Below are 60,271 nucleotides of genomic sequence, written 5' to 3' on the forward strand. Positions count from 1 at the left end.
TTTGTTTTGGAGCAATCATGCATTTAAAATTTAGAAAGGTTGCTAATTTACATAAATTTGCATGCAATTTACATTATATCCATTTTAGCGTACGCAATTATATATAATAAATTATGTAATGTCGTATCTTTTGAAAGTAGCTGCCGAAAAGATGTCACATTCAGAGTAAAAAAAACAAACTTTTAAATGAAAAAATGGATGGTGCGCTCTCAAATAAGTAACAATAAAATAAACCTCTTCTATACTGAAGTATAGTCTGTGCAGGTACAACGGGAAGTAGAACTAACATTTTGAACAGATTTTTTTCTGCCATTCCCAAAACCTTTATGACCCTGCTTTATGTCGGAATCCAATGTGATATCAGTGGATTCTCCTTGTCATTATCATTATAATGGAAATTGAAGTTTGGATTTTGATGTCGAAGGTACAGCTCTGTTTACAAATTTAGGACCATTCTTTCCATAGAAAATTGTCGCTTCAAAATGAATTGTGGAATAACGCTAGTGTCATTCCATGAGATACAATTATATCAGACAACATTTCAACCAAAGACAACATCGAACACAATTGAAAATGGATCTTCAAAGAGTGGATCTTAAACTGCGTACCAAGTTTAACAGTTTTCTCCACTTTGTTTTTCTGTAATACACTTCCTCTGGAGTTGAGATGTATTTCTTATTTCTGTGGACCAAGAGCATCCCAAGGGCACTGAGGCGATTTTCTGCCATACTTCCCCTAGGTTATAGTTTCAGACGGCGCAATGCGGAAAAGGATTTTTAATTGGACACGTTTTTATTCAAAAGTTAAGCCTGTGTACTTACTAGAGAGGCATAGTATAGCAAAAAAGTAAGTGTAAGTACAGTCACTTTTGACTTTAGTCAACCATCAATTCAAAGCGCGTGATAGGAATCGTCACGTAAATAACGATTTTATATTTAATAACATTACTATGTATTTGAAAAATTGAATTTTTCCCCATAAAGATCTTGGGGGGGGGGGGGTAGCTGCCCCTCCCCCTGCCCCCCTCCACAGGCTACGTTACTGCACATTTGAACAGACGTTTGCAAATAAGTATATAGGTTTTTAAGTCAAACAATATCATTTCCTCGATTCGTACGCTATGTCCTATGCTGTTTGGCGGTGCATGACAACTGCGGGTGGTAACATCGGCTTTTAGCAAATGACAAGATTAATAACAGTGTAGAAAATGTACAGAGTTTCCGGCTGAGTGAAGGCAGGATCGACTTTTAGATTTTAGATGACCCCCAGAGTTACAAACTTGTTGTGTATGGCAGAGTGTACATGAATAAGTTCATCGTCTCCTGCACATGTTAAATTGTTTGTTCCTGACTGGAGGTGAAAACCACTATTTTACAAGGTCGTTTAAAACCGTTTATACGACAGTTAGAAATAAAGATGTGTAGAGCTGACGTTTCGCTATTTCGGATGGTACAACATTTCTGCGTGGCGTTCTATTTCAGTACGACCAGCTTTGATGGATATATAATAATTAAGGGAGCAATGACTGGTTACGTCAGATGATGTCATACTATGCGAAGATAATACGTTACTAATGGCATGTAACGACGCTGTATAGCCACTTTGCCGTAAAGGCATGACGAAGGAACCGTGCGATGACGTCTAGGGATATTACATGGCGAGTACATCAGTCAATAGACAAGATACGTTAGATGAATACAGGGACACAATCGATACATTGTCAACTGATCAAGAAATAGGTCAATTTACCAAACGATTTTGAATATTGCCATAAAAACATCAACAAGACAAACTAAAACGGAATAACAAGTCGACAAACAACAGTGATATTGATAACATAATAGACAATGTATATAAAAGGTATGTGCAATTATTGAATAGAACTTGGAGCATAGACTAGCTATAGATGGTAGTCGTATCACCACCTGTAACGACAAACAGGTAACAAAGTTTATTAGATGCTAGGTAATAACAAGGCCCTCTCTTTACAGGGCCATATAATGCTAAATTACAAACCTGTACACTATACAGCATTAATGGTGATCCTACATTAAGTCCAGGGGTTTACAATCAATCGCTTTTCATGACCGACAGTTTGATGAGTGCAATGAAGGACATTTTAATCTGCTTATTCCAAAGTTGGTCAGGATCAGACGGGGATTTCGTCTGGGTAATTTTGATGGATGGTGGTCGACAACCTTGGGCTGTTACATTATAATTTGAAACCATTATTAGCTAAAAGATGACAACGAGGAAACGACTTCTAAAGCGTGACTATGGCTAAGTACTGTCCTTCAGATACAATATGTCATTTGAAAGTTTAGCATATGAATAATTTACTAGCTCAGACATCTTTTACAAAATGTAATACAGTCTGTATTTTGCTAAACTCTGCCAGATCAGTATAACACCGTTAGAGTATTTTGTGTATTTTGATGTAATGGCATCGGGATAGTCCTAGGTCTAACAGTTTACAATTGCTTTCAAAATGTTTCACAGCAGTATAGAACTTCTACACCGTGTCGCTATTAAAAGACAATTTAAAATATTTTGTCACCGCGAAGAAACCCCAAACTATGCGGAATCAGATAATATACCTTTGATGTGTATACAGTATAGAGGCCATTGTAGCTTTACAACTTGTACCATACATTCCCATAAAAAGAGCAACGGTCCAAGCGGCGTCTTTGTTTTCCCTTACGACCTACAGTACTCGTGATACAGCGTTGTGTCAGTCACTTACCTCACATACAAGAAGACTATCCTCTTCAGAAATAAAATCACTTCAACTGGATGGTCAGCACGACAGACAAACATACTTTACATGGGTGCCCCTTAGTTAGTTTCATTAGAGTCACGTGATGAAATACAAGTTTAAAATATCAAGCCAACTACTTACATTTTGATTGCTCACGTCGTTGATACATGGCTCTCAAGATGTTCTCCGAATTTTGTACCCTCTGATGGTCAACTATGAGAGTGGTCAACATCCATTAACATGCTGAAGAGCTGTTTGTTTGTTTGTTTATTGGTCCGACTGACTGACTGACACTGATTTATCTGTGAAGTGACTCAGCTGCCGACGTTTACACCCACGACCCTTTAACTCAACAGATATTAAACTGCAATCAGGACTCGTTTCTCGCAACACATGTGGACCGCGAATCGGATTTCCAACCCCTATCTGTTGCTGAACACAGAGTGAAAGGTATCATCGAAAGCACCACGGATTCTAAAATCTGTTTATATGGTTTTCTTTGAAGAATAAAAAGATCGTGAATTATTACTAACACCTCTTAATATCTTTTCACAATAGAATGCCCTCTAAGTCTATGCATTCCTGATTGTTTACCTCGGGAACTGGATCAATTCTAAGTGTCACCATCGAAATTATATTGTACATATTTTCAAGGCTTGTTATTTTTACAGTGTTGTTCGATTCACTCGCAAACCCCTATAGCTGTTTCATTTTGACGGCAGTAAAACCCTTATGGAGTAATATTTTTTAATTGGTGTACTCCATGACAAAAGCCGGCTTGATTTTTCTCCACACAGAGCTTATATAACATGCAATACAATCAAATCACTCATTATAAATACAGACAAATTTTCAGTATGTGACCCCTGACTGTTGTATTTGTCTGCCTTCGCTGGAATTCCCACACACCAATCTTTGTTATAATAATGAGCGTTCGTGCTGGAAAAGCACTTCTTTGTGCTCGAGATGAATTCAGAAAATACTTCAAATCTACAGCCATTTGTATCATCGCATCCTACACACAGAACCACCTGTTGCAGCACCCCTAGCCTGGGGTAAGACTTAAGATTTATATCTACGTAGGTTGCAGTGTAGACTTAGTACAAATAACTATTCTGACTTGGGGGGTTAGAATAAAGACGAATGCATTTATTGAAAGACGTAATTTTCTGCTTTATTTGTTGATTGATTAGGCCGTTTCTTTCTTGAATAGTTTCAACCGCTTTGTTTCTGGTAAACAAATTTAGCCCTTATAATGTAGATATATACATGTATACTGGAGCTTACAGTATATAAAGTAAAGCCCGGTATTTCAACTCATTTTAATAAGATGTAATGTAATATCAAAGAGTATAAGCTTGTTATTGAGTTAGAACGACGATCCATCATCAGCAATGGCAAACTGATATTTCACTCATGTCTGAATTTGTCATACCGTAACGTCTATATTTGTTATATTCAGTCAAAAAATGGAAACCAACGACAAGCATAGAGCGAGTGTAGTTTTATCAAATGGTATTTTCGTGATCTTTTGAAACGGGTCGTAGACACCTTGAGGGTATACTATGCACAGATTTGTCTCAATACCTTACCCACCCTTGAGCGCTAGTACAAATCACCTTATTGATGTCCAAAAGATCAGCTTGAAATGTCAAAGCAGGACCCATTCAACATTCATCTTACTGGGGTCGCCCTGTGGTTGTCGACGATTCTAACATGAGACAAATGACTTGCCTGTTTTCTACGCACTTTCACAATGACATTTGTGTCTGCAGACAGACGTATAGAAGAAATCCATAGACACAGAACTTTAGCTATTCACATCTCTTTCTTATAAGACATTGTCTACTTGGCCTCACGAGACATATGTTGGACCTTGTAAGGGGTTAATGTAAGTACAAGACGTCTTCGAAAAATTTGCAAGTCAGTCCTCCGGGTAATCAACTGAAAAAACTGTCTAGCTTAACAAATTTGTAGTGTAATTCACGACATAGAAACGATCGTGTTTCGTACACCTATGTTGTATAACCACAGATCTTCCCCCAAGAGCTATAATGGTATAACATACTAATAATTAAAGAATTCCACGAATAATCTGTAATCGGACCACTGTAAAGAAGTACCAAACCGTACTTTCAAATGTCTTGATTAGAATAAGTTTTATGCAAGGCATATTTGTTGAGTAAGCAACACAGTCTCAGTTTTAATTAAATATTATGCCCCAATATTTTCCGTCGTTCATTCAAGGAAAATACGAGTACCTAAGGGGTCCTTGTCACTTCGAGTCGCTAGACGAGTGGTGACAGCCCTTAGGTCACGAGTATTTCCCGGCTGAATGAAGAAAAATATTGGGACATAATATAATTATAAAAATTAAAAATCGGGAAAGTAACGGCAATTTTGAGCAATATTTTGAACACAGCAGAACCAATGACGTAGACACGTGTTGTCATGACTTAGAAAGACCATAGTATATATTCCATATTTTTGTTGAACCTGGCTCGTGCATGGTATAATACAGATTATGTGTGTACTTTCTTTTTTTATACATGAGCTGAATTATTATTAAACTGATGTCATAAACAACATCAAATTAATATTTGTGTCAAATCTAAGAAGATTTTCAAGATTAATGCTTTGAAAGTCTGACAGATTTTTAATCAATGCAAAGGTGAGTCGGTGAGAATATTAATTGTAGATATAGTCAATGGATAGCGGTACGTACATGTATCTATTAAATACACGCAGACACAGACAGACAGACAGACAGACAGACAGACAGACAGACAGACAGACAGACAGACAGACAGACAGACAGACAGACAGACAGACAGACAGACAGACAGACAGACAGACAGACAGAAACAGACACATTTGGTCAGCTCAGATGTTTTTAGTGTAAATCGTACTAATGTGTATCACCATGTACCTAGGCTTTACTACACCACTTATTGTGCTAAAAACGAAATGTTCAATATGTACTGGTACTCGGTCAGGAGACCCGCTACTCTACTGAAAATGCCAGACTTTGAAAAAACTACTGCATTTAAAATAATAAATAGCAGTCCATTAATCAACTCGAACAATCCATCGTAAGTACTCGCCGATAATAATGATTGGTTTAATGACATAATATACCGTCTTGTAATTCTACCCTATAGTCACTCCTACTGTTTCGATATGATGTCTCAACTAGAAAGTGACCAACTGATTCAAATAGATTCTTGATTGTGAATGCATATTTCATATCTTGTATATTACTAGCTATTTACAGATATGTAATATATAATATAGATATGTAATACAATAGTATATTATACATGTATATTATTATTATATTTATGAGCAGCGTATGTATGTCGTTATTATTTCATATCTCATCCTCCATGGATTAACGTCAAAGTATATGTTGGCGTACTCTTTCTCTATAGTATGAATTACTTTACTGTAACGTAATAATACGATAGTAATTTATTCCCAGAAATCTAAATATACAGTATACTAATGATGAATCTTGTAATGATAACAGGAAATTTGATGTAGTCGAATAGCAACTAATCTAGTCCAACCTCAGTCCCAATTACAGTGCCTCGGTGATATAATGACTTGAATGTAGACTACCTTGTTTTAATTCTAATAGTCCAATGTATAGACCTAAATTATATATATATACATGGTATGTCTGCTGGTATGTTATTTCACGTCCATGTGATTCTTCCCTCGACTATAAACTTACATGAGTGTGTACTAATACCACGGTGGGAACAATGCAACCAGGTTTGAATGAGAATGTGTGTGTATATGTGATGTAAGAGAAGAGACTATAGCTGTACAATCAATATTACAAAGTCATCACCGTAAAGGGAGTTGTGCGTGGTGTTAGTAGGGAATGCAACTCAACGTTCGTGTATTTCCCATACATGTATGACACACGCATCATATGAAAAGGATAAGCCTTTGGGAGTGCGTTGAGAAAGAAAATATTCTCTGAAAATGTCACCACACATCTACATAATTCCAAGGTTACTATAGTAGTATAATATCAACGACCTTATAATGTGTGGGATTGTAATCAGTGCCTCCCTATAGCATTATACATGACGACTTGTATCCATGGTCTTGCCCCAAGGTGACACGATCTTATCAAGATTGCTATCTGTTCACATCACATCATAGAAGATAGCTTTTCATTATATGTGTAGGCTGTAGGTGACTAATATGAGCTGTAATCGCATAGACGTGGGTGGGTGCAAATTGTATGTGTCACGGCGTATACCTGCTCCAAAATCGAAAATCGGAAAATTGAAGGCTAGAGGCTTGTGAGTGTAGGTACAGTGATTCTGAGCTGGCTGGTATAATACATGTATGAGTCTTAATCACGTATAGACGTAAGTGGATGTAGTTAGAGGGTTATTTAGAAGATTGCGAATCTAGGTATAGAAAGATCGTTCTATTGGTGAAAAATGAAATTGAGCTGACTAAGCAAGGTATGAAATTGATGCGAAATTCCATATCAGTTAATCTGAATTGTTGAAAAGAGAGAAATTAAACGGCCTTCATGTAAACAAAGTTAGACACCTCTGTCACTGAAATATTGCTCTATCATACCCAGCATAAAAATGTTACTTTATTAGGCTTGTTATATTTTAATTCGAGGATATGTTGTACAACATGTATACTAATCCTTACTATGACCCGCATTGGAGATAGCCAGAGCAAGGGTAAAAAGTAACATGTAATTTTGCAAAATGGTATCGTATTATATCATATCCCATGTTTCTATTGTTTGCAACTACAACACTTGGCTTAAAATAAAATCCCAAAGATCAACAAAATAATGTTTTAGAATCTGCCCGTCTGTCTGTCTGTCTGTCTGTCTGTCTGTCTGTCTGTCTGTCTGTCTGTCTGTCTGTCTGTCTGTCTGTCTGTCTGTCTGTCTGTCTGTCTGGCTGGCTGTCTGTCTGTCTGGATGTCTGTCTGGATGTCTGGATGTCTGTCTGGATGTCTGGATGTCTGTCTGGCTGTCTGTCTGGGGTGACCCTAAAACGAATGACAACCTGAATGACGGAAAACGAATGACAGCATTTCTAGGTGGTAAACAGTGGAATGACACCCTTTTCTACAATCAGTTAGTTGAATGACACACTCTGCACTGTAGAACCAGTGGAATGACAGCCGCCACTCTATAAAATAAGTGGAATGACAGCATTTTTAATGCTTTGGAACTGGAATGACAGCATTTCTAGGTGGTAAACAGTGGAATGACACCCTTTTCTACATTCAGTTAGTTGAATGACACCCTCTGCACTGTAGAACCACTGGAATGACAGCCGCCACTCTATAAAATAAGTGGAATGACAGCATTTTCAATGCTTTGGAATTGGAATGACAGCATTTCTAGGTGGTAAACAGTGGAATGACACCCTTTTCTACATTTAGTTAGTTGAATGACACCCTCTGCACTGTAGAACCACTGGAATGACAGCCGCCACTCTATAAAATAAGTGGAATGACAGCATTTTAATGCTTTCGAACTGGAATGACAGCATTTCTAGGTGGTAAACAGTGGAATGACACCCTTTTCTACAATCAGTTAGTTGAATGACACACTCTGCACTGTAGAACCAGTGGAATGACAGCCGCCACTCTATAAAATAAGTGGAATGACAGCATTTTTAATGCTTTGGAACTGGAATGACAGCATTTCTAGGTGGTAAACAGTGGAATGACACCCTTTTCTACAATCAGTTAGTTGAATGACACACTCTGCACTGTAGAACCAGTGGAATGACAGCCGCCACTCTATAAAATAAGTGGAATGACAGCATTTTTAATGTTTTGGAACTGGAATGACAGCATTTCTAGGTGGTAAACAGTGGAATGACACCCTTTTCTACATTCAGTTAGTTGAATGACACCCTCTGCACTGTAGAACCACTGGAATGACAGCCGCCACTCTATAAAATAAGTGGAATGACAGCATTTTCAATGCTTTGGAATTGGAATGACAGCATTTCTAGGTGGTAAACAGTGGAATGACACCCTTTTCTACATTCAGTTAGTTGAATGACACCCTCTGCACTGTAGAACCACTGGAATGACAGCCGCCACTCTATAAAATAAGTGGAATGACAGCATTTTTAATGCTTTGGAACTGGAATGACAGCATTTCTAGGTGGTAAACAGTGGAATGACACCCTTTTCTACATTCAGTTAGTTGAATGACACCCTCTGCACTGTAGAACCACTGGAATGACAGCCGCCACTCTATAAAATAAGTGGAATGACAGCATTTTCAATGCTTTGGAATTGGAATGACAGCATTTCTAGGTGGTAAACAGTGGAATGACACCCTTTTCTACATTTAGTTAGTTGAATGACACCCTCTGCACTGTAGAACCACTGGAATGACAGCCGCCACTCTATAAAATAAGTGGAATGACAGCATTTTCAATGCTTTGGAATTGGAATGACAGCATTTCTAGGTGGTAAAAAAGGGTGTCATTCCACTGTTTACCACCTAGAAATGCTGTCATTCCAGTTCCAAAGCATTAAAAATGATGTCATTCCACTTATTTTATAGAGTGGCGGCTGTCATTCCACTGGTTCTACAGTGCAGAGGGTGTCATTCAACTAACTGAATGTAGAAAAGGGTGTCATTCCAATATTTACCACCTAGAAATGCTGTCATTCCAGTTCCAAAGCATTAAAAATGCTGTCATTCCACTTATTTTATAGAGTGGCGGCTGTCATTCCAGTGGTTCTACAGTGCAGAGGGTGTCATTCAACTAACTGAATGTAGAAAAGGGTGTCATTCCACTGTTTACCACCTAGAAATGCTGTCATTCCAGTTCCAAAGCATTGAAAATGCTGTCATTCCACTTATTTTATAGAGTGGCGGCTGTCATTCCAGTGGTTCTACAGTGCAGAGGGTGTCATTCAACTAACTGATTGTAGAAAAGGGTGTCATTCCACTGTTTACCACCTAGAAATGCTGTCATTCCAGTTCCAAAGCATCAAAAATGATGTCATTCCACTTATTTTATAGAGTGGCGGCTGTCATTCCAGTGGTTCTACAGTGCAGAGGGTGTCATTCAACTAACTGAATGTAGAAAAGGGTGTCATTCCACTGTTTACCACCTAGAAATGCTGTCATTCCATTTCCAAAGCATTAAAAATGCTGTCATTCCACTTATTTTATAGAGTGGCGGCTGTCATTCCAGTGGTTCTACAGTGCAGAGGGTGTCATTCAACTAACTGAATGTAGAAAAGGGTGTCATTCCACTGTTTACCACCTAGAAATGCTGTCATTCCAGTTCCAAAGCATTGAAAATGCTGTCATTCCACTTATTTTATAGAGTGGCGGCTGTCATTCCAGTGGTTCTACAGTGCAGAGGGTGTCATTCAACTAACTGATTGTAGAAAAGGGTGTCATTCCACTGTTTACCACCTAGAAATGCTGTCATTCCAGTTCCAAAGCATTAAAAATGATGTCATTCCACTTATTTTATAGAGTGGCGGCTGTCATTCCAGTGGTTCTACAGTGCAGAGGGTGTCATTCAACTAACTGAATGTAGAAAAGGGTGTCATTCCACTGTTTACCACCTAGAAATGCTGTCATTCCAGTTCCAAAGCATTAAAAATGCTGTCATTCCACTTATTTTATAGAGTGGCGGCTGTCATTCCAGTGGTTCTACAGTGCAGAGGGTGTCATTCAACTAACTGAATGTAGAAAAGGGTGTCATTCCACTGTTTACCACCTAGAAATGCTGTCATTCCAGTTCCAAAGCATTGAAAATGCTGTCATTCCACTTATTTTATAGAGTGGCGGCTGTCATTCCAGTGGTTCTACAGTGCAGAGGGTGTCATTCAACTAACTGATTGTAGAAAAGGGTGTCATTCCACTGTTTACCACCTAGAAATGCTGTCATTCCAGTTCCAAAGCATCAAAAATGATGTCATTCCACTTATTTTATAGAGTGGCGGCTGTCATTCCACTGGTTCTACAGTGCAGAGGGTGTCATTCAACTAACTGAATGTAGAAAAGGGTGTCATTCCAATATTTACCACCTAGAAATGCTGTCATTCCAGTTCCAAAGCATTAAAAATGCTGTCATTCCACTTATTTTATAGAGTGGCGGCTGTCATTCCAGTGGTTCTACAGTGCAGAGGGTGTCATTCAACTAACTGAATGTAGAAAAGGGTGTCATTCCACTGTTTACCACCTAGAAATGCTGTCATTCCATTTCCAAAGCATTAAAAATGCTGTCATTCCACTTATTTTATAGAGTGGCGGCTGTCATTCCAGTGGTTCTACAGTGCAGAGGGTGTCATTCAACTAACTGAATGTAGAAAAGGGTGTCATTCCACTGTTTACCACCTAGAAATGCTGTCATTCCAGTTCCAAAGCATTGAAAATGCTGTCATTCCACTTATTTTATAGAGTGGCGGCTGTCATTCCAGTGGTTCTACAGTGCAGAGGGTGTCATTCAACTAACTGATTGTAGAAAAGGGTGTCATTCCACTGTTTACCACCTAGAAATGCTGTCATTCCAGTTCCAAAGCATTAAAAATGATGTCATTCCACTTATTTTATAGAGTGGCGGCTGTCATTCCAGTGGTTCTACAGTGCAGAGGGTGTCATTCAACTAACTGAATGTAGAAAAGGGTGTCATTCCACTGTTTACCACCTAGAAATGCTGTCATTCCAGTTCCAAAGCATTGAAAATGCTGTCATTCCACTTATTTTATAGAGTGGCGGCTGTCATTCCAATGGTTCTACAGTGCAGAGGGTGTCATTCAACTAATTGATTGTAGAAAAGGGTGTCATTCCACTGTTTACCACCTAGAAATGCTGTCATTCCAGTTCCAAAGCATTAAAAATGCTGTCATTCCACTTATTTTATAGAGTGGCGGCTGTCATTCCACTGGTTCTACAGTGCAGAGGGTGTCATTCAACTAACTGAATGTAGAAAAGGGTGTCATTCCAATATTTACCACCTAGAAATGCTGTCATTCCAGTTCCAAAGCATTAAAAATGCTGTCATTCCACTTATTTTATAGAGTGGCGGCTGTCATTCCAGTGGTTCTACAGTGCAGAGGGTGTCATTCAACTAACTGAATGTAGAAAAGGGTGTCATTCCACTGTTTACCACCTAGAAATGCTGTCATTCGTTTTCCGTCATTCAGGTTGTCATTCGTTTTAGGGTCACCCGTCTGTCTGGCTGTTGTGTACATTTCCTAACTGCAGCTATGCAGTCAAATTGCAAGAGATATTATCAAGATGACTGAATAAGTTCTATCTAAACTCGACCTGAAATATTTTGCTAACGTTATATATGGTTTTTATTATCCTTGTCAAACATTGTGAAAAAATTATATTACCATCTCATTGTAAAATCATACAGGAACATTCCCCTTGTTCAAATCATTAAAAGAAATCGTTGCAGCTAACGGAACGGACATAGTAATATTGATGCAATTTGAAATGAGAGTGCTCAACATGCATGTAGGTGTATGACTAGGAAATGAGAAAATAACCTGCTAGGTACTTCAAGGGACACTCTCCCACGCCGCTGTCATGCTTGATAGGTTATTTTTTCCCTCTATTTTACCAACACCTGTGAAAATTATAAACCTTCCCACGCTGGCGTCTTCAAGTAATAAATGCGTCACTTCAATATAAGTGTGTAAATGCGATTGAGATTCACACCTAAATATAGTCTTTAAACGTTGGAGTGAAACTTGTTATCAAGTAAACCTTGATTGATATACCATGTAACTGATCACATGGACGACTAAGTTTACCGACTTCGTACTGGATAGTCAGACAAATATGGCAGTGCTGATTTACTTGTTTTCTCAGTTACCCTGTACTTGCCCTCATCATTCTCATTGAATGTAGTTTTTACAAAAACAAACATTGCCAAAAGCGTATGTACATTTAGAACACTAGTAGTGATGGCTTGTCCAATCATGTATACACACCCTATTCAATCCACTTGTTTAGAAATTTAACTATTCGAATAGCGAATTCATCTGTCACTGTAAATAGGGTAGAGATCTGCCGACTGGAAAAAAGTAACGGAGATAAAATATGCTGAATACGATGGCAATAGATTGTTCTAAAAATTTTGATTAACTAACTATCATGTGAAATGGATGCCGCTACCCCCCCCCCCCCCCGCTCCAATCTAGTGTAAAGAGGAGTTCTCCGCTAACAAGCTGACAGCACACCCTGATAACATTTTCAGGACCGTATGTACTACTATAAGATAACCACCCTCATAGAGTTTTGAAATCCCTGTAGAATGAAAGCACTTTATTCCCAGCTCTTAATAGTGCATATGTAGTGAGTTCTAAATCATATAAGTTGATATTTTAACCAATTACTGCAAACAAATTACGTAACATTCACTTAAAAGGGGTCAAGTATTTCCACCATTCAATAAAATTACGTTTTTTAAGTGTCATAGAATAAGGAAGTGGCTCCTAGAGAGCAGAAGTGAATCACTGTGCATTGAGTGAGAGAGTTTAAGGACTCTACATCTGGTACCTGTCTACAATCCACGAGGAGGAGAAACAAGAGTTTTTTCCTTGCAAAAAATACAGATATAGACATGAGACTTTGCAGTATTTTTCCTGAAACAGGCATGTTTCATACTTACCGATTTAGTATACATGTATTTCAACCACAGTCAAAAATAACCAGTGCTGTGTTTTGTTCGAGCAAAGCACAACGCACACACAATCATCAGATGACAAACCCCAACAACGGCATTATCAGGGAGGTGCGAACTGAGTGTGTATTTTACAAATAATAGTAAAGTTGGCGAAAGGAACAGTTCCACTCTTTGTTTTATTGACATTTCCACAAGTTACAGATTGTGCACACACCAAAAAAATGCAATTAAATCTTTCTCTGAGACGTACCCATTTACGTGTATTTAGTCAATAATATGTAGTCTATGTATCTCTACGATAAGCTATGCCGGGTCCCAAAGTTGCCAATGTTTAATCTTGCGTGTCATCGTTAGTTCACCATGACTAGTACACATGTTGGATTGTGAACAGAGTTATTAGCTATCGATAATCGTTGTTTTTATTAATGCATGAATACAAAGTGTGTTGCCATATAAAAACCGTTGACTGGCTTCAGATTGGGTTTCTTCTTTATCAATTATACATCATCTAATCGCACGGGGGCGTGATTCATTACCATTCGCCACATTCTGAGTTTAACAGTTGCACGGGACTAAGTATAACGCTTTGACAGTCTAGGATGATCTTTGTCATCCAACTGAAGGAAATTACAGCGCCCAGGGCATAACACGATGTTTCAACACTAATTAGTGTCTGGAAAGTTATACGTATTTTTGCATTTATCGTAGACAATCCTGCGCTTTGAATATTCAGCCGTTGTCGATCGGTTTCTGATACTCGCAAACACCATACTATATGATAGACCTGTACAATAACAAGGCATAATTCCACATGCTTACATGACAGACTATAAATATTTGAATGAACAGGAGTTGCAAATATTTCGGATATTGCAAAATAACAAAATGTTCGGAATAAATTAACTTTTGACTGGCAAATGAAATTCTGTATAAAATTATAGTAGGCCTATAATGCAACTACAAACCGCGCAGAAATTGCACCCGATAAAAACTGAGTAACCATGGTAATTCAAATAAGTGATACAGTACACATGTAAATGAAGCACTTCTTGAAACATCAAACATCACTGGTGACGTCAATGAGCACAAATAAAAGTCGAAGATAAATAAACTCGAATTATGTTTTATCAACGCGTAATGATATTGAACTTGTCAAGTTGTGGTGTTAAACCAAATGAGTAAACATTCAAAAAATGTATGCAAATACCCCTAGCAACCATGACTATGCCCATAGTAACAGCCAAAAGGTACAATATGCACTAGCTGTACGCCTACACGCAGTAACAGAGCAGAGAGTTACGCTCCGTAACTCCAACTCTTAGTTACGGAACGGAGTGTACTGCCGATATCGATGTAACTCTCTACACTGAGTAACTCGGCAGAGTGTACTTCTGACAAATCTAGGCATATCGTTGTACCAGAGAAGCGAGTAACAGCGAAGGTACACGGGAGTATACATCTAGAGTTACGCTTGTGGGGAATTTGCGAGTGAATGAAAAATATTGTTCTTCTCTGTGTGTTAGCCTAGGTGTCACCTTAAAAGTCGTTCTTTACACTCCCCCCCCCCCACACACACACACACGGGGGGGGGGGACAGGTGGGTTTGTATTTTTCAGTGACATGTTTATTTTTGTGATATATACCTGTAGAGGGCGCTAAAGTGGTCGTAACGACTGTGTGGGAAATCCCCTACGCCAAATGACAACCGGTTGTAAGTTCCGGGTTTTATTTTTGTAACTCATTATTGATGTCCGCACTGTGAAATGGAGATCACTGTAACTTGATATCGATAGGTAGGTTATAATTCGAATATGAATTTTGATCTGTAGGTGGAATATATATGGTTAATCAATTATTAAGATAAAAACTTCGATGAAATTTGATAATGCCAAGAAAATACAGCTCGACTGCGCCTCGGTGTTTACAATATTTATATTGAAATGGTTGTGTATTATTCAAGAAACCTGCTTTTTAGATATAGTTTCATAGCATTACATCTTATAGTAGCGTAGACTATAGGCTAGGGCCGGCTACATCATGTACATGCTTCACTCTCGCAAACAAGAGCTGATAAACTTCCGCGACACTAGCACTGCGTCTTGCGTGGATGGTGCCGTAAAAGAGGCTGTCGTTTACGACGTTGACGTACTTTCTGTTCTTTTGGACAAGTGAGTAAGGTGCTGACCACGTGTAGACGAAACTGACTAGTACAATGGAGTAGGCAGCCAAACACTAGTAACAGAGTTTGGACGAAATATTTGTAACTTTTATAATGAGGACTAAAACAAAACTACGAGTCAGATTCGTGAAAAATTACATGTATAAACACTGTTGAACAAGGAAGCTGGCCATTCAACATGTACGCTAAATATAAATGATATCACAAAATGATTGTATTTTGCAAGACAATAAGTTATGGAATATTAATAGTAATATCACTAAAATGTTTGTTATCATGTCTACATGATGCGATAGTGATATTTTTTTCATGGAACTAAATGTATGTGTCATTTTGTTTCCACGAACGTTTGAATACCGTGGTATAACAAGAACTACATGTAAACATTCGAAGTTCAATTGAACTTGTCTGGCGCTGTTAGTTTATCAAGTTGGAGGTGTATGTTGTTGGCCCGTCTGATGAAATTGTGTGTATTTGCTGTCAGCTTATTTTTAAAAACCTGAAAATTCGTTTCTATCAAATATTCTAAATATTATTAAAGCAATTTGCTTCGTTGATTTTCTAACGTTAAAGTATGTATGTTCATTTCCTTATCCAGATCCAGTGTACTTCTGAGAAGAGCTGAACGTATCAATGAACTTTCGCTTCGTCTGCAAGTGCGCCCTCACCCGACAATTCCCTGTTTGTCTGTGGCTTTCTGTCAAAATGGCTGCAGCGAATGATACGGAAGGCGAGTCCGAAAGGTATTTATATTTTGTGGGTCTGTTGTTTTTGTAAATTTTAAGAAACTATATTGATTGCAACTACATCAAAATAACAAACATATACTGCCAACTACAGACAAATTTGCGAGACGGGAAGAGAAATAAGAAGGCGAACATTGTACATATGGCGAGTGGCTGCTTCTATAAGTGTGAACCGTGTGTTGTTTTGCTCATCAACATAATGTTATGACCGTGACGAAATCAGTGGTAAATGCAGATTTTCTCATGGAAACCGCTTCTAGTTCATTGCGTCAATCGTCTCTAACGTAGTAAGGCCTTGTATTTGCGTATTTCTCACGCACTTCCTGGGTGTCTACGCATTGAGATTTTGGCGTTGACGTTGTCATCAGTCGACAGCCAGGACCCGACAAGACTGTAACAGCTTCGATTCGCAGTCCTTTCGCCATCTCTCTCTCTTCTTTCGCTCTTTCTTCGTTCGCTCTCTCTCTCTTTTCATTCAGTTATTTCAATTATTCTGTAACCATCATATAGTCTGAAGCGATAAGAGGCTGTATTTTTTATTTGTGTTATTTTTGTATCAAAATCGACCGTGTTGTGCCATGAATTTCGGTCTTCTGTTGCCTAGTGCTAAAACGTCGGCTGCCGACAAGTAAGAGTTTGTTACGAGTTTTAATAGCGTTACATGTAACTTGTAAAGTCATGTGAGATTGTGTTGTCCACAACAGTATATTTTAGGTGTAATTTTCCATTATGGAAATAATAGTGTCACTCGTTATTAACCACCACATTTCGATTTCAACTCTCTTTGATCACATTTAAGGATGGATAACTTCAGTAAATAATGTCAGTGGGATTTCCATGCTTTTTTTGCATCATATGCTTGTATAATTTCTCTAAATCATTAAATGACACATGTTTTTTTTCACCTTTTCATCACCCAGGGCTCAAGAAAAGAAAGTACACAATACCAGACTATATTTTGACATTTCTGACAGACAGTGGCCTGTTGTTTACTCCCAAGATTACAATATAGGATTTCTTGGACTTGAAAAATTACATCCATTTGATGCTGGTAAATGGGGGAAAGTGTTTACATTTTTGAAAGGTAAGCAGTTTACTGTTTTTCATATTTGTTCTTATCATTAGAAATACATGAGATATGAGATTTGCAGACTATTTCCAATATTCATCATGTGTATCTTTAGTCAATATGATAAATATGGCAATAGGTTTTTCAAGTGCTTTGTGTTGTATTTCGATATATTTGTCTAAATTGTCTATGATTATATAGACCTTTCACAACCTCGATAAGATATTCTTCGAATTGATGTAATTTGTCACCAACTTGCCAGGTTCATGCTTATCATCAAATTTAGTGTGTTAAAGCTGCCATATGGATTACAAATGGGTATTTATTTTAGATTTTTAATCTATAAACAATGTTACTATATTTTTCCACTTGGAAATACAATGTAAAAGAACATACATCAAGTCCATGTTTGTAACTCAAGTCAATATATTGCAAAAAACTAAAACTGTATAAAATTGTATGTACAATAACAAACATTTTTACACATTTTTCAATGCTTAAAATTTATTGAATTACAAACAAAGATTTGTATTATGTCATTTCGTTTTGTATTGCCAAGTAGAGAAAAATTAGTAGAATTGTTTTATAAACTAAAGTTCACAGATAAATAGCTAATTTTCATCCGTATGGCCAATTTTTACATATTAACATGTACACAGGTATATATCATGGTAATGTAGTCTAGAAAAGCAGCTTTTTAAAAATTGATTATACAGACATGTACTCTGAATGACATTGTAGAAAAAATATAGATTTATCTGTATTGAGAGGACCTTGTTATTCACTGAGGACCTCTATGCTGCATTATCAAAAACTAAAGTATTTGTATATATGAGAATTTCTAGTCAAAAGTAAAACCAAAATATGGAAAACGAATCCTAATTTTTTGCTGATATCACACCATAAACTTTAGTATTATACTGTTACTATGCCATGGGTTGTTGTCTTGTGCCTGATTCACCGAGACGTGCAATGCTTGTCACATTATATACATTTGATGATGTACATTCTCTTTTATTGTATTTTCCTATCTCATTTTACTGCTAGTTCGTGATAATACATAACATATCATTTATGGATAGGATGTAGTCAAAATCCATCCATGTGAAGGATCTAGGCTGCACTGTCCTTAAGACTGTCTCTATAAGTGACATTTTGGTCATAATTTTGAAAATTTAGATTGGAAATGGAGATATCTCAATATACTTTTTAATGTAGGACAAAACCCTAAGAAAAAATGAATATAGATATGTAATAATATATATATATAGACGTGTGGTATTATTACATGTATAAAGGTTAGCCATATGTTGGTTTTGACGGCGTCAGCTGATATACTTTAGTGTGAAGATTAAAATGTGCTTATGTTACTGTGATGTACACAACACAACATAACACAACGTAATGCAACACAATGCATTGAAATGAAATGCAACACAACACAACACTACTCAACACAACACAACACAACACAACATAATCAGTTCCATCAATGAATGTAAACATTCTTTTCCAAGTCTGAGGATACTTAAACACTAACATTACTGTAATATTAGAATCAAAACATTTTTTCCTTGCTCTGGAATAATATCTTATAGCACCAGTAGTTCAGAACTCAGAGCAAAGATAATTTACCTAGTATAGTTTGACTGAATCACTTAGCCTTCAGTGAATTGTATACGATAAGAGCTGAAGAAGGGTGAGTAATTCAGCTGAAATAATATACTAGGTAAATTATTTATCACATACCCAGTCTACTTTGGATATTTCAAATAACAACAAATCTATTTCATTTTACCCCGATGAATTTCTTGACATTTAGAGAGATTTGAAACTAAAAAATATTGATATTGTAAATGTCAAATATTGTATGTATTTGTAATGGATATTTTTCTTTAGGATATCATGCCTTGAAGTAGGTCGTCCTTCCTACTTCCATGATGTAGGTGTTCGGGACATATGTTGTATTTGCCTAATTAGTAGTTACAGCTGGCTGTGATGTAGAAGAGAGAGAGTGTGTGGGCTGAGGTATAATGACTTGACACAAACAGGAAATTGAGTACTAATTTGTATGCTACATGTAGGTGTAAGGCATTGACAGCTCTAGACTAGACTAAGACAAGCTTCATGGACAATCCATGTAGTAAAACAACCCACCATCACCTTGTGTTTGGTTTACCTTTATGTCCTGATACCATAGTTCTGTTTGTCTAGTAAATATGATATCCATTTTTGCCTAAGTTTGTATTGTATAAAGATTATCTCCAGCTTGTGAAAGTGAATAGTATGATATTATAGTCAATGAACCAGCTGTGTTTTATGCATGTCATATTGTTTGTGAACAATTTGTCTTTAGAATCATAGTGAGTGATATTATCCTGTGGTAGTGAGAGATTTATTTTAGAAAGTGCAAATTAAGCTCCACAGGAAACAGATACATGTAGTGAAAGCATAAGTGGGATATATGATGGATGTATGACTAAAATTGTAAAGCTTCTTGAAGAAACAACATAATTTCTCTTGATATATGATGGAAATATGTTTTGACAGTTCCATCATGTAATCAGTCAGTAATGCCTGTGTAATAATCTACAATCTATATTTGGTAAGAAGATTACAACAATGACGTGACTTCAGTGAGATTAGATAATTGTAAACTAATCCATATGGAACAGACACACATATACATACCAGTAATTATACACATACATAATACAGTACATATAGATACATAAGTACGCACACACACACACACACACACACACACATACACACACATACACACACACACATACACATACACACACACGCACACACACATGTGCACACACATGCACACACACACGTGCACACACATACATATACAAACACACACACACGCACACACACACATGTGCACGCACACATCACACACACATGCACACACACACACACACACACACACACACACACACACACACACACACACACACACACACAGAGAGTAACCTTACTTCCTCTGATAAGACAAGAAACTGTTAAATGTTATTTTACAAGTACCAGATAACAGCTGTTCACTTTCTTCTGTGGCCCACATAACAAGTAAAGTCAGACATTTGATGGCCTACAAATTGATATACATGTAACAGTATGAAATGTCAATAACAAGTAGAGATAGACTGACACTGACTTCAACAGTTTTCAAGGCTTGATTTTGTTAGCAATTGTAATTTCTATGTGTAATACCAAACACTGGAAAATCTATTTAGCAATAAGGCCAGGAAAAGGCTGTGATATTAACTTGAAATAAAGTCAGGCTTCAAAATATATCTGTTGAGATTATTACAGATTTAGTATATTTTGTATGCCCTAAAATGGTAAGAGTATATTTTGTTATCTGTTAAATTTGTACAGTCTCACCGTATAATCATACTAAAATATAGGTTGATATGCTTTGAAGCTGTTAGCTGTCAAAATGTGGATGTGAGTAAATGTGGCAGTAAACATTTGGTTTACAGTGACAATTTAAAGCTGTGTGTGCAATCCTTACATAGTACCCAGCATGTGAATTTAGTAAGTACCGGTAGTCATGACAACAAAGTGTCGATATTTTGACAGTAACCAGAATAATGTCTGTCACTCTTGTGTGATTCATCATGGTTGAAATAACTCTCTGTAACATTCCGTGGACAATTACTGTAGTCTGGAATTCATACTCATTTCTATGACCTTCCTTATCTTTCCATGTAAGTATGGGATAGAAGATGTATACCTAAGCCTATGTTATATAATTTGCCTCTGATCTGTGTATCAAACTTACATATTCATGCCAACAATTAATAATTCCCATGGAATCACTAAAGATTAAAAAGCCCAAAATGAATAGGAAATAAGTAAAATAACATAAAATGGATTAACAGAAAATTTGTATTAAAGATATTTAAAAAATGTGGATGTAAAATATCAGGGAAAGAAAAATCTATTATATAATTAAAACATGCGAGTGAATTTGTAGTGTATGAGTAGGCATTACTGTCTCATGTCTGAACATAATAGTTTATTGTGCAATATTAATTATAATATTATCATCATTATTCAGTATGGATTCAATTATGAATCATGCATACAGGTATGGAATGTAATTGGACATAAAAGGTATAGGATGTCACGGTGGGTTTACCAAGAATAAGTTCTGAACTTGTAGGATGGTTCGAAAGTATCTTTATTCTACAAGTCTGCAAGTATATACACAGAAGTTACACTTGTGTAGCTGCACTGGCCACGTCTGTACTTCTCTGATACTTATAATAATTACTATAACTTATTATAAGGTACAAAATTCAAATGACTACATGAATAATAGTAAAAGTAAAAGTACAGGTACAAATGACAAAATAACTGGAGAGATAAAGTATGAACTAACCTGCAAGTAAGGAAGCCATGAGAAATTGTTTTATGAACCAACAACTCAAAATAAATACCCAATCCTCATCCATATGACTTCAAAATTTTAAATTTAAGTAGTCAATCATGTCACCTCTGTGTTTATGAATATATTACGGGGGAGATTAGTGTGTTGCCCTAAGTACATGCATGACAGGGTTGATAAATGAATGTCTATACTGTACAACAGATATGTCATTGATTACAAGGTACAGTATTTTGAAAGATTTGATATTTTAAGACTTTTCTTTTCTCAGAGATGAGTGATCTACCACTCTGGCAATTGAGGTCTCAGTTTTATTAAACTTGTGTACAAACAAATAACCCTCCCCCCAGTAAAAAGAGGACTAAGATTGACACAAACTACAACACTATTGTTGCAACATGTTGCTATAAGCTGTTGAATGTGTTGGTTTGATAGTACCAGTACTCACAGTAGGGTGGCATTTCTGATGACATCCATGATCCTGCAGTGTATATTTTTGAGTACTTCCAATTGTTTACACTATTTTGATCACAGGTGATTAGATCCATACAACAGAGACACCACTATCAACCACTTTGTGTAATCTACCACATCAAACAACAATAGTTTTAGTTTGTGTCTATTTAGTAAACTGAGACTTCAGTTGCCAAAGTAGTAGTAGTATATTATTGCCTACTTTAAATTAGATGGGGTACGATTACAGGGATGGGATGGCCTGAGGGTGTTTCATTGATGAGAAATCCATATCAGTCTCTAGTATGAAAATGAGAGAGACTTAAAAACAGATAAATAGAGACATAAGGGATATGGATGAATAATTTATGCAAGACTTGCTACTTTTACAAAGTGTCTCCTTGTATATCATGTGTGTGTTATAATTTATTGATTGATTTTGTCAACAGAGGATGGCATGCTTAAAGATGATACAATCATAACACCTAGAGAAGCTACAGAGGAAGATCTATTGGTTGTACACACAAAGAGGTATCTCAATAATCTAAAGGTCAGTACTGATAAGATGTATTGAACTGCTTGTAATTAGATATTAGCATGATGACAATGCAGATAGATACAGGGAATTGGCCACTATTAAAACCGAAAATGTAGACACAAAAATTAGAAAGCTTTATTGCTTTAGGTAAAGAATATCTCTACTGAGATGAAATATACACAATGGGAAAGATTCTGAAGATTGGAGACTGCTGTTGAATGTGGTGAAATTTACTGTGAGCTGTTTATGTATGTGTACAATCATAGGGACCATACCTTTGGAACATACTAGTGTAGTTCTGGCTGATTTAGTTTTATCCAGAAATAAGAATCTTATTTATGTATATTATGTATACTAGTGATAAAACACGTAGACATCAAGTAGTAATTCTATATTGTAGACTGGTCTTAGTGCTTGCTTGGTGCCTTTTTCACTGTGGCTGTATTTGTCTTTGGCTTTGAAGCAAGAATGCAGCACTAATGTAGTGTCTTTACTTAGTCTACTACATCTACCTTCATTGCATGGTGTGGAGTAGCTATTCAACAATAATAATTTCCCACATTATCAATCCATATCAATCCATTCTGTACTTAGTCAATTCCTCTACTTTATCAGTCAATATGTACCGATAATCGTTCTACTGTAGCCCAGATACTTGGCTATCTAGCTTGACAGTGTTGTGTAAGCCAGTATATAAAGTCAGATAGCTAAGTGTCTAGGTTGGCTATCTAGCTTGACAGTGTTGTGTAAGCCAGTATGTAAAGTTAGATAGCTAGGTGTCTAAGTTGGCCATCTAGCTTGACAATGTGATTCAAGCCAGTATGTAAAGTCAGATAGCTAAGTGTCTAGGTCTTCCAAATGTGGCTTGTAATATTGAGATATTGTAAATGGATTTTAACATACATGACCATTGATGGTTGTAGTAGCTGTTCAAGTTGAGTCAATTAAATGTACATTAAAAATGTAGTTATGTTTTTATGAACACAGCTGTACTTATCGTATATATTGAACGTAAAGAGAGAATGATAAAACAAAAGTGATATTTGCATTTCGTATCTGAAAGCCGTATCACTATACAGGTGTTCTAATAGAGGCATACCTCAGTAAAAATGTAGTATGGACTAAGAACACATAATAGCAAGTGGATTTTTGATTCCTAAGAATAACATATAATTTCTTGATAATTTGTGAAAGTAGGTAGGATTTCAAATACTTGATGTAGACAGTTGCAATAATTGTAGCATGGATTGTATGACAAAGTATTGTGATAATGGGGTTCAGTATGTTCTATATCAAAGAATTACCAAGGTTACCAGGGCTAGTTTATGTGAATAAACATCAATTTTGCCATAGTCATGATATATTGATTAGTTTGCCACTATCGTTAGACTTGTTTGTTAGATTTATGTAGTACTTAGAAAGTGATCAAAATGTGCATACAAACTGGAGTATATATACTATGAAATATGAGGAAGAAAATAACAACAGTACATAATTTGTAGATTTGGAAAAGGACATCATTAAAAGACTTAAAGTCATGAACGGTCACAGCAAGACAGTTGATAAATAATTCCATCCTACATATTCCAGTATTATAGTACGTAATGTAAAAATTGTATAATAATATTTGTAGACCATTTTGAAATAAGCATTGAATGTAAAATATACCTTATAAGAGAATTAAAATGCCATTTCATCTAAACCATATATCATTAAAGCCTGCATAAGAACCAAATATCAAAGTATCAAATTGAATGAATATTACTGTAAATCAAACACAATCATCCATCCGTGACCTGGCTTTAGTACTTTCTCTTAGAATTCTGATGTTAAATTTGTTACCTGGTTCATGATAATTTAATTATACACATTAAATTGATGTGGAGGTTCACACAGCCTATGAACAATCTGATAAGACTTGATTAATTTATGTGTGATGATGCCTCTAGAAAGCTTGTAATCTAAATTCCTATTAATGCCCAAAGAGTATTTGTTCACAATTTATCATTTGTTGTATATCTACAATAGACTACATGTTGTGTCTAAGTGTCAAATTATAAACCTATTATCAGGAGGGCAGTGCCTATAAATTATAGACAAACTCAAATTGCTAATTTTAAATTGTTGTTGATGAAAGTCCTAAGTAAGGAATTCCAAAGTAAAGAATCCAAATTTCAAATTATGAAATTGCTGTTGTAAGTCCAGAATAACATATTTTGAAGACCCAAATTATAATTAAAGGTTATTGCTGGTTAGAGTCCTCAATAAGGTGTTTTGGACTAACTATAGCTTCAAAGCTGAATTTTCCAATCCAGCAGACTGCTCACTTCCTCCTTTGTTGATTTCTTTTCCTTTTTCTCATTTCCTTTGCAGCAAGCCAACTTTGTGGAAAAAATGCCTGAGGTAGAGCAAGCCATATTTCATTTTTTCTGGCTTCCCTACCTACCCCTTTGTCTGTCAGGGTATGGAAAACATGTTTTGTCTTTGTACTCTGGATGACAGAGGGGTTCAAGGGAGTCATGTTTACTAATTCACTATCCAATAAGATAAAACTGTCTCGTGTTCATATTATCGTTGTGGCTTCTGCTTTATCCCACTTTCTCCATATTGCCATTAAAAAATGCATGGTCCTAATGGTCTATAAGGTGTAGTAGGTATGGCAGTGTTTTGCATGGCAGCATAGTATATTATGTGTACTAATGTAATGTTAGAATTAATGCTGTAATATTATTGAACAATTCTAGCATGGTGTAGTAGTTATGAGATGGACTTACAAATTTACATGTAAATATTTTCATATTTTGATTGTAGTGGAGCGTTAATGTTGCTACTATCACAGAAGTTCCCCCAGTTGCATTGTTACCAAACTTTATTGTACAGAGAAAGGTGCTAAAGCCATTTAGAATTCAGACTGGTGGCACAATACTGGTAAGTATTACTGAACAAGGTAATTCAAAACAGGCAAGTACAGTCAAGCTAGCTGCCTTATTATTCAGGTAGTTGCAAGTACCACCTAGGTAGCTGTCTGAAAGTCACCTAATTCAATTTTCAAAACTGTCATGTACCACCAAGATATCTGTCTAAAATTCAGGTAATTAAAACCTGGCAAGTACTGCCTAGCCAGCTGTGTAATATTCAGGTACATTTAGTTCTAAACTGGAAAGTACCACCTAGCTAACTGTTTACAATTCAGTTGACACAAAACTTATGATTACATACATGTACTGCCTGCCTTGGTGTTCGAAATTGAGCTCACAGAAAATTGGCAGGCACTAACTTGTTCGCTGGTTAGAATTCATGTGGTGTAATACTGACAAGAAACTCAGCATACTGATAAAAAAAGGTATTTGTGTTTTAGCAGACAACATTCACTGGAACACAGTCAGTGCTTCATTCACATGTCTGGTTTCACTTTGTACTTCATTAGCACACTTCTATTTTGTAACTTCTTAGTTCTTGTTATAAACAAGGATATTTTTGGACACAGAAACATAAAAAACAGAAGCTTGTCCTTGGTTATACAACATAAAACATTCTTAATGCATTACAACAGTTCCAGCTTCACTTTAATTACCTTTTAACCCAATTCAAATTGTCTAAATTAAAAAATTAATGCAGTGTCTGTAAGAGTTCAGATAGGCACTGTCACAGTAAAATCTTATGTACTACAGTGTATGTGTGTGTTGTGAATTACAGGCAGCACAATAACACTTATTACTGAGAGTGAAAAATGTATAAAATCAAACAAAATTATGAAGACACAGTAATCACAGTTGTTGAACTAGTTTTACTGTCCACTATTATTCATGACCCATTTATGTTTGTCTTGTGTGTATTCCAGGCTGCCAAACTAGCAATAGAAAGAGGATGGGCCATCAATATAGGAGGTGGTTTCCACCATTGTTCAGGAGACAGGGGAGGTGGATTTTGTGCATATGCAGACATTACACTAGCAATCAAAGTAAGTCAACTCTTGCACTATTTCTATCATTTCATTGTTTGAATCATAGAATACAGTCAGTTTGATTGAAGAAAGGAAAACTGGAACAGATCATCTTGTATTAGAATCTGATGATTTGAAATTTCATTTCTGTTTTTGAACTTTGATTCTAAATCAAGCATTACATTTTATGTACAAGACATGTGTAATATCATAATATGTAAACACGCTTCTTATCAAAAAGTTACATGGAACTTGTGGGGTTGTTCTACTGGTACATAAGTCTAGAGATTAGCCATGGGGTATAGATATTTCAAGATTCAAACTCAACGGCTAGCCTGTAGACTAGTAGGTATAGATATCTCCAGATTCAAACCCATCGGTTAGTCAGTGGACTAGTGGGTAAAGATATCTCCAGATTCAAACCCATCGGTTAGTCAGTGGACTAGTGGGTAAAGATATCTTCCGATTCATACCTAATAGCTAGTCTCTAGACTAGTTAGTAAAGAGATCTCCAGAATTCAAACCTAATTACTAGTCTCTAGACTACTTATACATGTACCTCCATTCCAAAGGAATACACTACGTACTGAATATGAGCTGATAATATAAGCTACATTTAGAGTAATATAGATGAATACAAAATGACAGGACAATGGTAATTACCAAATTTGTCTACACAAAACTGAGGTACTTGCATGTAGAGTTTATATTAATTTTTGTGTTTCAGTTTCTCTTTGAGAGAGTGGCCAAAGTGAAAAGTGCAATGATAGTGGATTTAGATGCACACCAAGGCAATGGACATGAAAGAGACTTTATGGATGATAACAGAGTCTACATCATGGATGTCTATAACAGACATATCTACCCCCATGATGGCTTTGCTAAAAGTAAGTAAATGTTATCTAAATGATAATGCATTGACATAATAGTGTGAATATACGTGCTATGTTATTTAGTTCAAACTTCTTGAAAAAGCTTGTTTAGGTGCAAAACTATTCAAGACATTTTTGTACTGAATTACTACTAATATAGGTTATGAATGGGATTATAAAACACTGACAGCATAATAAGAATATATAGTGTTTGTGAATATAGAGAGTGAATATAAAAGTATAGACCCTATATGAATGAATGACTGTAGGGCAATGGTTTTAGCAGATATAGTACAGTATGAAACACTGCATATACGGTAGTTAGACAATGAAGCACTTTTTGTGATACCATAGATCAATCAGTCTTCCTCGCCATCTGTCAGTTGGTCAGGCAGTTATAATTGTAATTTATAGTTTTTATCTTAGCTCAATTTGTGTGTTATGTGTGTGTCCTTTCTCATTTGCAGGAGGAATAAAAAGGAAAGTAGAACTAATGAGTTGGACACAGGACAGTGAATACCTCCAGAAAGTCAAAGAGTAAGTAACGGTCAGACAGCTAGGTGATAAGAAATGATGTGACATGAGACAGGGTAGCTAGTTAATATTTCATGACATAGCTGTGTCAAACTTGAATGTATGCAGTGTTGAGTAGTAGGGTGTATAGGACACCTGGAGATGAACAGCTGCTGTAGAGACAAACTAATCCATTAACCATGGGGAAATGTCAAGAATTGTACATTGCCTTTTTGTGAAACAGTTCAGCTACACAGACCTAACTCATGTATACCTGTAGTGACTTCAGTGTTCTCCCAAGGAAATGATGATAGCGTAATGAGAAATTTGTGTAACAAACCAACATTTTGTTATGTTAATTGAATATAGTCAAGACATCACAGAGCAGAACCCACTACTCTAGTATAAAGCCTTTAGTTAGAATCCTGCAGCTTTCATCAGCATGCCTTATCTTCAGAGAGAGCTGTTTTATAGAATGTTACTTTATTATAATTAATTACATTCTTCACAGTAACCTGACATTGGCTTTGGAAGAGTTCACACCAGACATAATAGTTTACAATGCTGGCACAGACATATTAGATGGTGACCCCCTTGGTGCCTTATCAATATCACCAGAGGTAAGGAGCCAGTATGATATTATTATTTTATTAAGTTGATAAACCCAGTGTTACCTGAATTAACAGATTATATTACATAACAGGCTTTGATATCATGTAGATATGTATAACATATATGTTGGGTCTTATTTTCCTTTATTATTGTCAAGAAGTGTTTACAAATCAGTTGTAGGTGTTCAATATTGAGTTTTATGTATTTCATTTCCACTGTTCGCAGGGTATTATAGCCAGAGATCAGATTGTCTTTGAAGCAGCAAGACAAAGGAAAATCCCTATTTTAATGGTGACGTCAGGTGGTTATCAGAAACAAACAGCTCGTATCATTGCCAACTCAATTCTTAACCTACGACAGCTTGGTCTAGTAGGACCACATGATTCTAACATTGTCAAGAGTGATGCAAGTAAGTCATACCATAACTCCCACTTGGCTTTAGGAAAAGGAAATGTTGGACTTTAATGAATAGAATATTTTTGATAGTGATTAATTGTTGAACTTTTCTGTATACTGACATTTTGACAGAGTAGTCTAAATCTGTAAATGAAATAATTTCAATCCTCTAATGTGAATATATATTTTAACTGCCATTCATATGAAATTCCAACAAACCCTTATCATAACCAAGCCTTGTGTATACAACAACCTAGACATTTGTCAATTCATACTTTGGAACCAAAGAGACATTTCATTGCCTTCATTCTGCCACTCAAAGCAGCTTGATACAGAAACTTGTGATACCATATAATTATCATGTTGATAAAAAAATGCTAAATTCTCTGATAATACAGTTCCTAAAGGTAGTAAAGTAACTAACTTTTTGAATTAAACACGCTCACAAATGTAGAAGCAACATGTATGTTGATGGTTAACAAGAACATGACATCAACTGTTTGACAAATGTACGTGTACAAATGTAACTAAATTTCTGTAACTACATTTCAGTCTGACCATGTACATTTGTATGTTGATATTTATCAGTGCAGATGTAACTACATGAAAGAATTGTGATAAAGATCCAATTGTATTCATTATTTGATTCAGTGCATATAAAAATGGAAATACATGTTGTTTGATATATTTATGGATAACTTCTATTGTCATTTTCAGAATCATCACCAGAAATGCCACCATCTGGTGCCATAGGCGAGAGTTCACCTACTTCAACAAAACCAAAATCTAAACTGTCCTGAACCAACCAGTGCAATTATATATATAGTGTGAACTTGAGGTTTAAAAGTCCAGGGAGATGAAGTCTAGAGAGATGGAAAATACAAAATATTAAGTATTGGACTAATACTTGTACTATATTTTATTTGAAGAGTTTCAGTAATAAATGAAACATAACTACATTCAGACTGTAGATAAATGAATTCAGTGACACAGTGAGTGAATGAGTGGGGGGGGGGGGGGGGGGAGGGAGGTGGGGGGGGGGGGTAAGGAAAGACAACACTGATCTAACCATGTGGTGTCTTGAAACTTATATTGAGATATTGAGATGTTTTCCTTTTGTACAATCATAGGCTAATTTTACAAGAATTGACCACAATGTAAATGTATCATCATTTCAAACAAATAATATTGAAAATCTCATCAGATGATGATGATGAGGTTTTCATTTGTTTGTTCATTCATCCATTCTTTCATCCATTCATCCATTCATTCATTCATCCATACATTCATCCATCCATACATTCCATTCATTCATTCATCCATTCATCCATCCATCCATCCATCCATCTATCCATCCATTCATTCATCCATCCATTCATCCATCCATCCATCCATCCATCTATCCATCCATTCATTCATCCATCCATTCATTCATCCATCCATCCATCCATCCATCCATTCATTCATTCATATTTTAAGTGTATTCTATAAATAACTTGGGCAAGTAATGTGCCAATCAACTCACTACAAACAATGACTCAAACATTTTTCAAATGTCTTTATCTTGTTGGCCTGTGATGTGAGTCTGAATGAAAATAGTGATACAAGTAGCTAGCTATTTTATATGTGAAACAGTCATGATTTCACAGCAATAGAGTGGAACCTGTTTCAATCAGCATGACAAGAAATTTTTTAGATTTAGAGTGACAAAAGCAACGTTACTTATTTAAACTGTGACGTCAACTGTATGACATGTATGTGTACAAGTACATTCATGACATTTCACTGATAACAACTCTATGCTACATGTTATTTTGTAGTTTTAACAATTTTCATCCTTTCAGTAAAAAACAAACATATTTGATGATGATTTGGTATTTATTTCTATCTAAATGAAATCATGTTAAATATGAAATGTGAAACGTAATCACATTTTAGATGATTTGTTTATTATTACTTTTATATTCGCCACATAAAGATTTGATAAAAAAGGATTTGTATGATACATCAAAAAAAATTCAGAAAGTTTGATTTCAAGAATAGGTGAATATTCGTATGTGGGATTTTAACAGAAATGTACTTCAGATATAGTGCCATATTTCCTAGGACTGTCATGCCATGTAGAGAATGGAACCTATACAAACAGTTAATATGTTTAGTAGTAGAACGCCACTTCTTTTGTTTACAGTTTCAAGTATACATCATTGATGAAATAATATGTTGTTCCATGTTTAAAAATTGTAGCCAGAATTGTTGAAGGGGGGTTTCTTTGTGTCATCAAGTTTTAAAGCAATCATGTTTTAATAGCTGAAAGCAATAATTTTATGTATTGTATGTATTAGGTGACCCATTGATGTATAATGTTTATTTGTCTCAAAGTGAAATCACGAGTAAGTTTTTGGTTACCAAACTCAAATTTCAAGATTTGTGCATTTATCATTAAGCATGACAGTTAAGCAAACCTTTGTTAATCATGTTTCACTCCTGATAGATATCTAGGATTTAGTCCCAAGTTGCCATGGTAATCTACTACTAGTATATCTTCATTTGGAGTTGCATGCAGCAAAGAACACCCTTTGTATAAAGAGAAAGGTCAGCTTCTATATGATTTATGTATAGATGTGTTATACCATTTAGCTTTGTCTTTGTATAGCCATTCTTCATTGCCATTAGCATTTATTTACATGTATCAATGCCAATATATTGTCATGATTTAGTTATTTACATGTATTTTGTATTTTTGACTTGTATTATGTAATAAATTTTGTCATGTACATATACCATGGACTTTGTGTTTTGCAAGTCAATCCATAATCCACACACTGTAGGCACAGTCCTATGATAGCAGGATTGTGCTGTAGGTGGGAATTCTTTGGGTGCTGTGGATGAATGTGTAGTGTAAATATAATGTATGTTACATGGAACGATGCTGAGAACCAGAGACACTCATGACATAATGTGATCAAGTAGTACAGGCTATATTCATTTCATTGCATTGTACTTGTTCTATGTATCCTCTTTTCTCTATAAGCTTACGTTGGATATTTCTCTCCTTTCATTCTCTTCCTTGATATCTTTATTAGATTGAAACACTGCTTAGAGTACCAGATGACTCATCCCACCAACTTAATACAATATTCAATTTCCCAGTTGAAATTCACTTTTGATTATCAATATCAAACTTTATTAATTAGCTTATCTCAGCAGAACATAACAGAAATACAAACTATTTTAGTACCAATATTTTCAACTTATTGGCTATTCAGTGTTTTCAAGGGTCATGCTTACCGAGTACATGTAGGTTTCTAGATAATGTGCAAGAATGAGTGTCAGAAATATGTAAATTTCAGGGCTATATACCCTAGGTGAATGAATAATAATCAACTTCTAGTATTATAACTCCCAAATGTGTGTTTGTGTCTGGTGAACCTGGTTCAATGTCAGTCATTCTGCAAATTGTGGTCACAGAGTTGTCCTTTTGGCGAGTTTATCTGGTACACTGCATGTTTCTGGAATGGCCTAAGTTTTCAAAATTTTTAAAAATAATGTCCTATGCAATATAGGCTGGCTGGTAGAGATGTTCTCTAGAATGGCTTCGTAGAATACTGATGAGTAATTCTATTTTAAAAAACTATATTTGCTGCTAAGACCAACTTTGGAATACTAAAGGCAACAAAGTGTGCATAATGTGATGATGACCCTCTACTGGAAGGAAAGCTGTCAAGTGAGGGTATGAATACTATACATACACTAATATGTATGTATAGAATGAATTAAATAGCACCATTCATTTCCTGGTAAACCATAGACCCTCCACCGACTGTGGAGGGTCTATGGGTAAACATACTACATGTACACGTATGGAACAAAAATATCAAAACATTACACAAGTAGGGCTAAAAGTGATTTATTTTAAGAATAAAACTTCCTTTTTACAAACACTTGATGATGTAGAACTTAACAACAGACAGAAAACAGGTGGTTGCTCTTTGAAGACTGGGTTTGAATCGTAACATTTCATACTGCAACAATAATCTTCAATATCTTGAATGCGCAACTGCAAATCACATAATGGTATTACAATTAGTGTTACTCATTGCATTCTCATACCTTGCCAAAAGGTACATGCAATGAGCTATGTCTGCCGTGAGTTATCAAGGCAAATTAAGAATCACGAGATTATTTATTGGTAGATTAAAAAGAAGTATCTAGATCATGCTGTACATATAAAAACGAGGGGGTGTCGAGTCAACTAGCTAGCTATCTAGCACCAATTCCTTATGTCCATACACAGAGTTGGTGATTTATAAAAGATACTGGTGAGTCTGTTATATACACAAAAGTTTCAATTTGGTCATTTGAAATTTATCGACTTGTTTTGTTCCATTGGTCAAAATATGCTGCTGATGGTGGATTAGTATAAACTTCTTTATCTAAGAAATCTTTCTGTGCTTGTTGTTCAGCAGCTAGCCTGGCATTATTTTCAACTTGTTGTTTGTCCAGTTCTTTCCTCACTCTGTCTTGTTGTCTTTCCATTAATTCACCGGCCCTACCATCAGCTAATCTCTGCCTTTCCCATTCAGCATCACGTTCTTTCTCATCATCCATGATTCTCTTCTTTTCCTGTATTTGTAATTCCTGGATGCGACGGATTTCTGCCAACTCTTCTGGAGACATACCCTTCCATCTATCTGTGATGACACGGTGAGGACCAAATGCACTCTGTGCAACATCAGGATTCTCTGTTAGGATGTCACCATAGATATGATTTGACATTTCTGTGAAGTTGTCATCCAATTCTTGTTCTTTTGCAAGTCTCTCCTTCTCATCCCTCTCATCAGCCTGTAAAACAATGCAAACCAGATTGGGTAAGATCACTGCAGATATAATCTTGTGATAATAATGTAACTGCTGACTTTCCTCAGTATGGACACAACACATTTTGTATTGTTTTTTGCCTATTTACAAAAGTTGACATGTCACGATATGAACCACAGCTATGAATAGCAAGGTATGGAAAATGAAATTTATCTATAAAAACAATACATTGGACCAGACAGATAACTTACCAAGGCTTTATTATAGTCTTTGACAGCTGAATGAATAGCTTTCCTGCAGTCATCTTCTGCCTTTGCAAGCTCACATGCACGCTGATCAAGTTCACGAGCTTTCAGTTCATACAATCTGTCAGCTTCTTTTTGTCTAGCGTCAGCTGCTGCTTTTTCTTTTGCTTGCTTCTTTGACCATTCTCTCATCTGTTCTTGCATTAACTTTTGTCTGGCTTTGTTGTTAAGATCTTCACCATCAAATTTCTGTAAACTTGACAGCCCACATCTTGGATCGTCATCAGATACTCTTGCTGGTTTGTCTTTCTTTTTACCATCTGGATCATACAAGTCCCATTCACGACGGCTTTCTGGTTGTTGGTGCACAGTACGGAATTCATTTAATGCTTTGTTCAAGTTGCGAATATCCTGCTCTTGTCTTCTTTGAAGTAACTCAGCAATTTTATCATTTCTCACCATGTCAGATGCTGTCAACAAATAATACATACACATTAAATATCGTTCCATTTCTTGTCATGGCACTAAAACTATTTTACATACTATTTGCCATGGAAACCACACTGAAAGGATTCATGGGAAGTCGTACAATACAATACAATTTTATTGATCCTTATCTGGAAATTTCAGTGTATGCCTTAAAAACAATTTAAACGAGTAAATAAAAACAAGAATGATTACATAAAAGCTTTTACAGTCAAAATATGTATCAGGATAAAAGAACGACAACAACTCAAAATGTGGGTTTTAAAAAAGAATGGCCACAGCTAGACATGTGAGCATGTAGGGCTACAATCAAGGTCTGTCTGTCTGTTGGTTGTGTAATTTAATTAATTTAGTATGTGTAAGACTTCCAAATGTGACAACGAACCCCCCCCCCCCACAAGAATAACCACACTGTGCCCCTCTCTCCCTGAAAACTCAATAATATTGAACAAAGGGGGATTTTTGAAATATGAATATGCGTGTCATTTTACTTGATGAGTGGCAAGTTGCTTTGCTCCATTTGTTTTTATTAGGTAGGTGTAAATAAGACAGTAAATTATGACAATAAACTGAGAAAGTGAACTGATACAATTATAAAATCAACATGTTCAAATTCGAATTGAACTACTTGTGTTTTTATGATTATAAGGACAAGGATGTTTCTTGAAATTAATGTAATACCTATTTTCTAGATATTAGTAAGTTTGAAATATTTTCATTGCCTAACATTTGCAGCCAACAAAACATAAACAAACAAACCTATTATTTCAGTCATACACAAAAGGTGACATTGCTACAGAATAGCATTATTAATGCTACTCTGTATTCAAGTACACATGGCAATTTTTTCCTACAACTGGCACAGTATTTCTGAATTCTGATTTTAGTTTCTGGTTACTATCTGATCTGTATTTACCGAAAGCCTCCTCTCTCATCTGTTCCCTGTGTTCTTTCAATTTTCTATCCTTTGTTTGTTCTTCTATCGCATTCAGATCGACCTGCATTGAAATATCACCAAAACATCATGTAAATATTGGCGCTGTTGAAAATCAAAATGAAATTCTGAAAACTGAGTACAACTAAAATTAAAAAAAAAAGTATCGTGAGTGTCTCACATGTAACGTACACCGTATTTTCGTCTATGACAACGAACTATGTTTGTTATGACCTGTGTACGTGTGGATCTTTCTACGAAGCCCTACAAATGCCGAATCGTCAATCGTTGTAGCTTTTATTTCACATCATCGTTCTCCAAATCAACACACAGTTTCAGTTAGCATACTACGCAGAGACAGTGTACACGACAGAAGATGTTACAAATGCAAACCTACCCCAATTGTTCGGACTCTAGCATTAAAAATCCTACTCTGGCGTTGGAGTTCAAGATTTCGTCTCCTCTCGATCGCTGCCGATTCCTTCAAATCCACTGGCAAATCTAGCTTATACATCTTGAGATGTTCCGCTTGGGCAAATTAAATATTTTGAACCAATATGTTATCCTCGTAATATCCAAAACTTCTGAGAATGTATGTGGTTTAGAATAGAGTGTTCACTGTGCAACTAGTGTATGGATATGACACCTGACGACCAATGTCTTTATGGTCAGCAGTAACTAAGCTTGTTGCTAGACAAAACACATAAACATGAAGTGAAAGCTAATCTCTATACCGAGCATTTTGATTGGCGTACATTGTACACATACTTAACTACGCCTCAATATAAGCCAATCAACATTGACATAACGAAAAGAAATTGATCGTACGTGAACATCCGGGTACGTTTACCTTATTATAATATTCCGATTACATCCGACAAAGTCCGATCTTTTTTAAGAATTACGCCAAGGAGGGCGCCATTTTTTTCATCCCTTCGCCAGGTCCATATTTTGGCGCTAATTCGAGGAACATTTGATATTCTGATGACTTGAGACATTTTTGAACCGATTTATTATTTCTTCTTGCTTTCGAATATTCACGTGGCCGGAAGGTTGTAAAAGACAGGATGGGTTACTTGAAGCTTTTACAAGTGGAGAATTTCAAGTCGTACAAAGGGAAACAAATCATCGGTCCCTTCAAGCCCTTTACAGCGATCATAGGGCCAAACGGTGCAGGTGAGGCTATTTATCTATCTTTAACCGAGAAATTGCCTTCCGTGCAGTTGTAGCATGATCTCAAACCTACCATTCTGCATTGACCCAATATCAATACTGAATGAACGCAATCAATCTTCTAGCAGTCGATTTCATTGACTGTCATGCTTTTGTGTAGTATTCAAAATGGCCGCCATCACATCAGGTTGAGCTTATGTTTGTAAACAAAATGTATATGCCATGTCGAGTGTATTGTATTCATATTTTGTTGAGAGAAAGCTATTTTGAAATTGATAGTATACTTTCTACAATTAGATATAAATTTGAATTAGAACAATATTGCATTTTGTGCAGAAACATTGATCACCTGACAAATCTGAATTGATCAGCTGACCAACCCTCTGAAAACAGTGAAGTAAGGTCAACCAGGGACATATGAAAAATGGATTTCTCTTCTGTGTCAGTTAAATACATTTCTTTCTAAAGATGCATCAGGCACTGTTGTGAAAATTCCACCTATAGTGTACTGTTACAGTCAACTTGCAATGATCAAAACTCACTTTTTCACCATTACACTGTAAATTGTGTAATGTGATCCACACACAAACAAATTATCACTTCATACTTTTATTTCCTGCAAGATTTCATCTCCAATCATCATATTGTTTGGCAATGATTATAACATTTAATCTAAATTAAATATAAATAAAGTTATAAATTTGCCACTGTGATTTTTACATAATTGTATTAAAGTGTATGATGACATGATAGTTGATACCAGTAGATTATTTCAAAAACATCACTTCCTGTCCATTTTAAAGAGATGGTTTGTTCTTCTGATGACAACCTACAAACAGAAATACAAAAATGCTAGTTATCACTATGACAATAATTAATTCCAGGTTTACTAACCCAATGACAATCAGCTGCCTAACTTTTTTTTCTGACATCACAGAACAATCCAATTCTGTTTATTCATAACATTATAAAAATGAAAAATTATGCTGTCCTTGATGTGGTACATGCAGCTAAGAAATACACACACTGATGCTGGTCTTATTTCATGTGACAGGTAAATCCAATTTGATGGATGCAATTAGTTTTGTATTGGGAGACAAGTCATCCAACTTACGTGTCAAGAAACTGTCAGATTTAATCCATGGTGCACCGGTTGGTAAACCAGCTGCTAGTAGAGCTCTTGTGACTGCTGTCTATGCTGAAGAAGATGACACCGAGAAACATTTCACTAGAACGTAAGGAAATATACCTGCCAAGCACTCATAAATTATTTTAACCTCTTTGTATGGAAACATGATGAAAGCTGGAAGTTGTGAGCATTAGTGGGAAATCTTTGTTGAAAATTCAAATATATCGGTTTCCGGTAGTAGTAAAACTTGTATGACCAGTTTCATATCGTGTGGATTAATGCTCTGAGTTCCTCAGAGACTATGATAAGAAAACAAAGTGTATAGTAACTATTATTTTAATCATATGGTTTTGTATAATTTCTTTGATGAGTTCAGTTTTATATTGACATCTCAATCTTTTGCTGTTTATTTACAAACAATTTGGTAAATTTCAACACATTAAGGTGGAGAGTGAATTACTTTGAAATGATTCAGTTGTACATACTGTAGTTTAGAATTGACAATTTTGGACTCAACTGGGTACAGCAACTCTATCAATAAACACATTATATCATCATGTCTCATCCTGGTATTAATTTTCCAATGTTTTCACTATCAGTGTTATAGGATCATCAACAGAATTCCGTCTTGACGGTAAAGTGGTGTCTTTTGCTACATATTCTGAATCTTTGGAAAAGTTGGGTATCCTGGTCAAAGCTAGGAATTTCTTGGTCTTTCAGGTTTGTATGTCTTTCTATTTTTTACTTGTTTCTTGAACTTTAATTATTCGGTAAATTCTGTCAGAATTATACAATGGTATTAGACACTTTTCTATTTTACAGCAAAAAAAGATAAAACTTTAATAATGTACTCATCCTTATGTATATATTGAATTATTTACAAATTGTTAGCTTGAGTTAGCATGTATGAACTGTTGAGGTAAATATTAATGTTAAAAATAGCAATTATTGATAATAAATCTTGTCAGCTTTTATATTTGCTGTAATATTGTCATTTACATATTTTGATGCACTGAGCTTGAAGTACCAGGAAGCAATTTAGGACTGAGAGAGTCTGTGATACATATACTGTACTCCTTAGAAAATATATGACCAATTACAGTGTACCAACTATTCTTTATACCTCTCACCTTATTTAGGGTGCTGTTGAGTCCATTGCCATGAAAAATCCCAAAGAACGAACTCAGTTATTTGAGGAGATCAGTCATTCTGGTGAATTGAGAGATAGCTATGATAAACCTAATACTGAAATGTATATATATACCTCTCACCTCATTTAGGGTGCTGTTGAGTCCATTGCCATGAAAAATCCCAAAGAACGAACTCAGTTATTTGAGGAGATCAGTCGCTCTGGTGAATTGAGAGATAGCTATGATAAACGTAAAACTGAAATGACAAAGGCAGAGGAGGACACACAGTTTAACTATCACAAGAAGAAAGGAATTGCTGCAGAGAGGAAAGAAGCCAAGCTAGAAAAGGATGAAGCTGAAAGATATTCAAAACTCAAAGAAGACTTGGTAAATGACAGTGTTTTTTATATCAGATATATTGGTTTGTTTGTTTTAATGTGTACATTATTTCTATGATTCCAAATTTTGTGTGTCAGTGACATGTTAAATTGGTCTAGAGGGCACATTGTGCAGGAGTCTCAATCGCTTCTATGGCAATGCATCGAATTGTAATTAGTATAGTTGTATTTACATGTACATTCTGATATGATTCCTTTTGGTGAAGACTCAAGTGTGCTGCAATACCTGGTACATGTATTGCATAAAATGAAATATTAAAATAAAAGTTTTACAATCATTTCATATCACATAATACTTGTTATTGAATTCATATGATGTGTCCCCTTTAGTTAAAAGTTTGTGTTTTATACCTTATTAGTTATAAGGCGTCTTATCAAAGAACAAATTGCCATGAATTATAGTTTGTTCTTTTGACGATCTCAACCATTAAATGTTGTGTTTTATAACCATTTCTATGTGCACAAGTGCTATGACAAGATGTACTTGTATACAAGCCATCACTGTTTAATTTATCTGAACAAAACAGTTCCTTTCTTGAAAGTTTGTGAACACGTTAGAAATCACTTCTAGAAGTGCATCTAGCATATAATGAACATGGAAATTGATAAGAACATCATGATGGTGTGATCACAGTGACTTGTGCCATCTATCATAGAGTGAACAAGACTGACAGTTTGTAGTCGAATGCTTTCAGCATATCAAATTATGTTGTGTGTATTGGACAAATGTCTAATTCTCAGTTATGTTGTTTTCTGTTCTCTAGTCAAGCGCTTATTTAGAATTCCAACTTTTTAAACTGTATCACAACGAACAAGATATAGACCGCTACAATGATGACCTCAAACATAAGAATAAAGATGTACAGAAGGCCATGGATAAGAGAGAATCTGTTGAAGGAAAGATCAAAAGCAAGAAAAAAGCTATGGGCCAACTTACCAGAGAAATGACTTCAATTGAAAATGATATCAAACAGAAGGTGAGTTTTTAGTGTTTTTAAGGTTCAAATATTGGGTAGACATGTATGTGGATAGGTTGGCCTGTTAAAGTGAAGTCCCAGTGAGGTTCAAGAGTAACTGTTGTACAATATTTTAAAATTATATGAGAAGTTTGCTTGTGAAAACATTTCATTTCTTGGTCCATGTTCATAAATTTAAGAAATATTAATCCTCTTTCTCCCAAGGAGATTATTCAGTAATATTATACAATTGCCACTCATGTAAGGATCATTTAAGGTATCTAATCCCGAGTCCTGTCTGAATCCTTTCTATTTCGTACGTAAATATTATGTGTGTGTTGTTCAATTTTCTACACTCTTGTGGCATACAGTAATGATAGTGAATGCATCTTGAAAGGAATGTTAGGATGTGGCAAGTAATTTCTGGGTATCTGTAAAATACTTGATATGATATGTCCATTTGTTTTACTCTTCAATAGGAAGTTGAGTTGAATAAGAAAAGGCCTCAATACATTAAAGCCAAGGAAAAGACATCTCATATGATCAAGAAAATAGAGACTGCTAAGTAAGTACTAGTATTCTGCATTCTGTATTGATTATTTATATAAATGTTAGACCATGATGTCGTGATTGGCTGTTGTAACTGGTTAGACATGAGACCATTTACTACAGCAATTTTTGGGCAGATAGTAGTCGTAGTTAAGCTACCAACTGTCAAAGAATTATTCGTTAAAATGCATATCTGTGAGACTTTACTCCATGATATTATTTGTTTCATCTTGTGATAATCCGATATTTATTGTGATTTAATCTAAGGAAATCTTTGAAATCTGCCAAGAAAGCACATGAAGCACATCAGGGAGAAATTAGAGAACTAGAAAAAGATTTATCAGAGGTTGAAAGAAGAAGAGTTGAATTTGAAGAGAGAATAGAAGAAGAAAGTCAAAGTCAAGGACGAGATTTACTGCTTGAAGAATCACAGGTAAGGAGTATTGACCTGGTAAATGAAATGTCATGAATTACTCAGACTGAAAATTGTGGCTGGCCATTGTAGATGGCAGAAAGGCAAACCATACAAAAAGGAAAACCACTAGTACAAGATAAACATGCCTAAAATAAAATTGACTTCTTGATTTTATAATGTTTCTTATAGGTCAAAGAGTACCACAGACTGAAGGAAGTTGCAGGAAGTAAAGCTGCACAATACTTACAAGAATTAGAAAAACTGAACAGAGAACAAAAATCAGATCAAGATAGGTTGGACAGTGAGAGGCATCGAAAAAATGAATTGCAGGCAAAAATAAAACAAAAAGAACATGAAATGTAAGTACAAAGAGACCTATTTGGTCCAAACCATCTCTTCCCGTGTTTGTCTTGACACAAATGTGAGAGTAGATGGTTTTGGCTGTTGCATGGTAACATTGAAATATTGATTGATTCAATAACTATGTGACAGGAGGGAAAATAGAGTCCTTTAACAAAAGATAGAGAAATAAAAGAACAGCTCATCTAGATGTATAAGTCAACTTTTACTCATGCACTTTTGGTCATTACCATTTCATACAGGTATGACTGTATGCGTGGACTGTCCACTTTCAAACCTGACCACAGATGATGGAGAACATACACATTTCAATATCTTGTAATGGCTATGTAACACGAATATAAGTTTTTCCATTTTCTATTTGTATACTGACACAAATGAAATTTACACCATAAAATTTCTTTTAATTTGGTGTATGCTTTTTTTTACAGAGAAGAAAATCAGAAAAGATTGGATAAACTGAACGACTACATAAGGTAGGTATTTGATTATATACACTAGCTATCCGCTACACCTTACTCATGAAAGAAAGTGACTGTTGACCTCAACCGTGACCTTCTAGGCGAATTATCAAAATCAAGCATATTGCAGCCCATCTGTTGTAATTATGTGTGGCCAATGTCTTTCAAAATGATGTCTTAAGGTAATACAGAACAAGAGAAGAAGAGAAATATATATTATATGCATTACTTTTGGTGTTAACGTAACTTTTAACTGAATGGTGGCCATATTTGTGGTGAATAATCATGATTTACTGAATAACTCAAAAATATCAAAAAATTATTTCACCATTCACTCACATGGAAGTGAAGTATTTGAACTGTATGTTGTATGGAGACTTGTTACTCTGCAGGTACTGCAGGAAATGAATCTTTTGTATTATTTTTAGTAATTATTCACACAAATGACATGATTATTGTAATGTTTACAGGACAAGTGAAGGTTCAGTAGCAGAACAGAAGGTTTTACGTGATAGACTAGAAGAGGAAGTGTCATCATCTGACCATAGAGTCAAGGAGATTAGCAAAGAGTTACAGTCTATTATGGACCAGTTAGGTGAAGCTAAGGTGGACAAACATGAAAGTGTCAGACACGTCAAGAAAGCTGAATTATTAGACAATCTCAGGAGATTGTTTCCTGGAGTGGTAAGTTACTTGTAAAGTTATGAATTATAGTCTATGTAGGCACATTTGGTTGTGAGGGAGCATGACAGCTCAGTCTCTCCATGTGTGTGTGTGTGTGTGTGTGCATGTGTATGTATGTATGTATGTATGTATGTATGTATGTATGTATGTATGTATGCATGTATGTAATATATGTATGTAATATATACATGCATGTATGTATGTAATTTTGTTTTCTCAATGTGTCTCATTGAAATGAATTCTTGTGTTTCAGTACGGTCGATTGATTGATTTGTGTGAACCTAGTCAGAAGAAATACCAGATATCAGTAACCAAAGTGCTCGGCAAAAATATTGATGCTATCATAGTGGACACTGAGAAAACTGCCAGGGACTGCATTCAGTATATGAAAGAACAGAGAGCTGATCCAGAAACATTCCTGCCATTAGACTTCATTGAAGTCAGGCCTACCAATGACAGACTCCGGTAAGTGGAGAACATAGACAGTTTTAAAGTTTTCTGTAGACAGCTTTAGAGGACTAATGTCAAATAGGAAAGGCCATGGCTGTAACAGTTTTTGAATCAACAAAATTCAGAAATAGTAGTTCCGGTAAAAAAAGGGAAGAATTGAAAGAAATGACAAAAGTTGCTTGGTACTTTCTTTATTTTGTAAATTCACAATAAAACCCAGTCTATCTTATTGACTAGGTGACTTTTTATGTCTCTAAATACAGAAATTATATTAACTGATTCATATTTTGATCACAGAGAGATACGGGAACCACGTGGTGTCAAGTTGGTGATTGATGTGATCCGTTTTGATCCACCTCCTGTCAAGAAAGCCTTGCAATATGCCTGTGGTAATTCGTTGGTGTGTGAAACTGTAGATGATGCCAGGAAAGTTGCCTTTGGTGGAGCTGAAAGACACAAAGCTGTAGCCTTAGATGGTACTATGTTTCAAAAGAGTGGTATTATATCTGGTGGAGCAAGGTAAATGAAATCTAGTCTGCTTCAAGTCATACTTAACATCAACACTTTTTACTCAACAACTTATTTGTATATATTCTCTGTATTTCTGTTTCATTTGATATGTTACCTTTTTGTATAAAGCTATAAACATTTTTTAAAAAAAAAGCATTTTTATGTTCATTATGATATGTAGGAATTCTGTATTCTCCCTTCAACTAATGCTTCTGCAAAGCCATTTCTGTTCAGCCTGACTTATTGATGTCTGTGTTATATGATCAGCCCATAGTGTTCTTCATAATCTTTTGAACTCTGACTGGATAATTTGATATGCACGTTTACTCAGAGTAACTGTCAATCATGCATTGTTACCTCAATTTTTGATAAAAACTGCTGTTGGTCAGTTGTTATATTCCTACTACCAGAGCCAAATTTTGACCATCATAATAAATAACGCACTGACTGTATATGAATGTATATTACATTGCAGTGATTTGAAAGCCAAAGCAAGGAGATGGGATGAGAAGAGTTTGAACAAGTTGAAAGCACAAAAGAGTGGTCTTACAGAAGAGTTGAAAGAACTTCAGAAAAAGAAGAGAAAAGAATCAGAACTGAATACCATTAAATCTCAAATCAGTGGTTTAGAAACAAGGCTGAAATACTCTATAAGTGACAGAGAAAATACTGTGAGTGTAGTCAACCCATATCATTCCCCAATATTTTTCTTTGTTCAGCCAAGGAAAACATGAGTAACCTAAGGGGTCCTGTCACTAGGATTAGTGAGAATCCCTTAGGCAATGAGTATTTTCTGGCTGAATGAAGAATAATATTGGAGAGTAATATAATTATACCAATGCAAGCAATATTTATGACAAATTGGGACAAGTAATGATGATTTTGAACATTTTGATTCATATTTTGAGCACAGCAGCATAGAACCAATGACCTCGACACACATTATCATGATGTAAATTCCAGAAATCTTTGGTAGGATTTTACAGCTCATATGTATGATTTAATTTTAATGTAACTTCCAATTTTCAAAATATCAATCTTGTTACCTTAGTGACAAAAAAGGGCCAAATCATTATCTCTGGAAATTGGTTTTGAAAGGAAAGTTGCAACATATTTCATACATTTTAAGAAATATGATAGCTACTAAAGGTTTTAGCATTGTCTCTGAACTGTGTCAGGATATTGTATTTAAGAAAGAAACAGTTCTTAGCTCAGTTTGGTGAAATTTGTTCTTAATTTGTATATTCACAGAAAAATAAAACTATGGTCAACAATCAGAAAGCCAAGCAGAAGTTTGAAAGAGAGCTTGAAGGATTTGAGGTATGTACTACTTTTAAATAAACTGTTGAATCTAAGGCTGGAAACCACAATGTCACTTAATATACATCGAAACTTTAGTATTATGTTAAAGTTAATGTACAGAGTAGAAAACTTGTAAAATTTCATGTGTTTATCCATCGTGTTGTGAAGTAACTTAAAGACTAGGAACAAACAATGCAAATCTGGTGACATTTACAGACTTTCTTACATGTTTTGAAGTAAATATTAATTATGAAAAAGAAGTATTCTTAATGATGAAGAGTTTGTTTTATGTTAGCATCAAGTAATACTTTTGCATAGAAGAAATAAGAAACATTAGCTGTAGAATACTAGTTTGGGTGTGAAACTTATTAGTGTAACTACTATTTTGGATGCAATTGTTGTTTCTGCTATCATGAGGATAAAGAAAAATAGTTTACTTAAAGAAAGATTCACAGCTAAAATGAAATGGATGGGAGAATTGGAAAGTGATTTTCTTACTCTCAAATTTACTTGATTTGTTAATTTTTTTCCACCACAGCCAAGGATGGAAGCTATAGAAGAACAAATTGGACAGAGAGCTGAACACACTAAGAAAATTAAAACCAAGATGAATAAAGTTGAAGATGAGGTAAGTTACAAATATTGAATTTAACAGATGATTCCTCAGCAGTATTGGTGTAGAGTTTGTCTCTATCCTTAATATCTTGTAGTACCAAGTTTTAGTATACATTTTGCCTTTCTAGTTAATAGATTTCCACCCGATCAATTATATCCTTGCATACCAACTGTTTGCAGATTTTTGCCTTGCTATTGGTGTAGAAATATGTTACAAATATTTACATCTTGCATACTAAGTGTTTGCAGAATTCTGCCTTGCTATTGGTGTAGAAATATGTTACAAATATTGTTATCTTTGCATACTAAGTGTTTGCAGAATTCTGTCATGCTGTTGGTGTTGAATTTCATTACAAATATTTATCTTTGCATACCAGGTGTTTGCAGATTTCTGCACTGCTGTTGGTGTTGAATTTCATTACAAATATTGTTATCTTTGCATACCAGGTGTTTGCTGATTTCTGCCTTGCTATTGGTGTTGAATTTCGTTACAAAATTTTTATCTTTGCATACCAGGTGTTTGCTGATTTCTGCTTTGCTATTGGTGTTGAATTTCGTTACAAAATTTTTATCTTTGCATACCAGGTGTTTGCAGATTTCTGCCTTGCTATTGGTGTTGAAAACATCAGGCAGTATGAAGAGAAGGAACTGAGAACACAACAAGAAAGAGCCAAAAAGAGATTGGAATTTGAGAATCAGAAATCAAGGCTGACAAATCAGTTGGAGTATGAAAGATCCAGGGATACTGATGGTGAGATGTAATATCAATTCTAAATTTTTTTATATTGGCCGAAAAGTTAACCATAGTTTGATAAAGTATAATGCTACAAAGTCATGTCCGAATTTGAATAGTGATTGTAATGCTGCAGCGCCCTCATGTGGCCATCAAGGTTCAAGTACATGGCTTTTGGTTATGTACCATTGAAATGCAAAAATTGTCATGTAAATTCTGTGTAATCTATGTACACTGTTCACACTTGTATCAACTACATTCCTCACTGAACTGTCACATTGCCAAAATGTAGACATGAACAAAAGTAACTTGGTTGTGCATCAAAGAACATTACATTCCTCACTGTTCCAACAATCAACCATACTTCTTTATCTATATTACATATTTATATATCACTAAGGCCAAAAAAAAAAAAAGAATTGTTTCTCGTCCTAGAGTAATTTTGAAAATGATGCGGTGACGCGGTTTCTTTTTTTTTTTTTTTTTTTTTTTTTTTTTAAAGAGGGGTGTGGGGGGAGTGGGGGATGGAAGCCCACACTGACTCACCAATATGATTACAAAATACCATGAATATCCATTGTATTCAATTTGAACATTGTTCCAAACACAACTAGAAAATTTACTATAGTTCACCAACACAGATGAATTTCCATTTAAATATAAATAACATTTATTCAACTTTAACACTGCAAGAGTAAACTTCTTGCATTTAATGCAACATTGTTTTACAGCCACTCATCTGTAGTTGGGAAACTTTCCATCATGAGAGGACTTTCATGTGACAGTGTAATTGTACTTGTTTGTTGGTTCATTATTAAACTCTGAACTGTTCAGTAATTCTGACGATGTGGATCAACCAGCCACAAACACTCCCCTAACACATGAACGAAATGTTCACCCAAGGATCGGTATTCTTTCTGCCATCCCAAATTATGGTCTTGCAGCCATCTGACAATTGCATTGTGAAGTTGGAATCGCTTGTTTGGGCGATCTAAATTGCGAAATGCAGGCCAAACTTTAGTACTCCTTTCTGACATCAGGAATTGGAATGCATTCATTACAGGTTGCTTGGTCACTTTCTCAGTGTCGTCAATCAAAATGATCTTCAAATACTTGACAAATTCTGTCACATCTTCTAATTTTGCCTGTAGCGGGACAGTCTGGAAAGTTCCGTCACATACACATGAAACGAGAGCTTCTACGCGACATTGCTCATACTGTCACAGTCGCTTGTAAACTGTTATTCCTTTCCTAAACGGTTTTATTCTTGTCTATGACGGTCCTAATACAGAACAATGACGTTATTATAGGGATTGGCGATATTCTTATAAAATCGGTAACGATGTCATTTCCACAAGCACACACACAACACTGTATTCTGTATTAGGACCGTCATAGACAAGAATAAAACCGTTTAGGAAAGGAATAACAGTTTACAAGCGACTGTGATACTGTTCAGGCAAAATAAACCGGTCACCAGTACTAAGTTTTTTTTATACCTTTGCACAGATCTTCAAACAATCGACAAACTTTGACTGACCTTTTGACCGACACAAGTCCAAACGGACGCAAAATTTTGCTCCCAGCCGACACTTGTACCGACAAGAGCATTAACACGGTAACACAAAAGCAAAACAACTCCCCTATAACATGGGCGACGATAGCACATGCGCTGTACAAGCGTTCTATTCTTCTGTCGTGTGTGGCGCACTTCATGATCGAGATGTACCATGCAGTTGGAAAATAATTGTTGGAGTTAAACGGCACGGAGGAAAAAAAACGTGCGACGCGCATGTTTTAGGATGACGCGCGCGAGGACGAGAAACAAAACCCTTTTTTTTTTTTGGCCTAATTGCTGATCAAATCTGTGTAGAATTAAAAGTTGAAATTCTTTCGAGAATATTCCAAAGTTGTTACGCTGTTTACATGTAAACATCACTAACATATATATGTGTTGTTGTATCATTCTGTGTCATCAGCTAATGTCAAGAAGTGGTCCAAACAAATTGAACATGATGAAAAAGAATTGAAGAAATTAAAAGATGAGGAAACAAAACAAATGAAGGTAAGTACAATGTAATCTTAGTGCTGTGTACAAATATCTCTAGTTTTACTGTTACTTTCATGTCTTGTATGAATGATGCAAGTTTTTGTTTGCCATTTCTATCGCACAGCTATTCTAGGTGTTTGTTTGACATATTGTCAGTTGTATCATAGTTTGAATTATAGGTACATTCTTAAACCGAGAGAGCAGAAACATTGAGACATAGTGACACATCTACCAGTATCATCACTGAAATGATTGATAGGTACATTCGTAACCAAAGTTTTGTTAGACAGCAGTGTTTACTGTAATATTGAAAGAATTTGTAGCTCTTATCAAACCACAGAAATACATTTGAATGTAAGAGGAACTAGTCATAACCAAAGAGAGATAAAGCTGTCTGACATCTTACACACAGTTTAACCCACACAGTGAGCAAGAGTGTACCAAGTCACAATGTTCACACTGAATAAGTGGAATAAAGAAAAAAAGTTTGCTCTTGAGAGATTCACAGCGAAAATAAAACCAAATCAATAATATAATTTGAGTTTTTTATTAATCATTCCTTTGTTTTCTAGGTCATAGACCATGACTCAGAAACAATGACCAAACTAAAATTCTCTAGGACCACAAAGAAATCAGAAATTGAGGACTTGAACAGTGATATTGAAGAAATTCGAAAGAAACTGAATCATTGTACCAAGGATATCACAGGCATCCAAAAACAGATCACGGCAACAGAGACTAAATTAGAGCAAAAGAGGGCAGACAGACACAGTCTACTCAAAGCTTGTAAAATGGATGACATTAGACTGCCGATGAAGAGGGGGACCATGGACGATATTACACAGGAGGCTGAGGTTTGTAGGGTTGTCTTTGTTTCAATCAAATTACAATCTGTAACAGTGTTCTTCCTAGACTTTCTCCAAAGAGGGCTAAGAGACTTCAGTTGAAGATCACGAAGGGTGCATATGGAGCATGGTCACTGTTTGATAACATTTTCACATAAAATGAAGTGGTTGATTTTGGATATATTTATTATCCCTCAATGGACATAGCAGTAAGAGGGTTATATAGGAATGACCTATGTATGTGTGTGTGTGTGTGTGTGTGTGTGTGTGTGCGTGTGCGCGTGTGCGCGTGTGTGTGCATGCGCGCATGCGCACATGCTTTGTGGTCAGCCATATATTTGACACCCACCACCCAATTTCCAGACCTGGCACAAAGGTAAATCACCATTAAATGATGGCCATATTCAAAATTACACATTTTGCCTCTTATCTCCAAAACTTTAGTACATACACACATCACTAAAGTGTCTACCCCCATATTATCAATCATGAGTTTTCTGATTAGAACTTTGACCTTGACCATTATGTTCAAGGTCAAATAGCCAAAATTTGTCTTTTTACCACAACTCAACAAGTTAAATACAGAGACAATCCATTTCTACACCCATATTGTCAGAGGTGAGCTTTCTTTCCTACGATGACCGTTGACCATGATCTCCATTTTCAAGGTCAAATAGCAAAGTGTTCATTAACTTTGGGAGGTTTGTACCAAGAGACACTAGAGACTGTTTATGTGAAGGAAATAAGCTCTTAGGAGTCATTGAGTGTACACAGCATGAAATGTTTCTAACATTTTGATTTGATGTTGTTTTGTTACAGTCTTCCAGCCAAGTTGAACCTTCAGAGAGTGCTTCTATAACAGGAATGGACAGTATGAGTAGTCAAGGGGCCAAGACTATCTATGCCAAAGAAGCTAACATTATCATTAATTATGCACATCTTAGAGATGAACTCAAAGAGGCAAGTGGATCATTATAATATCTATATTGACTGTTTTGTTGGAGTTTTGGAACTGGTATTGGTAACAAAAGGGAGAATCTGGGGAAACTTGAATTTAGTATTCCTTACCTTGCGCCATGACATTTGTGGGGAACTTGGTAAAATACCTGGAGAATGCAGGTTGATTTCATTTCATCCTTAACAAACATAATTGATTCTAGGACATAGATATAGAATATTAAATTATACAGGTTTTTGCTAGAACGGCAGCTTTTTATTTGTATTATTGATCTACATGAATTCAATGAAATTTCAACAAAAGTTTGTAAAAATTAAATTAGTTACCATGATAGGACTGTGTTCATTGTTTTGAAATCAACATCAATATTTGTCACATTGTGTCATTAGTTAAAATAAAGGTTTACTTTAATAGCTATTTCTGTTACAAAGCAGAGATTTCAATATTTATCTGTCAATGGATTTTATGCCATTTGTTCATTGTCATATTTTTTTTTAAAAGTAAGAATCAAGGGAATTCTCACAAAAGTTGCAAATTTCAACATAGCTTTGAAGGTCAATCGTTACTGTAAACATGAACATTTTTGCTAAAGACTTACCCTAAAAAGTTTCTGTTGACGTCATATCAACCATTCCTTCATGCCAACTATCACCATAATTGTCCTGCATAGTACTAAAAACACAAAAATAAGTAATGACTAAAATACCTTCTTATACATGAACACAAAATACCAATCTGGTAATTATTAAATTAGTAAATATTAGTCTTTGAGAACTTGCTGAAGACTAAAAATGTACTCTAGTTGTGAAAATATTTATATGGTATGTGTGCTTATGAATTGTCATCAAGTTTTTGCTAATAAAGAGATGATAAGGATGGGAAAAAACATCAATTTTTTTTTATCACTGATACCTAGTATTGGTAAATCTATTATGACTATAAATTTGTATTGTTTATGGCTACAGTGTGATACTCACGAAGAAGTAAAAGAAATGAATGATAAACTTACAGGAGAACACAATAACATGCAAGCCACTCTACAAAGAATAGCAGCACCAAATATGAAAGCTGTAGAAAAGTAAGTAGACAGATGACTTATTTATGAATTGATTTATAATGGATCTTTGCTGTGTTTACTGATAATTGAGGAGTATACTGCAAACTATTACATGGACATTATTAAGGCTAGCAAGCTGAAGCAAACTTTTAAAGCATTCATAACTTGATGAAACATTTGTGAGTGCTGTATATCTAGTAAATAAAAATCATAAATGCCAGGCCAGTATTTTCTTTAAAATATGGCACTGCTACTGTGTTATGAGTGTTTTTATGAAATGAATTGAATATATTGTTTTACAGGCATTGTTTTTATACATTAGTGGTTTTATTAGACACCAACAGACAAAATATGGGGTACTACTACATTGGGTCCCGTGTGTCTGTCTGTCCAACCATGTGTTGGTGTCCATCCACCCGTATCTCAAACATGCAAAGGCAATTTCAACCAACCTTCAACAAATTGTCAGGTGCTATAATCCACATAATAATAATATGCACATTACTTTGTTTCGTGACCTTTGAGATAACAGTCAAATGGTGGACATTTTTGTCATAGAAATTCACATTTCACATTCACAAGTCATCTTCAAGGTCAAATAGGTGTAATGTAGTAAAAGTTCACAGTTTGCTAACTAACTATGGAATCATAATAAATAGTGTTGATACCCATGTTATCCATAATAAGCGTTCTAATCAGACTTTGACCTTGACCTCGTCTTCGAGGTAAATAGCCAAAAATTAATAACAGTGTGTTTGTACACCACTGAGATGCATATGCCAATTTCAACCAAATCTGGTACAAATATCAGAAACAGCAGTCCACATATGCACATTACTTTGTTTTGTGACCTTCGTGGTAATTGCCAAATGGCATCTATATTTATTGTAAACATTCACATTTTGCCAACTAACTCTGGAAGCTTAACAGATAAAAACCTCATTTGTAATTGTGTACACCATTGGTGTCTATAATGAGCTATAGTAAGTTATTTTGTCAGGGAAGAAATTCAAATGAGATTATTATACTTTTTTACAGATTAGATGGTGTAAGGGAGAGATTCCAGGTCACAGCAGATGAATTTGAACAAGCCAGGAAAAGAGCCAAGAAAGCCAAACAGAATTTTGAAATTGTTCGCAAAGAAAGATTTGATAGATTTAATAGTTGTTTTGAACATGTAGCTACCAGGATTGATGAAATCTATAAGGTAAGCTCAGTTTACTTTTGTGAATTCCAATTTTAGCATTGCCATGGGGTCTGAAGCACTGCCTGGAAAAGGAGGGGGGGGGGGGGGGTCTATTGGAATGGGTGATTTTCATACAGCTTCATTGTACAGACATTAGCAAGCTTATACCATTCGATTTAGCATCTAACAAAGATGTAAGGTACTACTTTGCACATGAGTGTGTCACATGATCAAATTTTACTACTACTACAAGTGTGCTAATAAAAGAAATGTGTTCAGTTTTGAAGAAAGTGATAAAAGAGTGTAATGCTTGGGGATCATCACAATATTAGGGGAGGGGAACATAAACATGTTCATGTGTCTCAAGAAATTGGCACTTTTAACCAAACAGACTCTCAACGTAAGAATTTAGTAATATCAATATGTTACAAAACACAGTAAACTCTATCCCCAGTGTACTATCCCACATAACATTAATTAACCAGACAATGCTATACTAGACGCTCTTCCACTGATGTGACAAGTGACAAAAGTGGTTTTGTTTATAAGGATTAAGAGAAAATGGTGACGGTTATTATGCCATGTTTTTGTGCTAATTACTACCTTGATAAGTAATGTGATGTGAAAATCTCCCATATGTGCAGAGTAGTAACTGTTCTTTAAAAGTTCACTGTAAAATGTTACCATTAAAATCCCATATGGTAGTTTACTAGATTGATATGTTCCATGACTGTGTCAGCCAACATAAACATGTGTGTTTTGTATCAATGATAGAGATATAATGACAATCCTTGGGGTTGTCCAGCCATGTTGGTTGGTGTCTGTTTCATTGTAGTATGAGATATTTCTGTATTGTGTAGTTGATAAAATTGGAAAGCTAAATAAATTGTCTGCCTCAGTTTCCATTGAATTTTACCAGTGTTCTCACCAAAGTTGTGGTATTCGGTACAGAGAAACGTGTGAGAAATCTTCCTACTCAATTTACTACCATGGCAAAAACATTAAATGTGTGATGTAAGTTTTACCATCATGTTTAATGCCACAGTGAAAGAGTTAAATGTGTGATCTATGCACATTTGACCAGAAATGCCTTTTCATGACGAAATCGTTGAATGTGTGGTAAACTTTGTAAGTTTTACCAGAACCCCCCCCCCCCCCCCAATGTTCCCAGGACACTGAAACCATACCAAACTCACTATTGGAGAAGTGTCCTACTGACCTCTGACCTGGGGAAAGTAAGAAATCATCATTTGGCTGTGAGTAGCTTACTGTAAAAGGAGAAATCACCCACTACAATTGCTGGCATTGTGCCCACACTGATTACAAAGTGGCAGACACACAGTGAGAAAGATTGCTTTCACTCAGATAGCTGTAATTGGCTTTCTCCATTAGTGACCCATTACATAGTAAATGTCTTATCTTGGAGATAAGAACAACAGCAGAACAATGTGACCTCCAAACTATGCTGGCACTCAACAAGTCTCGGCTTGTTTTCACTAAATACACTGACACAAGATATCTCTTCTGGCTTTTAACTTGTTTTGCAATTCTAAATTACATTTATATAGGTTCACAGTTGTTTCTGTTTGTAATCCCACATTTTGAAAGAGATTGTAGTTTGCAATAACTTGCCTGTGCCTATCTCATTATACATGTATGTACTTTATGGTTACCAACACTGTGACTTGGTGGTCTCAAGTATAATTCTATTATACATATGGAGACCTATTAAAAGGGGAAGACTTGCAATTTTAAGAAACAGGACCCACACTACAACCCCATCTTTCAAATCACACTGTAGAAACAAGTAGACTCTTGTGTGACTTACTCAGGAATGTGTTCATCATTTTCCCTTTTCTTTATCTTATTCAAATATTATGCAAATCAGTAGGTGAATTTATTAATTTTCAGATTAGGTATGAAAAACAATTGTCTGGCAAAGAAGTAGAAAAAGTCTGTGCAAAACAAGAGTGGTCCGATGTAATCCTTTATATGTCTCCATTGATAAAATAACGCTAATGTAAGAACCTTTGAATGAATCCCTGGCCGATCAGACAACATGAATTTTAAGAATTTTGTTTTTTTTGTTCATGAACCAATAGGCACTATCCAGAAATCAGAGTGCACAGGCATTTTTGGGTCCTGAAAACCCAGAGGAACCCTACTTAGATGGTATAAATTATAACTGTGTGGCACCTGGTAAGAGGTTTCGACCCATGGATAACCTGTCTGGTGGTGAGAAGACTGTAGCAGCTTTAGCATTACTCTTTGCTATTCATAGGTAAGTTTTTTGTCACCTTATTTTTAAATTTTGTAAGCTTTCTTAGACTCGAACCTGGATGAGTCTATCATGAATCCTATAAAAATATGATAGAAATACTTTGTTTTGAGAGTTGCAATTATCATGATAAAGCAAAACTTTCGCAACCAAGGCAGATCATGAAATTTGCTGTAGGCAGTATTTTTGTTAAGGACATTATGTAGTTACAATTTAACTGAGTTTATGTGGTATTTTACCAAGGTCCCCTATACTGTACTTTTAAGGGAAATAAGTACTAGGTAAAATCTACCTTGGTTCCCCAGGTGTTTTACCAGGGTACGGATATGGTTGTATAATGTATGGACAGCTGCATACATTTTAATTGTTTTCTGTTCTCTGTTAGTAGTGTTAGGCACATCAATTAACTTCTTTGTTTGCCATCCACATGCAGGTAGATTTGTCGGTAGATTTAGAAAAAAGAAACACATTTCATTTTGCTCAAAGTATCTGTGCAAGGCTGTATTTCATACTATTTTAAATGAAAAGACCATTCAAATATTTTCAGAATAACTATACATATATAGTTTAAGAAAATCAATCTCTGGACTTTGACATTACATTTCCCCAGTGTAGTAAATTTAGGTAGGTACAAACAGAAAATAAATCAACAGAAAAGTGAATTTTACATTACATGCTAGCATTGAGGGGTTTTTTTCTGTGTTTTTTTGTTGTTGTTTTTTTCCCCTGTCAGCCTGGTAGGTTTTGGGGAAATTCAAGGATGGCAAACAAAGTATTTAATCAATGGAACCTTACCTGGGTTTGCACACTGTAGCTAAAACACTGTGTCTTAGATAGTATAGACTAGACGGATTCATTTTTGTATACCTTCCTTTCATCATTCACATTTAGCTAATGGTAACAAAAATCCAACAATTATGGGATATTTCAGTCTACCTGATGTGCAATTAATACAAAGATAAACATAACTCGCTATGGTTGCGTTCATCAACAACAGCTGACTTTAAATAGTTGGTCCACAAGACCTGAACATTGCCTGAATGATAAACTTCGGGACAAGAAATACTCCACTGTGAACTTTGTATCATTTGATCCTGTGTACTGTTTTAAATTTGTTCAATAGTTTCCTGTACTATGAGAACTAAAATGATATGTAAAGTTTTCATAATTACAAAAATTATAATTGATCCAGCTCTTGTGCAATTAAATCTTGCCAATTCCAAACTAACAAGGTACAGATTGCAAGTACCTACTAGTAGTGAGAAGGAAATTGATGTTTTTGGTGTTGTCATTTTGTATAAATGTCACAGTTACCAGCCAGCTCCATTCTTTGTACTGGATGAGATTGATGCTGCACTGGATAATACAAATATTGGTAAAGTAGCCAGTTATATCAAGGAACAGTCAGAGGGTCACTTCCAGTGTATTGTCATCTCACTAAAAGAAGAGTTTTATACCAGAGCTGATGCATTGATTGGCATCTATCCAGAGGTTAGTATATGTTCTCTCTTATTCACCAGAAATAGTCTTAACAATTCTTGTAACATTTTTTCTGTCAGTTTATACTTGAATGGGGTGCAATAGTATGTTACCCAGGGAGTTGAGGAAGTTGTACAGATGTGTTGAGTTGATATGGGTCTGTGTTTGGGACAATAATAGTACTTAATAATAATTCCCAAATAGTTTTCTTCGTTAAGCCAAGGAAAATATGAGTGAGCCAAGGGGGCTTTGTCACTACAAGTTGCTCGACAAGTAGTGACAACCATAAGGTTGAGTATTTTCTGGGTGAGGGAAGAAAAATATTTGAGAATAACATAATTATATCAGTACCAGTAATATCAAAGAAAAACCATGGAAAGTCATAGTAATTTTAACCGTTTTATCTCATATTTCGGACACAGCAGAACCTATGTCATGATGCATTGTTGTGACATTGGTTGTTGTGATGTAGAACGACCAAAGTATACATTTCATTTTATGCATGGTATAAAATTGTTTTATGGGACTTGCTGAAAGCAACTGAATAAGAATGACACCAAATCAAGACGGTACATCTGTGGTTTTGTATGGTCACACCACCTCAGATATGTTTCTGTGATTATTTCCAAGGCCCGTACTCCATGACTGACTGTGTTTTTGTTTGTCTCTTTTTATCTGTACAGCAAGGAGATTGTGTTGTCAGCAAGACGTTAACCTTAGATCTAACAGAGTACCCTGACCCCAATTATACATCAGGGCCTGGAAGCCCAACTAAAGCTGGAAGATAAATCATTCTTTGTCACATTGTATCAACAATGGTAACTGCTACATTTAAATGTCACATTGCACTATCATAGAAACATTGTATCTATCCTATTATACTGTAATGTTTACAATTGAATATATTCACAACAACAACAACAACAACAACAACAACAGTGCTTGGAATACTGCCATTTGATTTCCAAGCATGCTTTGTATTAAAAACTGAATTCTATTCAAGTACTTCATCATAGATGATTTTCGTATTTCAATTTTATCACTGTTATCATTGTTTATGTTCCAGATTTGTCCTTCAATCTTTATCAAAGCTTTTGTATTATAAGCAGAATTTTTAAGTTGTACTAACCTAATGGAGAGAAAAAAAAATGATGTCATTTTCACTGTTGTATTAAATCCCTGAAAATTCTAACTTACCATAGGTAAATGTCACACAAGTATTTTTTATTAAGCCGTGGATACTTTCCAAATTCTTTCATGGTATTAAGATTAGAAGTAACTTTTTACTGTTAGTTATATTTAGTAGACTGTAAAGCTATAGAAATTGTAAGTTCTCTAGTTCTATTTTTCAGAATGTTTTCCTTATTGTTGAGGTCTTATTAGATTCAATAAACCATGTTGTGATGAACTAAACAAGCTGATGGTGTGCTGTCTATTATTACACACGTACCATTGATTACTTGCACCGATGCATACGCATACTAGTGGTATTTTCACTGGCAGTGCAATACTGGAAACATTATTGCATACCTCTATGCAAATGATATGCAAATGACAGCACTATTATTCTTTGTACTCTAAAGCATGTAACCACACAGTGTGATTTTTACATACATTTACTGTTTTGGATATACATATGTAAGTAATGATAACAGAACCCCATGCCAAAACCCCAGAGGTTTTTGCACTTGTGCATGTTGTGTTTCTGCTGCACTTACACTGGCTACTTACTCATGAAAGTACAGCTGCAGAGAACACAGCAAGCACTTATACAATACCCAGAGTATGCTACACTTGCACTCGCTTGTCATCGATTTGTTATATGAATTGTTTGTGATGTTCTGACTGAACCCAGATACATAGATTAGTGTCAGCAGCATCCAATTCTTGAATTATTGATAAATGAAAAAAAATTAAAGTCAGTGTTCTACTTTCTGAACAGCTGACACCAAAATAATATCTAACTCTGCAGTGGTTATTTATTTGGTGTGTGTGGGGGGGGGGGGTATTTTGATTTGCTCACCTCATCTTAGAGAGAGAGAGAGAGAGGGGAAACTTATGTTCTATGCGCTACTGCCAAAGTGTTCTGTCCTAAGCCCTCTTGTGACCAGGTAGTGTTGTGTGTATTTGTTTCTGAGGTATTAATGACAGTTCAAGCAAATTGTGTGTGTGTGTATGTGTCTATGTATGTGTGTGTTTGGAATTGATAGTATATCTTTCAAACAAAGCCATGTTTTGAACAATTTCCTCATTGGATGGGACAAGATGATATGGGAAAACGACAATAAAAAATTGCTGGAAGAGGAAGATACCAACTACAATTAGAGATGTGAATTACTTTTGGAAACTCATAGATGATTGATTAGATAAAATGGGCACTCAGAAGAGGTTGAGACTATATATGGCCTTACAAGTAAAGTGTGTCACAAGAAATGGTATGGAAGTCTGTTGGTGATCTGTACAACAACCACAGTTGAAAACTGCTATAAAATGACTGGAGAATGACTAGACAACTCCTGGAAATTCAAGTGGTCTTAAAGCGAATGAACTTTGGTAACAGGTAAGAAAACAATGCTCCTTTCATTATGACAATTTTAATACTAAGGTCAAAAAAGGTGTTCCAAAATTATGGAAAACTTACTTGAATGAAGCTCTCGCAAGCTGAAAAGGTTATATATATATTGACTTCAAGCATACTGGTTGGGACTGAGACTAGCGGATTTACTAGTATGTCCCTTCAGAACACAAAGATCTCACTTTGTATTGGACAAGTTCATTTGATGGTGTATTTGTACCAACAATTACGCACCATTTTGAGAATAGCACAGGGATTTGACCATTGTATTTGGCTGTAATAATATGCCAGTTAAGCAAACCCTTATCCCCATCTATGATCAGTAATTTAACAATATAAACCATTCTTACTTACATAAAAAGAGTGACACACACAGGTTAATTTATTTCAAAGAATAGTGTAAGAGTGACACACAGTATATAGTATAGGCAAACTTCATATGACCTTGATCTTCAAAGAAAAACTTCAGATCAACAAGTCATTTAGACTGACCAGTAAATACTATCTTGTGTTTGTAACACATTGTTCTCATATAGATTTCAGTGATTGGCAATTTGACGCACCACTGACGCACACAATTTCTAATGACGTACCAAAATTTGGTGTTCCCCTATCTCTTACTGTGTGTTGACTCACAAGAAATTTCAGTTTTTATCATTTTGACTCAGAACAACAAAATTTGGCTATCATTAGAGGGCACACTGCTTTAAATTGTATCATGTGGTATGGACTATTGACCCATAGTGACCTCAATTTGCATATAGGAGCACCAGTTACAGCTAAAATGATGTAGGCTTGGTGTTTCACTGATGTAACATGACATTTAATACACACCCACAGACAACTCCTAATGCAAAAGAAACAGTTACATAGTGGGGATGTAGAAGTAGTCAAGTTGAAATGTTGGTTATCAGTTAGAAAATAAACAATTGAAGCCATTAAAAACATCAGTCCATGTGTAATGTATTCATTAGAAGCCTGTTTCTACTGCACTGTGAAAGAATAGTAATGCTTATCAGTGTTCAATGTGATTGGGCAAAGGATCCTACTGTGTTTATTGTGTCTCTGTTATGTGTTAGTCTAGAGTTGAAATATGTCTCTCTGTGTGTCAAAAATGTAATGTCCCATGAGTGAAACACCAAGCCTATATCATTTTAGCTGTATGTTCATGTAGTATGAAACTCTTATCGAGATTTGGTTGGACTACAGAAAGAATATGTCATTATGTGCCTAAGAATGTGATGTGTTATAAAACATGTCATATTACCCCTATGCTGTTATGTAGCAACTATTTCCCTGGGCTTTCAGCCTTTGGTAATGGTTGCT

General features: G+C 35.5%; 3 protein-coding genes across 6 annotated transcripts; 2 read left to right on the forward strand and 1 right to left on the reverse strand.

The window, feature by feature from the left end:
- The first annotated feature begins 15,213 nt into the window (after nt 1–15,213).
- Nucleotides 15,214–30,163, forward strand: LOC144438981 (histone deacetylase 11-like). 3 transcript variants are annotated; one of them, XM_078128218.1, is made up of 12 exons: nt 15,214–15,233; nt 16,218–16,362; nt 17,286–17,449; nt 22,745–22,845; nt 25,207–25,236; nt 25,645–25,761; nt 26,675–26,794; nt 27,504–27,663; nt 28,116–28,185; nt 28,673–28,781; nt 28,999–29,182; nt 29,887–30,163. In XM_078128218.1, exons 2-12 carry the CDS (start codon nt 16,253–16,255, stop codon nt 29,967–29,969), a joined length of 1,248 nt encoding a protein of 415 aa, XP_077984344.1. In that variant the 5' UTR covers nt 15,214–15,233; nt 16,218–16,252; the 3' UTR covers nt 29,970–30,163. The 3 variants fall into 3 exon arrangements, with proteins under 3 accessions (XP_077984344.1, XP_077984351.1, XP_077984360.1); XM_078128225.1 differs by lacking the exon at nt 25,207–25,236; XM_078128234.1 differs by lacking the exons at nt 15,214–15,233; nt 16,218–16,362 and adding an exon at nt 16,747–16,993.
- A 2,886-nt stretch (nt 30,164–33,049) lies between these two features.
- LOC144453621 (RIB43A-like with coiled-coils protein 2) lies at nt 33,050–36,329 on the reverse strand. 2 transcript variants are annotated; one of them, XM_078144945.1, is made up of 4 exons: nt 36,050–36,329; nt 35,635–35,716; nt 34,239–34,702; nt 33,050–34,011 (listed from the first exon to the last, which is right to left on the reverse strand). In XM_078144945.1, the coding sequence occupies exons 1-4, from the start codon at nt 36,164–36,166 to the stop codon at nt 33,535–33,537; spliced, it is 1,140 nt and encodes a 379-aa protein (XP_078001071.1). In that variant the 5' UTR covers nt 36,167–36,329; the 3' UTR covers nt 33,050–33,534. The 2 variants fall into 2 exon arrangements, with proteins under 2 accessions (XP_078001071.1, XP_078001079.1); XM_078144953.1 differs by lacking the exons at nt 35,635–35,716; nt 36,050–36,329 and adding an exon at nt 35,478–35,555.
- A 229-nt stretch (nt 36,330–36,558) lies between these two features.
- On the forward strand, nt 36,559–57,768 carry LOC144443252 (structural maintenance of chromosomes protein 1A-like). Its single transcript, XM_078132682.1, has 24 exons — nt 36,559–36,828; nt 37,880–38,060; nt 38,554–38,674; nt 39,235–39,471; nt 40,247–40,459; nt 40,918–41,003; nt 41,255–41,420; nt 41,592–41,761; nt 42,194–42,238; nt 42,694–42,907; nt 43,161–43,372; nt 43,655–43,876; nt 44,343–44,538; nt 45,119–45,187; nt 45,708–45,797; nt 46,370–46,535; nt 48,497–48,582; nt 49,140–49,421; nt 50,232–50,372; nt 51,336–51,448; nt 52,466–52,634; nt 54,716–54,894; nt 56,202–56,382; nt 57,054–57,768. Exons 1-24 carry the CDS (start codon nt 36,720–36,722, stop codon nt 57,156–57,158), a joined length of 3,753 nt encoding a protein of 1,250 aa, XP_077988808.1. The 5' UTR covers nt 36,559–36,719; the 3' UTR covers nt 57,159–57,768.
- Nucleotides 57,769–60,271: the final 2,503 nt, after the last annotated feature.

The sequence above is a fragment of the Glandiceps talaboti genome, chromosome 1, assembly GCF_964340395.1.
Source record: "Glandiceps talaboti chromosome 1, keGlaTala1.1, whole genome shotgun sequence".
Taxonomy (NCBI): Eukaryota; Metazoa; Hemichordata; class Enteropneusta; family Spengelidae; genus Glandiceps; species Glandiceps talaboti.

Excerpts from the sequence above, each read along its gene's own strand:
- LOC144443252 (XM_078132682.1), top strand. The coding sequence starts at position 36,720 with ATGGGTTACTTGAAGCTTTTACAAGTGGAGAATTTCAAGTCGTACAAA. Across the intron at positions 45,188-45,707 it reads GAGAGCTTGAAGGATTTGAG|CCAAGGATGGAAGCTATAGA; the intron begins GTATGTACTACT and ends TTTCCACCACAG. Across the intron at positions 46,536-48,496 it reads AAGATCCAGGGATACTGATG|CTAATGTCAAGAAGTGGTCC; the intron begins GTGAGATGTAAT and ends CTGTGTCATCAG.
- LOC144438981 (XM_078128218.1), top strand. The coding sequence starts at position 16,253 with ATGAACTTTCGCTTCGTCTGCAAGTGCGCCCTCACCCGACAATTCCCT. Across the intron at positions 16,363-17,285 it reads ACGGAAGGCGAGTCCGAAAG|GGCTCAAGAAAAGAAAGTAC; the intron begins GTATTTATATTT and ends TTCATCACCCAG. Across the intron at positions 25,237-25,644 it reads TTGTGGAAAAAATGCCTGAG|TGGAGCGTTAATGTTGCTAC; the intron begins GTAGAGCAAGCC and ends TTTTGATTGTAG.
- LOC144453621 (XM_078144945.1), bottom strand. The coding sequence starts at position 36,166 with ATGTATAAGCTAGATTTGCCAGTGGATTTGAAGGAATCGGCAGCGATC. Across the intron at positions 34,703-35,634 it reads GATGAGAGAGGAGGCTTTCG|CATCTGACATGGTGAGAAAT; the intron begins GTAAATACAGAT and ends ATTTGTTGACAG. Across the intron at positions 34,012-34,238 it reads AAGACTATAATAAAGCCTTG|GCTGATGAGAGGGATGAGAA; the intron begins GTAAGTTATCTG and ends ATTGTTTTACAG.